Source organism: Bubalus bubalis, chromosome 10 (genome assembly GCF_019923935.1).
Source record: "Bubalus bubalis isolate 160015118507 breed Murrah chromosome 10, NDDB_SH_1, whole genome shotgun sequence".
NCBI classification, from domain to species: domain Eukaryota; kingdom Metazoa; phylum Chordata; class Mammalia; order Artiodactyla; family Bovidae; genus Bubalus; species Bubalus bubalis.
The window spans coordinates 81,909,125-81,981,213 of record NC_059166.1 but is presented as its reverse complement, the minus strand read 5'-3'; the positions used below and the strand labels follow the sequence as shown (position 1 = coordinate 81,981,213).

The 72,089-nt window shown below is 39.8% G+C and overlaps 1 protein-coding gene and 1 long non-coding RNA gene across 6 annotated transcripts; one reads left to right on the top strand and one right to left on the bottom strand.

Annotated features, from left to right (window-relative positions):
• Window positions 1-33,994: 33,994 nt before the first annotated feature.
• On the bottom strand, window positions 33,995-44,016 carry LOC123327781. The gene is made up of 2 exons (XR_006542479.1): window positions 43,879-44,016; window positions 33,995-34,332 (listed from the first exon to the last, which is right to left on the bottom strand). It is a non-coding gene; the product is annotated as an uncharacterized LOC123327781 (long non-coding RNA).
• Window positions 44,017-44,037: 21 nt separating this feature from the next.
• On the top strand, window positions 44,038-47,197 carry TPBG (trophoblast glycoprotein). 5 transcript variants are annotated; one of them, XM_044924491.2, is made up of 3 exons: window positions 44,104-44,173; window positions 44,430-44,502; window positions 44,904-47,197. In XM_044924491.2, the coding sequence occupies exon 3, from the start codon at window positions 45,254-45,256 to the stop codon at window positions 46,514-46,516; it is 1,263 nt and encodes a 420-aa protein (XP_044780426.2). In that variant the 5' UTR covers window positions 44,104-44,173; window positions 44,430-44,502; window positions 44,904-45,253; the 3' UTR covers window positions 46,517-47,197. The 5 variants fall into 5 exon arrangements, with proteins under 5 accessions (XP_006048322.2, XP_044780426.2, XP_044780425.2 ...); XM_044924490.2 differs by having other exon boundaries at window positions 44,137-44,173; window positions 44,430-44,534; XM_044924492.2 differs by having other exon boundaries at window positions 44,153-44,173; window positions 44,430-44,550.
• The last annotated feature ends 24,892 nt before the right edge of the window (window positions 47,198-72,089 follow it).

Here is a 72,089-nt window from a genome sequence, read left to right as displayed (position 1 = left end):
TGGATGCTTGGGGCTGGTGCACTGGGACGACCCAGAGGGAGGGTGTGGGGAGGGAGGAGGGAGGAGGGTTCAGGATGGGGAGCACAGGTATACCTGTGGCGGATTCATTTTGATGTTTGGCAAAACTAATACAATATTGTAAAGTTTAAAAATAAAATAAAATTAAAAAATAAATAAAAATAAAAAGCAGAAATATCACTTTGCCAACAAAAGTCTGTATAGTCAAAGCTATGGTTTTTCCAGTAGTCACATATGGATATGATACTTGGACCATAAGGAAGGCTGAGCATTGATGAATTGATGATTTCAAACTGTGGTGCTGGAGAAGACTCTTGAGAGTCCCTTGGTCTGCAAGTCAATCCTAAAGGAAATCAGTCCTGAATATTCATTGGAAGGACTGATGCTGAAGTTGAAGCTCCAATACTTTGGCCACCTGATATGAAAAATCGATTCATTGGAAAAGACCCTGATGCTGGGAAAGACTGGAGGCAGGAGGAGAAGGGCGAGACAGAGGATGAGATGTTGGATAACATCACTGACTCAATGGACACAAGTGTGAGCAAATTCCAGGAGACAGTGAAGGTTAGGGAAGCCTGGTGTGCTGGCAGTCCATGGGGTCACAAAGAGTCGGACAAAACTGATCGACCAATTTGGCTGTGTTCCTGTTCTAATGAGGTGGATGAAACTGGAGCCTATTATACAGAGTGAAGTCAGTCAGAAAGAAAAACACCAATATACAGTATATTAACACATATATATGGAATTTAGAAAGATGGTAACGATGACCCTATATGTGAGACAGCAAAAGAGACACAGATGTAAAGAACAGACTTTTGGACTCTGTGGGAGAAGGTGAGGGTGGGATGATTTGAGAGAATAGCATTGAAACATGTACATTACCACATGTGAAATAGATCGCCAGTCCAGGTTCAATGCATGAGACAGGGTGCTCAGGGCTGGTGCACTGGGACGACCATGAGGGATGGGATGGGGAGGGAGGTGGGAGGGGGGTTCAGGGTGGGGGACACATGTACACCCATGGCTGATTCATGTCAATGTATGGCAAGAATCACCACAATATTGTAAAGTAATTAGCCTCCAATTAAAATAAATGATTTAAAAAAGGAAAACAAAAACCAAAAAAAAAAATTTGGCTGTGTTCCGGTCTCGGTTGCAGCACATGAGGTCTTCACTGCCGCATGTGGGATCTTTTGCTGGGGCTGGCAGGCTCTTCATTTTGGTGAGCAGGCTTCTCTCTAGTTGCAGCATGTGGGCTGTTTCCCCCTGGCATGTGGGATCTTAGTTCCCTGACCAGGGCTCAAACCCAAGTCCCCTGCATTGCAAGGAAGATTCTTAACCACTGGACCACCAGGAAAGTTCCCTCCCCTATACTTCTCTTTTCCACCAAGATGGCACTTGAACTTGAGTGGGCACAAGTTCGCCCCAGGAGCTTGCTTACCCCAAGTGTAGAGATTCACTCTTCAACCAGTGCAAAGCCAGAGTGCTGCTATTGTGTTGTTGCCACTCCTCATCAAAAGTCTTCTTTAGGTCCTTTGAGGTTGCTGGGCTTTCCCATGCAATGCTACCCTGTGCTGGCGGTACTCACACGTCCGTAGTTCTCGAAAGATCCTTCTAAGCCAAAGAAGCTCCTCCCTCTGATCGACTCTTCACTCAAGTGATATGGAGCTTTGAACTTTACCCAATGTTAGGCATATCAAGGTTACTTGTGCATGGGATACCTGGTTTATCAATCTTTGAGGCTTGATCTCAAACTTGTCTGAAGTTAATACATTGACTGATGAAATTTTCCCTTCTTTTTTTAATTTGTATGTATTTGTATTTGTGCTAAAAAGACAACGTTGTCACAGAACCTACAGAAATAATCATTAAAGAACTATCAACCCATGGTAGGAAATCACGCTGACCAAGTATGGGTTTTCCATGTATCCTCACAAATAATCTCACCTACATACTCTGAATAACAGTCCCCAAACCAGGATAAAGAAAATTTGAGCAAAATCCACAGCATGAAATGAATATATTTTGATTCACCAAAGGGTTTATTTCCACTCATGAAAAAAAATCTTCAGAAATCTGAAATAGTCACCATTTATCTGCTTTCTCTCGGCTTCTTGAGGAAGGGCATTTCTTCATTCGTAAAACGGAACGTCAACCTACTCATCTGGTTTTGAATATTATGGAAAACGTAAGCTAGGGTCCCATTGTACCCATGGTGATGCTGTAGCTGTGGGGTAGTTTTACATTAATAGTTCTCATAGCCAGTGCTTGACTTCAGTCCATTCAAGCACGAAAACAGGTGACAATGACTGCAGAGAGATGCATCCTCCAGGGGCATCCTCACCACCCGATTGCACCCTTCTTCCCTCCCCACCTGTTTCCGCCGCATCCAAAGCTAGGTAGCAACGACCAGTTTCTCCTGTCACCCTTCCCTCCCCTCTTTGACAGTTTATTCCTGGATTCGCAGTCATTCTCAAACTTGAGAGGAAATAGGGATCCCCTCAGAGCCCACTAGACACATTCCTGAATCCCTCATCCCATTACACAGACTTTTTAGGACTATTATTTCCCCCAGCTTTAATGATATATAATTGACATATAACATTGTGTAAGTTTAAGGTGTACAAGGTAATTATTATATATATATATACACACACACATTATACATATCTTGTAAAATGATTATTGTGATCAGGTAGTTAACACCACATAGTACTATCATTGTGTGTGTGTGTGTGTGTGTGCGTGCATGTATCTTGTGTGTGGTGAGAACTTTACAATACTGTTAACTACAGTCACTCTGCTTATACATTAGTTCCCATCCTCAAGATTTTGATTTAAGAGTCTTGGGTCAAGGCTCAAGATTCTGGTTTCGCTGTTTGTTTGTTTTGCTGATCAGCTTGCAGGATCTTAGATCCTCAACCAGGGATCGAACCTGGGCCCTGGCAGTAAGAGTGCTGAGTCCTAGCCAATGGAACATCAGGGTATTCCCAAGATTCTGCATTTTAAATAAGCATTCCAGATGATTCTGTTAGAAGGAAGCTTGTGGATCACAATTTTAAAAAACGGTGTTAGTGGCAGCAAAATGTCTCAGGCGAGGATCCACATAGAATTTGAGATTTCAGATATGCTCATTGTAGAAAGAAGATTAAACCTGAGACCTGTAGAGACATAGCATTATGGGCTATGCAGGCTGGGAAGGAAGAACAAGTCTGGCCTCATGCCTTCATTTCACACGCAGGAGATACAGGCTCTGGGAAGTTAGGTGATATGCCCAAGGGTTTACATCACATTTGTGGCAGAATCGGGGCTAGAAATAGGGTCACCATTCCCCGTTCAGGTCTTCTCTTCTTCCATCTTCCATTCTAAAATGAAGTAAAATTACTACTGTATTAAATAGATAACTAATGAGAGCCTTCCCTATAGCACAGGGAACTCTACTGTGCTCTGTGGTGACCTTTCCTTTCCTTAACGGGAAGGAAATCCAAACATATGTATATGTATGGCAAATTCACTTAGCTTTACAGCAGAAACTGACATAGCAGTGTAAAGCAACAATACTCCAATAAAAAAATAAATAAAATGAAGTAAAACTAGGAGGATTAGTTAGAAAAGTTCTTTTGTCTTTTGCAACCTTTGGTAGCACTCAAGAGTTTTTCTAATTGTCTCTCAAAATATAGCTCCAGTCTATTCAAACACTGGAAGGGTAACAAAGAAGCTGACTCCCACAAAAGCAGAAAAGAGCACAGAAAAAATACAGCTGGTAGAGGACAAGCTTTTCTCTGCAAAGAGATTCTAAACAATGATTTTATGCTTCAAATACCTGTAATTAGACCCCTCTGTATAACCATTTCAGTCTCCTTTTGTTTTTTTCCCACATAAAATCTTTCTGTTTTTTCAGCACTGCAAGGTCAAATTATACACAGGATGAGCATGGTGTATGTGTCATGACTGCTAACACAAATGACATCATTATTTCAAGAACCAGGTATTAAGCACCAACGATATCAACATGGAAAAACAAACCTTTGACTTTAGCAAATCAAACACTTCTCCATGTTGATAAAATAAAAATCAAACTCACAGTTGTGCTGTTAAGCAGTTTCATAGGGAATCTGTAGTTTTTAAACACAGTGATGTCCACGTGGGAAAAAAGACAGACCTAAGTAACATAGAAATTTATTATACAAATTGCATTTGCCTCAGTTACTTGGAACATCTAGCACCCCAGACATTCTTCTTCAAGGGCAAGGGTTCATCAGTAAGTAAACTGCACATTCAGAACTTGAAATCTGACTTTCTTTTTTTTTAATGTTCGTTTTTAAAATTAAATAATTAATTTATTTCAGGTGCACTGGTCTTCGTTGCTGCGCATCCCTCGGGCTTCTGTAGTTGTGGCACATGGGCTTAGCTGCCCCGAGGCACATGGAATCTTCCTGGACCAGGGATTGAACCTATGTCTCCTGCATAGGCAGGCATATTCTTAACCACTGGACCACCAGGGAAGCCCCACAAATCTGACGTTCTTGAAGGAAGAAAAGTTTCCACTCTCTCCACAAGAGACAGTGGGATATACTAGAACAGAAGGAACACTTTCTGTCCAGGTAACAGAAAGACCATGGCTTGGCTATTACAAGTTTTAATTTCAGTTTGCTCATATGCCAAGTCAAGCTTTCCCAGCCTATCTGACTGTCATGAAGCTTCGATGAGTTTATATTGTACGATTAAATAAACATTGTTCTTTAGTAACTCATAGTGAAACTAGCATTAGGGATACTACAACATGTGGTATGAGGAGGAAACTGTGACAATGCTTGCCATTAAATGAGACCAATGCTTATCTTTTGCAAGCATAGCATTGCATAAAGCATGATAGTGGGACTTCCTGAGTGATCCAGTGGTTAAGAATCCTCCTGCCAATGCAGGAGACGTGATCCGTGGTCCAGGAAGATCCCACATGTGGCGGAGCAACGATGCCCAAGCACCGCAACTACTGAAGCCCATGCCCTGGAGTCCACAACAAGAAAAGCCGCCCCAGTGAGTAGCCCACAAACCGCAACTAGAGAGTAGCCCTCCTTTGCCTCAACTAGAGAAAGCCCATGCGCGATAATGAAGACCCAGCAGAGTCATTGATCAATTAACTGAATTAAAAAAAGAAAAAGTCGGACACGATTGAGCAACTGAACTGAACTGAACTGAACGTTATTCCATATTTCCCTAGGGGTTTGGAACTAGCTTGTAGGTGTCAATTGGCTCAAATCCCAAATCTCCATTCAAGGCAGGAATTAAGCCCAGCATTGACAGAGAAGCATGTCATAGGGGAGAGTAGAGATAAAAGAGAGTTACACTTTTCCTACAACTTTGTAATTCCTTGTTGTTGTTTAATTGGTAAGTTGTGTTTGACTCTTTGTGATCCTATGGACTGTAGCCCGCCAGGCTTCTCTGTCCATGGGATTCTCCAAGCAAGAACACTGGGAGTGGGCTGCCATTTCCTTCTCCAGGGGATCTTCCCCACCCAGGGATCCAACCTGCATCTTCTGCATTGCACGAGAATTCTTTATCACTGAGCCACCAGGGAAACCCCAATTCCTTGTACACAAGCCCAAACTTAACATTTTTCTCTAAGTGGATCACCCACTGCAAGCTCTTTGCTTCTGTAACTTGTTAAATCAAATTCACTGTATGAGAACAATCAACAGCAGTGGTCTGGTGCCCTTGGTCATAATCAGAGTTTGGGGCTGGAAGGGAGGCACTTTTAGAAGTGCTTCTTAGTGCTTCCTAACCAGGTTTGGGAATCAAACTCAGTTTTCATAATTGAACTCAGGAGCTCTCAATCTCTGTTAGAAGCAACAGGGGAATTAAAAAAAATTACCCCAATTTTTTTTTTGGACTTGCACATCAGAAGTTTTCTAAGTCACAAGATGTTTCTAACATGCAAGAGGGGTAAAAACAATGAATCTAGTTTAATTCTTTATTTAGTGAGGAAACTGAGTTCCTCTCCTCTTCTTTACTTGCTAAGTTGTGTCCTACTCTTTGGGACCCCATGGACTGTAGCATGCCAGGCTCCTCTGTCCTCCACTATCTCCCGGAGATTGCTCAAACTAATGTCCATTGAGTCGGTGGTGCTATCTAACCATCTCATTCTCTGCCATCCTCTTCTCCTTTTGCCTTCAATCTTTCCCAGCATCAAGGTCTTTTCCAATGAGTCTGCTCTTCCCATCAGGTGATCAAAGTATTGGAACTTCAGCAAACTAAATACCAAGTGCTTTATATAAGCACTTACAAATGGCGAATACTCAATTCAATTAAAAAAATCCATATTGAGTGCACACATGTCTATGGTATAAAAACTGGTCCAAATGACTTCATCATAAGAGGGATGAAAACAATTCAGAATTATACAAGGCAGAATAATGTAAATGATTATCAAGTAGGAAAAACAGGGTGTTTTGGTATTCCAAAGGGCTGAGAAATAACTTGAGATCTTTATCAGGAATATGGCAGATGATTTCTTAAAATCAGAGGATGCTGACTCCTGAAAGCTAGTGAGTCCTAAACTTGTGGAACTGTAAGTAATCGTACAATATGGATACTGCAATTCTATCTCATGCTTTGAAAGTTAGCCTGTGTGTCAAACAATTGTAAATACTTTGCTTATCATGGACAATAGAACTACAAAAATGTCCTGAAAGGAATATTGGTACAAATCAGGGTAAATTTTGATTACTTTTAAGTGTTTAATTTATAAGCATTGCACTCACTATTTCCAAAGTCCTGAAAAATTAGTTGAGAATGACTATAGATGATGGCCATGGAATATGTGGTCATTCCTGGATATCTTTTAAAATACTTTTTAAACCTCCAAAATATGTTCTACTATGTCACTACTCCTATTTCAGAGGTAGCCACCTAGTTCAGGGTCTCATCACCTATCATCTTAACCATCCCAAAGCCTTCCTAGTTTTCTTTCCTCTAATCTCCTACCTCACTCAATCCATTCTACATAATATTGTGAAGTAAGTCATTCTAAAACACTATTACAAAATGTTTCAAATGTAAAATCAAACTTTACTATACATACTGTTATACTATCCATTTATTTTCTCTCTTTTCAAGGTTTAATTATTGTTTACCAAAGTAATATATTTAATAATTTAAGAACCAGAAAATATTACAAAGCTTATAATGGAGACAGCTTTCTCCTACTTTATCCCTTTGTGTTCCCAATTGCTGCTCCCCAGAAGAAACTGTTTTCAAGTATCTTACAGGTTTCTACTGGTATTATTTGATATGATATGCTTAAAATAACAGTATATATGCTTATATACTGTTATTTTAAGATTTCCCAATATTAGACATTGCCTGTTGATTTTCTATCTGAAGGATAGGGAGTTATTTCAATTAAACATGCCTTGCTCCCATCCTTTCTGGAAATATTTGGGGATATATCAATGGATAAGACCAAGTCCCCATCCTTAGGAACTTATATTCATTCTGGTGTGAAAAAATAAAAAAACAGACAAGTAGCCAAATAATTGGAGAATTCCAGAAAGTGATCCATGACATGAAAAAAATTAAGCAGAGGAAAGAATACATGTTCCCTTCCTCCACTCACCCAATATAGTTCTAATAAAATGTTTGATGCTTGCATGGGTATAACCAGATAAGTATTACTCAGCACTGCAGCATAAATTATATTATGATTAACTTTCACTTATTGTATAACTATTTTCTCTGAGTCTGCAAGGGCCTTGTTATTGCATTTTCTTAGTTTTTCATGTACTGAGAATGAATTCATTCCTAAACATGCTGCCAGGACTAGAAAATGTCTCTCGAGATGATTCAGTACTACAGCTAATCTCTCAGTTTCTCTTCCTCCTCCTCCTCCTCCTCTTCCTCTTTCATTACCCCTTCTGAGACCCAGGCCCTCTTTCTCCAGCGCTGTCTGGGAGCTTTCCAGGCCTGTAGCACAGTGGTCACCCTGGGGTCTCCTTTATCACCTTCCAGGATCTCCCTCTGATCTGCTCTTCGGTACATCGTCTCCTTTCCTGGACACCACATCCTCCTCGTTCTTTAGCCTTCTGGTAGTTTCTTGAGAAACAGTGCACAGGAAGTGAATGTCTGCAGCCTTATATGATTGACATGCTTCTCTTCCACTCTGCTCCTTGCCGAGAGCCTGGTATAGAACTCTAGGCAGGAGATGATTTTTCCTTAGAACTCAGGAATGATTGCTGTGCATTGAGTGCTATTGAGAATTCTGATGACATTCTTGTTCCCAGTCCTGGGTGTGTGACCTGGAAGAATTAGGGTTCTAAAATTTCAGAATAATTGGGGTTTTGCAAGATTTTTTTTTTCTTTTTCTGGAGAGGCAAAAATGTGTGGTGATTAGGAGCACAGATTTTAGAGCCAAACTGCTGGGTCTGTCACTTAACTACCTCTCTACTTTGCCAGGTACTCAACTTTTCTATGCCTCTAGTACCCCCATCACAGGGTCTTGGGGAGGATAAGAGGACTACTTCAAAATGTTTAGAACCATGCTGGGCACAAATGCTCTCTGTAAACACTAGCCATTATTATTATGTTATTACTGTTAACTTATTTCTTTATTGCACTGGTTATTTAGTAGACCATTTTAATTTGGAAACTCAAACTTTCACAGTTGGGACATCTGCTTGTATTATTTCTTTTGTAATTTCCTTTCACTTTCTTCACACTTTTTTCCTGGAATCCTTATTATCAATCAAATTTCCTCAATGTTATATTTCAATCCACTGGCAATCATATTTTAAATATTCAATATTTTTGTCTTATTTTTTGAATATGTGTATGTATGTATGTGTGTATATATATATACACACACACATATGTATATTTATGTATATATAGTATGCATGGATGTATACTATATGTGCTTGTGTATGTTCACCACTCAGTCTCATCCGACTCTTTGCAACCCCATGGACGGTGACCCGCTAGGCTCCTCTGTCCATGGGATTTGTCAGGCAAGAATACTGGAGTGGGTAGCCATTCCCTTCTTCAGAGGATCTTTCCAACTCAGAGATCGAAACTGGGTCTCCTGCATTGCAGACAGATTCTTTTATGTCTGAGCCACCAGGGAAACACTTACATATGTGTGTGTGTTAGTTGCTCAGTCGTGTCCGACTCTGTGACCCCATGGACTGTAGCCCATCAGACTCCCCTGTCCGTGGGATTTCCCAGGCAAGAATCCTGGAGTGGGTTGCCATTTCCTTCTCCAGGAGATCTTCCCCACCCAGGGATCAAACCTGGTTCTCCTAGATTGCAGACAGATTCTTTACCATCTGAGCCACCAGGGAAGCCCTACCCTTTTGTATACTATATATGTATTATATATGTATGCATAGTATATTATATATGTGTGTGTGTGTGTGTGTGTGTATAAAGCTTTTGAACTTTCCAGGTGGCTGGGTGGAATCTGCCTGCAATGGGGGAGATGTAGGAGACAAGGATTCCACCCCTGGGTTGGGAAGAGTCCCTGGAGGAGGGCATAGCCACCTGTTCCAGTATTCATGCCTAAAGAATCCCAAGGGCAGAGGAGCCTGGCAGGCTAAAGTCTATAGGGTCTCAAAGAGTAGGACACTACTGAAGTGACTAAGTGCATATGAAGTTTTTAAATGAATTTAGTATTTTGCTTTTCTTCCTGAAGATATTTCTTAAAAGGTTTATTTTTATTGTTAAAATTTCTTGCTTCTTTTTTTTCTATTTTGTTGAAGGCTTTTCTTTGGTGATTCCTGAATGTCTATTCATACTAAAAGTGAGGCTGTTAAGCTCTAGGACTTGTCAACCAGTGAGCTTTGTTGCAGGGAGACTGGGTCAGAGTTGAATCCCCTGAAGAGACAGGTGGGCCCCCGTAAATGTCAGTTTCTGTAGATCTTTGGCTTTGAGCTGGTCAGTGTTTTCTAGTCTCTTGTCTGGGAATATAGGGTGGCTATAGTATATATATATATATATAGGGAGCTAAGATGTGGCAGAAACAGAAGGGAAATGTTTTTCATGTAGATTCTCACACAATACTCTTGCTTTTAACACATGGGACCTAATTAAAACTTAAAAACTTTTGCATAGTAAGGGAAACCATAAACAAAACAAAAGACAACCTACAGATTGGGAGAAAATATTTGCAAATAATGCAACTGACAAGGGATTCATTTCCAAAGTAAACAAACAGCTCATGCAGTTCAATATCAAAAAATCAAACAATCCAACTGAAAAATTGGCAGTAGACCTAAGTAGACATTCCTGCAAAGAAGACATACTGCTGGCCAATAGATACATGAAAAGATGCTTAATATTGTTAATTACCAGAGAAATGCAAATCAAAACTACAATGAGGTATCACCTCACACTGGTCAGAATGGCTGTCAACAAAAAATCTACAAATAATAAATGCTGAAGAGGGTGTGGATAAAACAGAACCCTCTGACACTGTTGGTGGGAATGTAAATTGGTGCAGCTACAATGGAAAAATAATATGGAGGTTCCTTAAAAAGCTAAACTAGATCCAGCAATCCCACTCCTGGGAATATACCCAGAAAAGATGAAAACTCTAATTTGAAAAGATATACACACTCTAAAGTCATTGCAAAGCTATTTACAATAGCCAAGACATGGAAGCAACCTAAATATCCATTGATAGATGAGTGGATAAAGAAGATGTGGTACACGTATACAATGGAATATTAACATTACTCTGCAATAAAAAGAATTAAATAATACCATTGGCAACAACATGGATGAACCTAGAGATCATTATAACAAGTAAAGTAAGCCTGAGAAAGACAAATACCATATAATATCACTTTTATGTGGAATCTTACAAAATGATACAAATGAACTCATTTACAAAACAGAAATATTAACAAATTCACAAACATAGAAAACAAGCTTACAGTTACCAAAAGGGAAAGGGTGAGAAGGGATAAATTAGGAGTCCGAGATTAACATACATACACTACTTATAAAGTAGATAAACAACAAGGCTCTACTGTGTAGCACAGGGAACTATACTCAATATCTTGTAATAAACTATAAGAGAAAAGAATCTGAAAGAGAATGAAAAAAAATATATATGTATATGCATAACTGAATCACTTTGTTGTATACCTGCTGCTGCTAAGTCGCTTCAGTCGTGTCCGACTCTGTGCGACCCCATAGACGGTAGCCCACCAGGCTTCCTTGTCCCTGGGATTCTCCAGGCAAGAATACTGGAGTGGGTTGCCATTTCCTTCTCCAATGCGTGAAAGTAAAAAGTGAAAGTGAAGTCACTCAGTCATGTCCGACTCTTAGTGATCCCATGGACTACAGCTTACTAGGCTCCTCCATCCATGGATTTCCAGGCAAGAGTACTGGAGTGGGGTGCCATTGCCTTGTCCAGTTGTATACCTAAAACACAGTAAATCAACTATAGTTCAAAAAAAAAAGTCCCCCTTGGATGTGAGAATTGGATTATAAAGAAAGCTGAGTGCCAAAGAATTGATGCTTTTGAACTGTGGTGTTGGAGAAGACTCTTGAGAGTCCCTTGGACTGCAAGGAGATCCAACCAGTCCATCCTAAAGGAGACCAGTCCTGACTATTCATTGGAAGGACTGATGCTGAAGCTGAAACTCCAATACTTTGGCCACCTGATGTGAAGAACCAACTCACTGGAAAAGACCCTGATGCTGGGAAAGATCAAAGGCTGGAGGAGAAGGGGACAACAGGGGATAAGATGGTTGGATGGCATCACCGATGAGATGGACATGAGTTTGAGTAGGCTCTGGGAATTGGTGATGGACAGGGAACCTGGCGTGCTGTAGTCCATGGGATCGCAAAGAGTAGGACATGACTGAGCTACTGAACTGAAGCCTTGTTTCTAAAATGGTGTCTCCTGGGTTCAATCTCTCCACCCTCTCTAGGATGGATGTAGGTTTTGTGGGGTCTCAAGCTTACATCATTTGGAGGACCCTCTTCCAGACAAATATAAAATTATGAAGCACAATTACATAGAAGGCCTTGGAAGGGACCTGGGTGTGGGCAGCCCCAGGCCTAGGCTTTAGTAGCCTCAGGATCAGGCTGGCTCTGCATCCTGCCTTTTCCCAGACGCTGGAGGGATATGCCTGATGTTACTGGCTGCAGAGGGCATCTGGAGTCTTATTGTCACTTACTGTCATTCAACTGATTCGTTACTTTTTAGCTCCCTCCCGCACCCCGGTTCTTCAAGGATAACCAGTGTCTTCCTGTCTTGGAGTTTCATGGTATTTATGGTTTAGCTGGTCCACTTCTTGTGGCAGGGTGCGGTTGGGGGGAGAGCATCTCTCACTGCAGGCATTTGGGCTTCCGTTTTTCTGCTGAGCTAAATCTCACCATTCAGCTGTGTACTTTCCACCTTCTAGAACCACGTGGCTGTCTCTTGGCTGCTATTATTACCTACCTTGTTCTCTTTGTCATGGTGGGTTTATTCCTTTTTTCATTCCACTGCTGCCATTGATGAGGAGCTTTAGGAGAGTACAGAAATAAACAGGCTCAATTTGCTGTGTTTAATCAAAAGTCTTATTCTGACCTCAGATAATTTATATTTGTCATTAACACTACTGTTGTATTTTATTCATTCAAGTAAGTCAGGTGGTGCTAGTGGTAAAGAACGTGCCTGCCAATGCAGGAGATGTAAGAGACCTGGGTTTGATCCCTGAGTTGGGAAGAGCCCCAGGAGAAGGAAGTGGCAACCCACTCCAGTATTCTTGCCTGGAAAATCTCATATACAGAGGAGCCTAGCGGGCTACAGTCCATAGGGCTGAAAAGGGTAGGACACGACTCAAGCGACTTAGCACACATGCACACATTCTAAAACTAAACATTTGCTATACTGTATATTTGAAACATAAATGCTTCCATGTTCTCATAATCTGGTACATTCTGAGACAATAAATGAAGCTAGTGTGTGGATTAATCAAACTGAATATTCTGTAAAGGAGAATATAGCAGAAAATGTCTACAATTTTTTAAAACAAAATTACAAAGTGATTCATATTAATAAAGGAGTCTACAAAATTCTTATGTTTTATGAAAACATATTTAGTCTAGTTTATTCTTCTAGATAGTGTTCAATAAATGTTTGTTAAATAAATAAATGCTCCCAGAAATAGTCCATCTCATCCACTCAGATGACTTCATTTCTATTAAAACACTTCCTTTCCCAAACTACTCTCCAAACTCTTGGTAAATGAGATGTAGAAATATTTATGGTAAGTTTTCCCAAACTGTGCTCCTTGAAATCTCAGATTTGTAAGAATACTTTAAGAAAATCATGCGGGGCCAAGAACATTTTATAAACTCTAACTTCAACAAAATTCTTTACATTAAGGACTCCTTAGGGTCTTAACTATGTTAATATGAATTGTGAATCCTTTAGAGGGGGATCATGATAAGTATTTCTCAAATTTATTTCTTACCAATCCCATTTAGACAGCATACAATTTATTCCTTCCAGAGGAAATTGCATCAAAATACAGTTTAGGACATTTTCTGTCAACAGTGAAAGTGAAGCTGCTCAGTCGTGTCTGACTCTTTGCAACTCCACGGACTGTAGACTGCCAGGCTCCTCCACCCATGTGTCAACAGTGGGTTTCCTAATTTTGGACCTGGAAAAGACCTCCTTGTCATCCTGAGGAGGAGGTTTTTTTCCTCCCATGCCACTCTATTCTAGATCTTAATCCCTCAGCATTACTTCGCCTTGAAACTCTCTGGAATATCAGACTGACTGTCTTCCCACAGGATCTAAATGATGCAGAGTGAAATAAAGCCTGTGTCAGAGAACCTCTGATAAGAGTTATTGGGGGAAAAAGCAGAAATGAATAGAGGATAACAGTGAGGTGGCCTCCCAGGTGATGCTAGAGGTAAAGAATCTGCCTGCCAAGGCAGAGGCATAAGAGACCCAGGTTCAATCCCTGGGTCAGGAAGATCCCTTGGAGGAAGACATGGCAAGCCACTCCAGTATTCTTGCCTGAAAGATTCCATGGACAGAAGAGCCTGGCAGGCTGTAGTCCATGGAGTCATAGAGTCGGACGCAACTGAGAGCAGCACTACGTATGCATTTCTTTTACACAAAGGTGTTATATACTCTGCTCTGTATCTTGTTTTGAGAAAATCAGGTAAAAACCTAACTTATATCTTGGAGATTTTTATAGATTGAATTGGGTCCCCAAAAAGACATGCTGAACTCCTAAACCCCAGTATCTTAGAAAGTGACCTTATTTGGAAATAAAGTCATTGTAGATGTAAATAAAGTTAAGATGAGGTCACAGTGGAGTAGATTAGCCCTTAATTCAATGTGACTGGTGTCCTTATAGTAGGAGGACGTACATGCACGGTGACACTGTGATGTGGTGACTGACATCAGAGGCAGACAAGGGAGTGATGCAGCTGCAAGCTGAGGCATGCCAGGGCTTTGCTACAAGTAATCACCAGAAGCTAAGATCAGGCAAGGCACCATTTTCTAAGTTTCAGAGGGAGCAGGGCCCTGCCAACACCTTGATTTTGGAACTTGTAGCATCCAGAACTGTGAACAATACATTTCCATTGTTTTAAGCCACACAGTTTGAACCTCTTTTTTCCAACAGTCCTAGATCTTTCCAAATCAATGAAGAGATGCGCCATTCTATTTGACACGTACATAGTATTTAACTGCATGGCTGGACAATGATTTTTTTTTAATTTCATTTATTTCATTCATTAGGCCATGCAGCATGGTTTGTGGGATCTTAGTTTCCTGACCAGGGATTGAACCCAGGCCACAGCAGTGAAAGCACCAAGTCCTAATCACTTGGCCGCCACGGAATTTATTTATTCAGTTCTCTACTGACAAACATTTCAGTGTTTAACTTTGTCCTTAGAAACAACAAAAAGCAAATAACTATATACATATATATTAATATAGTTATAAAACATAACTTATTATAACTTACAGCTATATTAACATATAATATATTATATATATAGTATACTATAGTATAATAGAGCTTCGCTGGTGGCTCAGATGGTAAAGAATCTGTCTGCAAGACAGGAGACCTGAGTTCAATCCCTGGGTCTGGAAGATCTCCTGCAGAAGAGAGTGGCTACCCCCTCCAGTATTCCTTGCCTGGAGAATTCCATGAACAGAGGAGCCTGGCGGGCTACCGTCCATGGGGTTGCAAAGAGTAGGATACGATTGAGTGAATTTCACAACACAATAGTATAGTTATATTAATAACTATGTATGTGTGTGTGTGCGTATATATATATATAATTATATATGTCATTTCAAACAAATGTGAGACTATCCTGAGATAAATGCACAGGAGTGGTGGATACTTAAACTGAAATAAGATGTTTTGTACCTGAACAAGTAAGAAATTATTATGACTTGAATAACCTTAAGTTTCCACAAACAGAGAGTATAATAAAATGGTGCTTAAGCCAATAATGATGCTAAATGGCATAGCTTTGTCCTGACTTCTCCCCCATCTCTCTCCCTAACTGTCCCCCTGCTGTGTGACCTTTCAGACAAGCCTCCTTTCTTTTCTCTGGATCTCTGCTGCACTTGAATTTTCAGGGTGTTTTTTTTTCTTTTTTTTAAATTGTTGTATACTTGATTTACAACATTGTGTTAATTTCTACTGTACTGCAAAGTGATTCAGATTTATATGTATATTCACACACACATATATATTCTTTTATATATTCTTTTTCATTATGGTTTATCACATGATATTGACTATATCTCTGAGCTATAGTAGAAATCTTGTTGTTTGAGTTTTTAGTACTTTAATGTTTATTTTAATTTTTAAAATAAAATTTAATATTTATTTTAATATTTTAAGGTAGATATGAGAAGAAAATTACAAAAAAACTTATGAGAGTAATTGCCCTATATAAAGACAGGAATTTCTATGTCTTTGCCTGCTTTGATTACTTTATTATGCCCTTCATCCACATTCTGTCCTCGCTAACACACGCACAGACACACAGACACACACAGCTGCACCGGGTAATATCTGTTTCTCACACTTGTTGTCATGGATTTAGTAGTTTCTGTCTCCTTTATATTTGCCACAATAGTTAGCCTACTGTCTTTTTCACAGATGTTACTACCTGACTTATAAGTATCTACCCAGTGCTTTCGTATGCTAAATTTTTCATCAGTGAAAAATCTCTATTTCCTAAAGGCAGCCTGAGGATTTACTTTTATGGAGTACAGTTTCTGTGAACCTCATTCTTCCTCTTTCTTCTTTTCTCAGAACAGAATAATAGTTGGGGATATATATTTTTAACCAACTTATTTTTTAAAATCAGTACAAGATACATTTAATTGTCACAGCTAATCCATGCTGCTGCTGCTGCTACATCGCTTCAGTTGTGTCCGACTCTGTGAGACCCCATAGATGGCAGCCCACCAGGCTCCTGTCCCTGGGATTCTCCAGGCAAGAACACTGGAGTGGGTTGCCATTGCCTTCTCCAATGCATGAAAGTGAAACATGAAAGTGAAGTCGCTCAGTCATGTCCGACTATTAGCAACCCCATGGAACGCAGCCTACCAGGCTCCTCTGTCCATGGGATTTTCCAGGCAAGAGTACTGGAGTGGGGTGCCATTGCCTTCTCCCAATCCATGATGAGAGCCCCATAAAGAAAGGAGGTAATTTACCTTGATTTCCTAGATCATGAAGACTTTTCTTTCTAGAAAGGGTTTAGGATTGGGACTCTGGTCATATGGTTATTATTCTTAGTATCCTCAGCCATGTCACCTGCCAAGAATCGTTGGAGCTAAGAGTAGGCTGTTTATATGATATAATTGGTAAAGTGCTGGGAAGAGGCCTAAGTCTTCACAGGTCTCCCCTAGAGCATTCCAAAGTACTTAAATTCCTACCTTCAGCATCAAAGCTTTCTCTTCCTCAAATGTAAATAGCCTGAAGGGATATCATAATAAACCATTATCAGAAATCAGCAACTCAGTGGGAATGGGTCTTTTAGATTCTTTTCCTGATAAGACTAGTTGGCCAAGAAGAAAGTGAGAATTCAGTCAAAACGTTTTCACTGAAGTGAGCTGAGTCCTGTGTTATCGCTGTCGTCATGAGAGAGAAAAGGCTGGCCAGTTACACGGCCCCCATCACTCTCTCCACTGACCAGGAGACTAGAGCTCTTTTGTAAAGAGGAACTACTGGGATTGGAGAGATCTAGGGAACTGGGTTACAAGGATCTTCTTCACTTGCGTGCAGGGTCAAATGGATCATGAAAAGGTAGCTGTTAAGTTTTTCTAAAGTTTCAGCATGACGAGTTGATGATTCTGGTAAAGCTCAAAATGGCATCTGGCAGTCAGAATGGTTCATCACATTTTTAAAAACATAATAATGTTGGAAGCGCCTGTTTTTGAACCAAGCTGTGTAGTGAGATGAAAGTATTCTGTACTCTGCTCAGTTTTCCCTTCTCCCCACTTCTTTGATCATGTGGGTCTACCGGTCTCCATCTACTACCAGGGGCTATTTGACTTCCTTGATGACTATTTATGGATAACAAAGTAGTCACTGTTTTCCACCAGGTCTTACTGATGCTAATTCCCAAACCTGAGATCTACTTGGGGATTGACCGCCTGGTTTGTTGAGATAGACAGGTGTTTGTCTGTCTCTCTTTTCAAGTCTCACATGATTAGAAAAACTGTTGGAAGGAGGTGATCTAGGTAGACCTGCCCAGACTCTCAGCCACATCTTTCAAGAATTTATGTTCATTTCAGAAGCAGTAAAGAATTACAAATTGAAAAACTGAAAGCGCTCCATGGAGGAAATAACTTACTTTGTTTGAGAACAGCCAACAAATTGCAGGTGCTTTCATAAATTAGATTCACCCATCGTTGTTTCAACTCAAGTATTACTTTCTGTTATTGATTTATTGAACTTGTCATATTATCTCTTTGTGAAATTTATCCGTTATGAAACAATCTTATCTAAGTAAAGAACTCTCCGCTTCTTACAATAGTATTTTTATTCAATTACTGGCCCTTTCTCTTCCACCTAAAAACATGCACAAGCCTCTCTCCATCCTAAAATTTAAAAAATTTCCTTCTTGGCACTATTTCCTACTCTAGTGAATGATTCACGTCCCTCCTCTTTCTGGTAGACTTCTTGAGAAGCCCTTATGTCCTAACTTCCCATTTTCTCTCTAACTGACTGCAATAGTATCATTAATAATAACAATAGCTAATATTCCTTGAGTGAATGATGTGTGCCAGGCACTGTGCAGCTTATATGTATTATCCAATTTAAATCTTCCAAGCATCCAATGCAGTAGGTACCATCAGCAGCCCTGTTTATACAGATGAGAAGACAGAGGCTTAGAGAGTGTTTGTGTGTTGCTCACTCAGACAACAGAATGGGTGGCAACAGAGCAACTCTAGTTTCCTCCTGGAGATGCTGTCTGTATCACTGTTGCAATCCACAAGGTGTACTGTCTCTAACAACTTCTTGCAACCAATCATAGCCTAATCATCATATCCCTGGGTTTACAGTCTTCATTCTACTCTTTCTTCCCACAGCAGCTGCCACTGTTGAAACTTTGGACTTTTCTACATCCTTCATTTCTATGATAATGTACAATTGTTGCTTCTACGTTTCAAACTATTTGACTTTCTGATTTGTCCTCCCATTCTCTCTAAAATGTTGGATTTTCCTTCTTCTTTTCAATGTCTCCCTTGGGTGATCTCAATGACTCCTATGTTCTCAGTGATCAGCTCAGTTCAAATTCCACTGTCCCTTTCTCCTGAACTCCAGGTTCATCTGTACTTATAGGTACTAGAAATACACAAGTCAAATTTCATTATGTTTCCTTTAAAGCCTGTTTCTCCCTCTGCATTTCCTCCATCATTTAAAACATAGATTATCTAACATACAAGCTGAAGAATGGGGGAAAAGTTTTCTTTTTTTTTTTACATTTATTTCTTTTTCACGCCTGCATTTAATTGGTTACTATATCCTGTGTATTCTGAGTTTTTAATTTAAAAATTTGTCCATTCATTTCCATTACCATTCCTGCTGCTTTAACTCAGACTCTTACCCTATATTATCCCTTTTGAGGTCAAGTATTGTGTGTTGTACTTCATAGTAGTCCCTACAATAGCTAGCCCAATTTTGTACACAGATATAGATTATCAGGCACTTGTTCAGTGATAAAGTGAAAAAAACGTGAAAGTGAAGTCACTCATTCATGTCTGACTCTTTGCAACCCCATGGACTGTAGCTCACCAGGCTCTTCCATCCATGGAATTTTCCAGGCAAGAGTACTGGAGTGGGTTGCCATTTCCTTTTCCAGAGGATCTTCCTGACCCAGGGATCAAACCCAGGTCTCCCGCATTGCAGGCAGACGCTTTACCGTCTGAGCCACCAGGGATAGATGAATATCTATTCAACACTTAACATTTCATGAAGATTATTCTACTGTCTAATATTTACATAGAACTTGCTCTCATCAGACATGATTCTAAATACTTTAGCTGTATTACCTTAGCTAATCTTCACAAATTTATTCTGAAGTAGGTACAATTATTATGCCCGTTTTATAGATGCGGAAACAGAGAGAGGAACTGACTTGCTCAAGTTTATACAGCTAATAAATGGCAGAGCTGGAATAAGATCACAGTCTGGCTTCAAATTCATGCTGTTAGCCATTGTTCTTCCTTGTTTTAGTTGCTAAGTCATGTCCGGTTCTTTTGTGGCTTCATGAACTGTAGTCGCCAGGCTCCTCTGTCCATGGGATTTCCCAGGCAAGAACACTGGAGTGGGTTCATAGTTCCTACTCCAGGGGATTTCCCAACCCAGGGATCGAATCCATGTCTCCTGCTTGGCAGGTGGATTCTTTACCACTGAGCCACCAGAGAAGCCCATTGTACTTCCTTACGCTTCCCTTTGTTCTGCTTCTGTGTATCAGACTGAGATCTCTATTATTTTCCATTAACAATTTTGATTTTTTTGTCCACTTCCTGTTAGATCTGATTAGACTATCATTATTTTTATACTGCAATTTGGCTGACAGAGAGCTTTTTCTTAGATTCAGAAAAGTGTCAGTAATGTCATTTTCTTGTTCATTGGCTCTTACAGATCAGCAGTATTTTCATTATGAAATTTCCTTGCAAAATCTTTTCAACAAGTGGGAAGCTGCTGTAGAGCACAGGGAGCTCAGCTCTGTGATCTGTGATGACCTACAGGCATGGAATGGGGGTGGGAGGGAGGCTCAAGAGAGAGGGGATATATGTATACCCACAGCCGATTCCCATTGTTGTACAGCAGAAACGAATGCAACATTGTAAAGCAATTATACTCAAATTAAAAACTAAATTAAAAGGGAATCTTTCAGAAATAGAAACTAGTCTACTGCAGCCAGCCAATGAAAATATAACATCCAATAGAAAAGAAAAATCTTTTCAAAAGGGGTATCCATTATATGAGTGCTTGTTAACTAGAGCATGTAGTACATACGTTCATTTCCCTGACTTCTTGGGTTCCCTCAAGGGAAGGACTAAGCGCAGGTCATTTTCTGGGGAGCTGACCCTCGGAAGCACAGGGAGGGAGCAGCGCAGTGAGATACAGGGTGTGATAATGATGCCGCTCTGGGCTCAACCCCAATAGTGACCTTCAGAGAAACCAGGTGAGATATACCTCAGAATCCCGTGCCTGGATGCAGCGTGGCTGCGGCACTTAGACACCAACTTCCAGTCCCCGAGGGTTGATGGATGTCCCTGGTGGCTTTCCATCCCCCTGACTCCTGGGTTGCCACTATCTTTGGCAGAGCAAACGCCTGTGGTGCTGGAGAACCGGGAGGAAGAAGAGAGATATTGGTGGTGCTAGAGGTGGGAAGTTTTTAGATGGCTGCCAACTGCATCTAAGGTGAACTCAGGTGGGTCTGGCAGGTATAGGGCATGGTACCTACAGTCTCTGCTACACCTGGTGAAAGTGAAGTTGCTCAGTCGTGTCCGACTATTTGTGACCCTATGGACTGTAGCCTACCAGGTTCCTCTGTCCATGGGATTTTCCAGGCAAGAATACTGGAGTGGGTTGCCATTTCCTTCTCCAGGAGATCTTCCTGGCCCAGGGATTGAACCCAGGTCTCCCATATTGTAGGCAGACGCTTTACCGTCTGAACCACCAGGGAAGTCTGAATCCTAACCTTCTCCATCTGGTGAAGGTTAGGATTAAGGTCAGGATTAGGACACTCTGATAAACTGAAAGGATTAGGACACTCTGATGAAGCAAACTAAGAAGGAGGGCACCAGCATCTATTTCTTCCTTTCTTTCCTCAGGATGTATTGAGTACCATATTTTGGCAATCATGTATTAAACATTAGCAGTAAAGTATAATTTCTTTAACATTTTTGGGCTTCCCAGGTGGTGTTAGTGGTAAAGAACCCACCTGCAATGCAGGAGACAGAAAGAGACACAGGTTCAATCCTGGGTTGGGAAGATTCTCTGGAGGAGGGCACGGCAACTCACTCTAGTATTCCTGCCTGGAGAATCCCATGGACAGAAGAGCCTGGCAGGCTGCAGTCCATGGGTTTGCAAAGAGTTGGACACGACTGAAGCGACTTAGCACACATGCAATATTTCCTTTCCACATTTAGAAGAGTATCTCGTCTATCTCTTGGGAGCCTGCCAGGTGCTGCAGGCTCCAGCAGCCTTTGTGCTTCCAATGCAAAACTGTGGGTTTCTGCATACTCTTCAAGGACAAGTGTCAGAATATTCTGGAGACCTCTGGAGGGCGCTGAAACATCAAGGAGCCCTCTTAGAAGAAGTGTTGCAGGGAGCTGCTGACTATTCAAGAAAATGAACTAGAGAAGAAGATGATACCTTATTTACATATATGTTGATCTATAGGACATGTTTCAATATTATGTCATTGATGTATATAATCACGGTGAAACTAAAATGTTCTCTAAACACATTTTTGGCATTGTCACAATTCTATACTTGAATTTAAGAAAAATTAGTTGAATAATCTGACATTCTAATGACATTGATTAGGTAACTCCTATATGCTAAATCTCTGTAAAAAGTGGTATGAGTTATAAAAAGGTGAGTGAAAGTCAGTCTCTTACTTACAATACATTAGAAGGAGTGAACATTACATATAAGCAACCATAAAGCAAGGTGGAAAGTGATAAGATCCATAAAAAAAAAATACCATGAGCTGTGAAAATTCTAAGATAGAAAAATTATTTCTGCACCAAGCAATCTATTATTTCTTATGGTAATATTAATAGCTAAGCCTAGCCCAAATGTCCTGGAAATTTCATTAAATGTGGCCTACTTGCTGGCCCATTTGCCAGCCCGCTAGTTGGAGTTTAATAATAAGCAGACTTGGGCTTAGAAAAGACAGAAAGGTCCCAGATGGGCCTTTAACTCAGTGATAACTGCACTGGTCTCTAAAAATGCTCTCAAGAGGAAAAGCAAAGTCCTTCTCTAATTCTTAATTATAAAAAAATCTAACATCATGTGGTCTGCTTTTAAGCCACAAACTTTCAGGTATACAAAAGGAACACGGGAAACAAAAATTGTGCATTATTTGTATTGACAAAACTATTGTTGAGTTCTCTTGACCATGAAAACATTTTTCTCAACAAAGGTTTTATCATAAAATAGAACTGTTAGGTGTCTTTTTTCTTAACCAAAAGTCAATTTTTTAATGAAATTATGCACATGAAAGAGTCTATAACAGATATTTTAATAGAAAACCAAGTTCAGCAAAACTATTGAGAATTACAGTAAATAATATTTCATGCTCAAATAAGTAGGAACTCAGTACTTTTCATATTGGGTACAATTTGTGATCACTAAGTATATTTTTTCATTCTGTCCAAAGACTAAAAAAAAAAAATGTTATAATGAATTGCCTGTGATAACATCTATTCGTTACATTATCCACATACAGCATGTATTAGACAGGTCTTTAAAAACACATTTCAGTCACAATCTCCAAATTAGTATTTACATATAATTATATCAGAGAAGGCAATGGCAACCCACTCCAGTACTCTTGCCTTGGAAATCCCATGGACGGAGGAGCCTGGTAAGCTGCAGTCCATGAGGTCACTAAGAGTTGGACACAACTGAGCAACTTCATTTTCACTTTTCACTTTCATGCATTGGAGAAGGAAATGGCAACTCACTGCAGTGTTCTTGCCTGGAGAATCCCAGGGACGGTGGAGCCTGGTGGGCTGCTGTCTCTGGGGTCGCACAGAGTTGGACACGACTGAAGCGACTTAGCAGCAGCAGCAGCAGCATACAAGATTATGGGAGGAACTTGCGGCTCAGATGGTAAGGAGTCCACCTGCAATGAAGGAGACCCGGGTTCAATCCCTGGGTCAGGAAGATCCCCTTAACAAGGGAATGGCAACTCACTCCAGTATTCCTGTCTGGAGAATTCCATGGACAGAGGAGCCTGGTGGGCTACAGTCTATGGGGTCAGAAAGAGTTGGACTCAACTGAGTGACTTACACTTTTACTTTCATGCATAGTTATAGTTAATTAAATATAATTACAATTTCATATATTTTCATTATGTGAACCTGATAAGTGACTTCCCTGGTGGCGCAGTGGATAAGAATCCGCCTGCCAATGCAGAGGACATGGGTTCAATCCCTGGTTCGGGCAGATTCCACACACCGCAAAGCAACTAGGTCCAGAGAACCACAAATATGGAGTCTGTTCCCTAGAGCCTGTAAGCTACAGCTCCTGAAGCCTGCGTGCCTAGAGCCTGTGCTCTGCTTCAAGAGGAGCCATTGCAATGAGAAGCCTGCACTTTGCAGGGAGGAATAGCCACCCCCACTCACTGCCACTAGAGAAAGCCCACAGAAAGCAATGAAGACCCAGTGCAGCCAAAAATAAATAAATAAATAAAATTATTTAAAAAAACTTCTCCTAACACCCAAATATGGAAGTATCAAGCTAAATTCCATTGTTTGATACAATGAATATTGCAATAGTGAATGTATATCATGGGAAGTCTATTTTTTTTTTTAACATTTTTTTTTTCCCCATGGAGTACTTGTTTTCCTTTAGGAAAAAGAGTAAGAGAAAGATCAGTTTGCATGAAAAGCAATGTTATATAATCTCTAAAGCTTTTTCTGAAAACTTAAAAAATTATTCTAAAAGTCCTATTAGTTAGGAAGCCATCAGATTGATCATTTAGGTACTTCAAACTACACTAAGATTAAAGTAGATGATTGAGAACTTGTAATTAGTTTGTAATTCATCCATCCATCCAGTCCTTCAATAAGTGCTTTCCTTGACACTGAAGATACAAAGAAGGAAGGACTATAGTCTGATGTAAAAGTCCACCATGTAAACAAATAATTATCATACATGAGGAGTCATAACTTGCATGGGTATTGCAGAGGACAGGTCAGTACATGCTATTTGAGGCCAACATATGTCAAGAAGAAGCTGGTGTTAAGCCAAGTATGAGAGAATAAATCTGAGTTTACCAGGCAGGTGTAGAAAATGTGTGTGTGGAAAGTCCTCTGAGCAGAGTGTTGAATGCTCAGAAAATAGAAAAAAAAATATGACAGGTTTCAGTTCAGTTCAGTCGCTCAGTCGTGTCTGACTCTGTGCGACCCCATGAATTGCAGCACGCCAGGCCTCCCTGTCCATCACCAACTCCTGGAGTTCACTCAGACTCACGTCCATCGAGTCAGTGATGCCATCCAGCCATCTCATCCTCTGTCGTCCCCTTCTCCTCCTGCCTCCAATCCCTCCGAGCATCAGAGTCTTTTCCAATGAGTCAACTCTTCGCATGAGGTGGCCAAAGTACTGGAGTTTCAGCTTTAGCACCATTCCTTCCAAAGAAATCCCAGGTTTAGGGAACCATAAACTGAACGGTATTGCAGGAGAATGGAATACAAGGAGTAGTTTCAGGCAAGTGGTGTGAGAGGCTTCAGTATTATACTAAAGGTCCATTATCTTACTCTGGAGTTAAGGAGCAGAGTAATTAGGGCATTGAGCAGGGAATGAACTGCTCAGAATTTTGCCTTTAGAAAGACCTCACCTGTGATAGTGTGAAGGGTAAGTTAGAAAACAGACAGACTGGAAGTACTGGCTTTTGTACATGTATTTCTACTCTCTATATGAAATGTCTTCGGTCCTTCCAGATCCACCTATATTCACATCAGGTTCTTTAATCTGTGAGATTGGAAGTTTTACACTTCCACAAATTTCTCCCAGGACTCTCTTATTTATGGTCATTATTATGTCTGAAACTTACTTGCCCAATGGTGTTTCTTTTAAATTAAAAAATTTTTGCTATTATTTTAACAGTTTTGAGATATAATTTACATACTAAATAATCTATTTAAAATACTAAATTAATTTTTTTGGATACTCACAGAGTTACGAAGCCATCACCAAAATCAAATCAATTTTAGAACATTTCCATCACTTCCCCAAAGGAATCCGTATGCATTAGCAGACACTCCCTATTTCCCCCACTACCAGTTCTAGCTTTTGGCAACCACTCATCTACTTTCTGTCTCTATAGACATGCCTACACTTGATATTTCATAAAAATGGAATCATACAATATGTGACCCCTTTTGACTGCCTTTTTAATATAGCATGATATTTATGATTCATTCATGTTATAGCATGTGTTAGTATTTCATTTTTATTGTCAAATAATATATCATTTATTGACATGTTTATTGTCAAATAATGTACCATGAAAATATTGACATTATTATAAAGAAATATGAGTTTCACTTTTCACACTGCTACAATATTTGTTTATAATTTACCAGTTGTTAAAGATTTGGGAACAATGTCCAAACACTGTTCAAAGTGTGAAAACACTTTTTGGCTAGTATGCCTAACGCTGCTATGAACATTCATTTATGAATTTTCATGGGGACATATGTATTCCTTTCTCTTGGATATTTACCTAAGGGTGCAATTGCTGAGTCATGTGATAACCTTTTACTTAACATTTTGAGGAGCTGCCAAACTGTTTTCCACAGCAGCTGCATCATTTAACGTTCCCACCATCAGTGTCCAAGGACTCCAGTTTCTCTAAATCCTCACCAACGCTTGTCATTACTTGTCTTTCTGAGTACAGTCATCCTAGTGGGCTGGAAGCATTATCTCACTGTGCTTTTATTTTGCATTTTCCTAATAGCCAATGACATTGAGCCTCTTCTCAAGGGCTTATTGGCTATCTGTATATCTTCTTTCGGAGAAGGAAATGGCACCCCCCTCCCAGGACTCTTGCATGGAAAATCCCATGGGCAGAGGAGCCTGGTAGGCTGCAGTCCATGGGGTCGCTAAGAGCCGGACACGGCTGAGTGACTTCACTTTTACTTTTCACTTGCCAGGAATGTCAATTCAGATATTTTGCCCATTTAAAAAGCAGGTTTGTCTTTTTGTTGCTGAGTTGTAAGAGTTCCTTGCATATTCCAGATATAAATCTGTTATCAGATACATGATTTATATACGTTTTCTTTCATTCTGGGAGTTATCGTCTCAATTTCTTGGTAGTGTTCTTTGAATCATAAAAGTTTTTAGTTTTGATGAAATTTGATTTATAGATTTTTTTGTTATTAATATTGTTGGTGCTTTTGGTGTCATATCTAAAAGACTTTCCCTAACCCAATGATACAAAGATTTATTCCTATGTTTTTTTCTAAGAGTTTTTTAGTTTAACCTCTTATATTTACTTCTGTGATCCATTTGGAGTTACATTTTCTTGTATGTAGGTAAAGAGGGAAACCAACTTCAATTCATTTGCATGTGGATATCTAGTTGTACCAGTACCATCTGTTGAAAGACAATTCTTTCCCTTTGAATGGTCTTGGCACCCTTGTCAAAAACCAACCGAACTTAAAGGTGAGGGTTTATATACGGACTCTCAGTTCTATTTCACTGATCTATAAATCTATCCTCATGAAATCACCACTCTCTCTTTTTCTTTTTATTGGAGTATAGTTGATTTACAATGTTGTGTTAATTTCTGCTGAACAGCAAAGTGATTCAGATGCACACACACATTCTTTTTTATATCCTTTTCCATTATGGTTTATCACAGGATATTGAATATAGTTCCCGGTGCTATACAGCAGGACCCTTGTTGTTCATCTGTTCTGTATATATTTGTATTTGCTAATCCCAAACTCCCACTGTCCCTTGCCCACTCTCCTTGGCAACTACAGGTCTGTTTTCTATGTCTGCATCACCACACTCTCTTGATTAATGCAGTTGTATGATACGACTTGAAGTTGTCAGGTGCCTGAGTCCTCCAACTTTGTTCTTTCTCAAGATCATTTTGGCTATTCTGGGTCTCTTGCATTTTTAAAAATACTTTTAGGATCAACTTGTCAATGTTTGTAAAAATCTCGAATGAGAATTTAATAGGGACTGTTTTGAATGTGCAGATCAATCTGCAGAATACTGTCATCTTACTATTAAGTTTTATGAGCAAGGGATTTCTATCCACTTATTTGGATCTCCTTAAGTTATTTCAGCAATGTTTTGTAGATTTCCCCACTAGCTTTGTTGAGATCTAATTGAGGTATAAAATTATATATATTTAAAGTATACAATGTGGTGAATATATACATAGGTCATGAAATCATTACCACAATCAATTAACACATCCATCAACTCGCATAATTACTTTTTTGTGTGTGGTCTATAAGATCTATTTACATACTCACCATGCTGTGATCCTCATAATGTATTCATCTTATAACAGTAAGTTTGTACTCTTTGAATAACATCTCATTTTCACCACTCTCAGACTCTGGCAACCAACATTCTACTCTGTGGGTCTATGAAATACAAACTTTTTTATTCCATATATAAGCAACACCATGTGGTATTTATCTTTTTATGTCTCATTTATTTCACTTAGCATATGCCCTCCCAGGTGTATCTATGTTGTCACAAATGGCAGAATTTACTTTTATTTTATTGCAAATAATAGTCCCTTGTGTACATATACCACATTCTATTTATTTATATGCTGATGAACAGTTAGACTGTTCACATCTTGGCTACTTGTGAATTATGCTGCGATAATCATGGGAGTGTAGAAATCTCTTTGAGATACTGATTTCATTTTCTTTAACTATATACAAAAAAGCAGAATAGTGGGATCATTTTAATTTTTAAGCTTTAAAATTTTTTTAATTTAAAAATATTTTTGAGGGAACTCCATATTGTTTTCCATAATGGCTGCACCAATTCTCATTCCCACCTAACAATGTACGAGGGTTTCCTCCTGCACTGTTGGTGGGAATGTGACTTGATGCAGCCACTTTGGAGAGTAGTATGGAGGTTCCATAAAAATATAATCTCTAATCATATGATCCTGCAATCTCAATCCTGGGCATATATCTAAAGAAAACTCTTCTTTGAAAAAACACAAGCACCCCAATGTTCAATGCAGCACTATTTGCAATAGCCAAGACGTGGAAGCAACCTGTGTCCATCAGCAGATAAATGGATAAAGATGATGTGGTATATATACAACAGAATATTACTCAGCCATGAAAATGAATGAAATAATGCTATATGCCACAACATGGATGGACCTAGAGATTGCCATACCAAGTAAAGTCACACAGGAAAAGACAGGTATCATATGATACCACTTATATGTGGAATCAAAAACAGTGATACAAATGAACTTATTTTCAAAACAGAAACAGACCAACAGTTATAGAAAACAAACTTGTGCTTACCAAAGGGGAAAGGTGCAAGGGGAAGATAAATTAAGAATATGGGGTTAACTATATATACTACTATATATAAGGTAAACAAACAACAAGGATCTACTGTATAGCACAGGGAACTATATTCAATATCTTATAAGCTATAATGGAAAAGAATCTGAAAAACAGTATCTGTGTGTGTATGTATGTGTACATATATATATAACTGAATCATTTTACTGTGCACTTAACACAACATTGCAAATCAACAACACTTCAATAAAAAAGAAGGCAATGGCACCCCACTCCAGTACTCTTGCCTGGAAAATCCCATGGGCGGAGGAGCCTGGGAGGCTGCGGTCCATGGGGTCTCTAAGAGTTGGACACGACTGAGTGACTTCACTTTCACTTTCACTTTTCACTTTCCTGCATTGGAGAAGGAAATCGCAACCCACTCCAGTGTTCTTGCCTGGAGAATCCCAGGGACAGAGGAGCCTGGTGGGCTGCCATCCATGGGGTCTCTAAGAGTCGGACACGACTGAGTGACTTCACTTTCACTTTTCACTTTTATGCACTGGAGAAGGAAATGGCAACCCACTCCAGTGTTCTTGCCTGGAGAATCCCAGGGACAGGGGAGCCTGATGGGCTGCCATTTATGGAGTCGCACAGAGTCGGACACAACTGAAGTGACTTAGCAGCAGCAGCAATAAAAAATAAATGTTACCTTCTTTTCTATTTTTGGAAAAATTTATGAAAAATTATAACTCTTATTTTAGTGTTTGGTATAAATTACCTGTGATGTTGCCTGGTCATTGGCTTTCCCTTGTGAAACATTTTTTGATTATTAACGAAGTCTCTTTACATGTTAGAAGTCTATTCAGATTTTCTATTTCTTTTTGAGGCAGTTTTAGTAACTTGTGTCTTTCTAGAAAATTTTCAATTCATCTAAATTACCTCTTTTATTGGTACACTCTTATTCATAGCATTCTTTCATAATTCTTTTTATTTTTGTAAGGTTGGTGATAGTGTGCTCTCTTTCATTTCTGATTTTAGTAATTGGAGTCTTTTTAAAGTTTTATCAATTTTGTTGACCTTGAAGAACTAACTCTAGCTTTTGTTGATTTTCTTTATTATTTTATCCATTTCATTTATTTCAGTTCTAATCATTATTATTTCTCCCTTATCCTTGCTTTGGGTTTAATTTGATAGTCTTTTTCCAGTATCTTAAAAAAAAATATTTATTTTTATTTAATTGGCTGTGCCAGGTCTTAGTTGCGGCGTGTGGGAACTAGTTCCCTGACCAGGGATCAAACCAAGGCTCCCTGTATTGGGAGCACAATGTCTTAGCCACTGAGCCACTGCAGAAGTCCTCCCAGTATCTTAAGTGAAATGTTTAATCATTGTTTGAGATTGTTTCTTTTTTTCCCCCCATGCAGGTGTTTGTTATTGTTCAGCTGCTAAGTTGTATCTGACTCTTTGTGAACCCATGAACTGCAGCACACCAGGCTTCCCTGTCCTTCGCTGTCTCCTGGAGTTTGATCAAACTCATGTCCATCAAGTCACTGATGCCACCAAACCATCTCATCCTCTGTCGTCCCCTTCTCCTCCTGCCCTCAATCTTTCCCAGCATCAGGGTCTTTTCCAATGAATCTGCTCTTTATATCAGGTGGCCAACGTATTGGAACTTCAGCTTCGGCAACAGACCTTCCAATGAATATGTAAGGCTGATTTCCTTCAGGATTGACTGGTTGGATCTCCTTGCAGTACAAGGGACTCTCAAGAGTCTTCTCCAGCACCACAGTTCAAAAGCATCAGTTCTTCAGTGCTCAGCCTTCTTTATGGTCCAACTCTCACATCCATACATGACTACTAGAAAAACCATAGCTTTGACTATACAGACCTTTGTTGGTAAAGTGATATCTCTGCTTTTTAATATGCTGCCTAAGTTTTTCATAGCTTTTCTTCCAAGGAGCGTCTTTTAATTTCATGGCTGCAGTTACCATCTACAGTAATTTTGGAGCCCAAGAAAATAAAATCTGTCACTGTTTCCATTGTTTCTCCATCTATTTACCATGAAGTAATGTGATTACAAGTAGGCGTTTACAACTATAAATTTCTCCCTAAGAATTTCTTAGCTTCCCTGGTAGCTCAGGTGGTAAAGAATCCACCTGCAATGCAGACGTGGGTTCAACTCCTGGGTTGGGAAGATGCCTGGAGAATGGAATGGCAACCAACTCCAGTATTCTTGCCTGGAGAATTCCACAGATCAGGGGAACCTGGTGGGCTACAGTCCATGGGGTCGCAAAGAGTTTGACAGAACTGAGTGACTAACATGCATGCATATGAGAATGGCTTAAATTACATCTCGTACATTTTAGTATATTATATTTTCATTTTCACTCATTCATCCTAAAATATTTTCTAATTTTTCTTTTGACTTCCTCTTTAACCCATTGGTTATTTAGTAGTGTACTGGTTAAATTCCTCATTATTTGTTAATATCCCAAATTTCTTCCTATTATTAATTTCTAATTTCCACTGTGATCAGATAAATACTTTCTATAATTTCAATCCCTTTAAATTTATTGAGGATTTTTTTTTTATAGCCTAGCATAGTCTATCCTGAGCATAGACTCAGACAAATGTGTGTTCTGATGTTGTTGCGTGGAATTTTCTATAGATGTCTATCAGACTGTTTTGCATATAATGTTCAAGATTTCCATTTACTTTGTTGATAGTCTACTTTGATGTTCTATCCATTATGGGGGAAGGTAGTGAACTCATGAATTGTTTTTGCGAAATTGTCTATTTTTCCTTACATTTCTGTTTGTTTTTATTTCATGTATTTCAGAGTTCTGATGTTGAGGGCATATATAGGTCTATAGTTATTATAACATTCTTATAGTTTGACTCTTTCATTATAAATATCCCACTTTATCTCTAGTACCATTTTCTTTTCATTTTAAAGTCTATTATATTTGATATTATTGTAGTCATTCTAGCTTTCCTTGGTTGCTGTTTACATGATTTTATCTTTTTCCATTCTTTTACTTTCAATCTATTTGTATCTTGGAACCGAATAAGCTTCTTCTGTAGACAGTAAATAGTTGGATCATGTTTCCTATCCAATTTGACAATTTCTGCCTATTTATTGGATTATTTAACCTATTTGCATTTAATATTATTATTAATATAGCTGGATTTATGTCTGTCATTAAAATTTTTATTTTCTACTGTCTAATGTAATGACTGTCTAATGTCCATCTAGTCAAGGCTATAGTTTTTCCAGTAGTCATGTTTGGATGTGAGAGTTGGACTATAAAGAAAGTTGAGCAATGAAGAATTGATGCTTTTGAACTGTGGTTTTGGAGAAGACTCTTGAGAGTCCCTTGGACTGCAAGGAGATCCAACCAGTCAATCCTAAAGGAGAACAGTCCTGAATATTCATTGGAAAGATTGATGTTGAAGCTGAAACTCCAATACTTTGGCCACCTGATGCAAAGAGCTGACTCATTTGAAAAGACCCTGATGCTGGGAAAGATTGAAGGCGGGAGGAGAAGGGGACGACAGAGGATGAGATGGTTGGATGGCATCACTGACTCAGTGGACATGAGTTTGAGTAAACTCCGGGAGTTGGTGATGGACAGGGAGGCCTGGCGTGCTGCAGTCCATGGGGTCGCAAAGAGTCAGACATGACTGAGCGACTGAACTGAACTGAACTAATGTCTTTTTGTTTCTGTTCCCCCTACTGCTCTATTTTGAATTAAGTGAATATTTTGTAGAGTAGTACTTTAATTACTGTGATTACTTTTTCACTATTTTTAAACTTATTTTGTTAGTGATTGCTCTAGGGGTTACTATGTACATATTATCAGAATCTATTTCAGATTTAAACATACTTAACTACAGTGTGATATAGAAACATTACTTCCATGCAGTGTTAGTCTTTCTTTCCCCTTTCCTACTATGATTGTTATACATGTCACATGTATATATGCTATTAATCCACCAATAGTACTATCTTATATAATTTTATATGTATTAAACAGGCTGAGAAAAGATGGGAACAAGTTTATCAGAGTTTGTTAGAGTAACCTTTCTTACTGATTTTGGCTCCCTATTTATGTTCTAAGGATTCAAGTTACCATCAGGGGTCCTTTCCTTAGTACAACACAGCTTTGCTCTCACCTACCTTCTTGATGTTGTTATTGTCAAATATATTACATTTCTATATGTTCTGGTCCGACAGTACAACTACAAGCAAAATATACAATTGTACTTTAAATTAGTTTAGAAAAGAAATATGAAGACATATTCATTTATATCAGCTTATAACTAGAATGAATTATTTTGTTTATTGAAAAAGTTAAGTTTAAAATAAAAGATTGAATATTGTGTGGCTCCATCCACCCACTTTCTAACTCATATGTTGAAGCCCAATGTGCTTGTGTTAGAAGGCGAGGCCCCTGGAGGTCGTTAGGTTTAGATGAAGTCATTAATGGGAGGCTCCCATGAGGTTAGAATTCTTACCAGAAGAAGAAGAAACACCAGAGCTTCCTTTCTTGGCCATACACACAGGCTGTATGAGCACCAGGCAAGGTGATGGCTGCCTACAAGCCAAGATAAGAGGCCTCAGACCGTAACCAACCCTGCCAATACCTAGATTTTGGACTTTTCTAGGCTCTAAAACTGTGAGAAAAAATGTTTAAGTCACTCAGCTTATGGCATTTCACTATGGCTTTATGGCATGGCAGCCTGAGGTAAGACATTAAATTAACACCATCTCATTTAAAAACATCTCTAAGATTTGTTTTGACAAAGAGGGCTTTTCTTAGCTCTCTCTTTCACTGACTCCCTGGTGAACTGGTTAGACTATGGTTCTGCTTGTTGTTTTTAATTATAGGAGCTTTTTGGGGGGGGGTGTGAGTGCCCTAATTTAATAGGTTAAGTATTAGTTTCTTTAAGATATATTAATCAATTGAAAAAAATTAAAAAACCCATTGGAACTAAATGAGCAAAAGATATGAACAGGAGGAAATATAAATTGTTTTTAAACATATGAAAAGATTGTCAACCTCACTTATAATTAAAAAATACAAGTTAGAGCTATGCAAAAATAACATTTTCATGAGCAAGATTGGTAAAAATAAAAAATGATAATATAGCCCCAATATTGTTGATGGGAATATACAGTTACAATAATCTCTAAACAGTGCTTCCCAATACCTATCAAAATTACAAAAGCTCATCTTTTAATTTCGAAGTTCACTTCTCAGCATTTATTCAAAGAGATACTAGTATATACAAAAGATGACATGGCTGCATTGCTTGTAATAGTGAAAAGCTAATAATCTCTTAATGGGAGGTTGTTGAAATAAATTGTGGTACATCAGCTTTAGCATGTGATGTGCCTTGGCTGACAGCATGGTGACAGATGTGATGGACGCAGTATCTTGAAAGGCATGGATTAGGCTTGCTTGCTCTTGTGCTTCTACTGCCTCGGGGGCTATTCCACTGGTCTTGGGAAGAACGTAACATCCATTTGGAACAGAACTGTCTTCAGATAAGGTGTTTCAGTCAAGCCCAACCTAAAATAGAACCCACCAATCAATTTGTAGAAGTATGAGCCAGCCCAGCTTAGCCAAGTTTGCCAACCAAGTCCAAGCCAAACCATCCAATCCTCAGCCAACATACAGATGCATAAGCTATGCTTATAAAGAATTGTTTTAAGCCACTGAGTTTTCAGTGATTTATTCAGTTTTTTTTATTTAGTGAGTTTCAGTGGTTTATTACACAGCAAGTGAGGCAGCTAATTACACTGTCCAGTGAATACTGTCTGCCCATTAAAGAATTCTTTAGTACCCAAATAATGTAGAATCTCTGAGTCTCATGGTTCAGTTAAATGTGGTTCAGAACAACCTGCAGTGTTCACTTTGTGAATGGAAATTTGTGAAATGGAATTTGCATACACTTGCATAAGATCTAACTGGAAAGATACAAACAGAAACCTGATAAAAGCTGGTTGTCTGTAGAGAAGTTAAATGGAAAGTCAAGGAACAGGAGTGAAAGGAGGTTTTCCTTTTATAACCTTTCTTCCACTTTTGAATTTTCAACAGCTTAAATGCATTATATATTCAAAAAAAGAAATTATTTTTTTAAAACTCAGTCTATTCATAGAACTCCAAATTCTTCCATTATCTAATAGAACAGAAAAAAAACCTAAAATCAGTTAACTTTTTATTCTCTTGACAAGGGCCAATTTTGCTTCAATAACTGCAGAATCTTTATTATTTTCCTTAAATTAGGAGTTTGAACGATGTTTATCTAGGAGTAGAACTCTATTATTATTTCCTTGTAGCTAGAATACATATGCAAAGGACTCTTAAAACTCAATTGTAAGAAGACAAATGACTCAATAAAAAAAATGGACAAATCAATTGATTAGACACTTCATGAAAGAAGAAAATACAGGCAACAAATACACACATTAAAAGGTGCTCAACATCACTGAAAAATTAAAAGCAAAATTAGATACCACTACACACAATTTAGTATATCTAAGATTTAAAAATGTAATGATATCAAGTATTGGAAGGATGTGGAGCAACTGGAACTCTTCTTCACTAACGTAGAATGAACACTTTTTTCACTAATGGGAAGTAATGTAAAATGGTATAATCACTTTAGAAACTCAGTTTGGCATTCCTGATAAAGTTAAAAATGAATCTACCATATGACCTAATTCCACCTGTTGATATTTGCCCAAGAGAAATGAAAGTATATGCCCACAGACTCAAATGTGAATGTTTATCACAGCTTCATATGTGATAGCCCCAAACTGGAAAAAGTCCAAATGTCCATCAATAGGTAAAGGGATAAACAAATTTTCCTATATCCATATCACAGAATACTACTTAGTAAAGAAATGAAAATGAATTTCTGATACTCATAACATGTATAAATCATAAATTAATTATGTTGAGCGAAAAAAATCCAGATGAAAAAAGAGCACATACTATATGATTCCATTTATATAAAATTCTAGAAAATTCAAAGTCATCTATAGTGACAGAAATCAAATCAGTGGTTGCCTGGGCATGGCTTGGGGTGGGGGTGACATGTAGATAGAGAGATTACAAAAGGTCATGAGAAAACTTTTGAGGGTGATGAATTCATTAATTTCCTTGAATGATGTCAAAACTTACCAATTTGTCATTTTAATTATCTACAAAAGAAACTTGAAGAAGAAACCAAATGTTAGGATTTGTCAAGCTAAGTAGTTGACAAACTTTTGTTATAAATTCTCTGTTTCTAATGTGTTTTCTACATTTAATAACAAAATAATTTAATTCAATTTTTAAAAGTGAAAGTCAAGTTGCTCATTCGTGTCCAACTCTTTGTGACCCCATGGACTGCAGCCTGCCAGGCTCCTCCATCCATGAGATCTTCGAGGTAAGATTACTGGAGTGGGTTACCATTTCCTTCTCCAGGGAGGAAACTAGATTTCTCTCACTTGAGCTGATTTAATAAATTGATAGAAACAATAATTTCCATGAAAACAGGGCTTTTGTCTGTTTAATTCACCATTTCATCCCCAGTTCTCAGGACAGGGCCTAGAAGCCCTTACACCCTTCAAAATTACTTATCTAACACATAATGAATAAACTCAATTTATTCACCCTACTGGTTATTTTCTTAAAGAAGATTTCCAATTTCTTATGGTAAAGCTTAGAAGTTACGGAACAACTGTAGTGATTACCTGTACTGTGGAGGGTGCCAAGAGAATCAGAAACCTTTACAGGGTAATTACTTGTATTCGGGCAGCTTGCACCAGCAAAGCCCTATTGTTTGTTGATAGGTGGCATCCGGTCTGATTATTAAACATTTAGTGGTCAGTGACTGAACCATACTAGTTGTAAACTATTTTGAATATCACCTCTTTGCAAATGTCATCATTTGTCATCATCACCAGTACTTTGTGGTTTCAAGTCTCTCTTTATGTCACATATTTCTCCTGCAGGCTTTTGTTCAAGTTCAAAATAGGTATCCTTTGACATGTACTTTATACCCAACTCCTTTATTCTAACATTTTAAATGAATTAAAATATTTGTTATTAACTACAGAAGACACATAACATCCACTCATTGTTCAGGCCATAAGATTTGATGCTGGCTTGTTTCGCTAGTTAAACATTTTTTTTCACTGCCAAGGTAATGTGATAAATTTCTATTCCAAAACTTACAATATTTTCAGTCTTCTCTTCTGGATTTTTGTATGGGGGAGCTAAACCAAATCTGATAAATATTTGCTTTTTGGCTTTAAATATCTCAAGCAGTGCTACAGGCAACTTATTGAACTATGTCCTTTAGCTCACCGGATATGACTTGGAAAATAGACTAAAGACACCTAGGTCATATATCTAAGCTTCGGCCCAAGTCTATCTGCTGAACCTCTGCCATGGACATGCACTAGACTGCCTATCAATGTGCCAGAATTAGAAAATTTTTAAGAAAAATTTCTGGCTTTGGAGATGGCTCTATTTGGAAGACAAAGTGAATTCCACACAAAAAGGCACATTAGTAAACATTTATTGAACTGTATTAAATTTAATTGAAATTAATTAAATTTGGATGGTAGCTACAATTGTAACTGCTCCCATTGCTGGGCTGAATTCCAGTTTTGGTTTAGAACCCAGTTTGGGCAAGAACTAGATAAATGGAAAATCTTCAATGTCAACTTCAAAGTTGAATTAATTTACATTAGAAAAAGAGTATTAGGTAACACTACTGAATTAAATATTTATTACAATTTCTTTTGAAAAGACAATAATTACAAACAAATAAGCTAGGTCTTCTAAGTGAATAAGTTCACTGTTCTATCCTCTCCTCTAGGTATTTTTCAGCTTCCTTACAGTAAATTTGACTCTTCCATCTAGAATTATTAGGATTTCTCTTGGACATCATTTAAAATATAGAAGTTATCTGTTATGTCATATGTTTTAGAATTATAAATGCTTGTATTCTCCCCTCCATGCTGAATAAATCAACAAGATTTATAGATTCTACCTCAAGTATTTATATGGGCTATTTTCAACCTTTTTAAAAACAACCATTTTATTAAGACTTTATATAAAGCATACCTTCATGTAAATTTAAAAAATACATATTATACTAACTATAATATAAAAGAGAAATAAGAGCATAATTAATAAATAACAGGTAGTATAATATATAAATGATTATACTGCTGCTGCTAAGTCGCATCAGTCGTGTCTGACTCTGTGCGACCCCATAGATGGCAGCCCACCAGGTTCCTCTGTCCCTGGGATTATCCAGGGAAGAATACTGGAGTGGGTTGCCATTTCCTTCTCCAATGTCTATACTAGAAGACCTAGTGAAGTGTTAATTGCACCCCAGGTGGCATAGTGGTAAAGAATCTGCCTGCAATGTAGGAGACCAGGGTTTGATCCCTGGGTCAGGAAGATCCCCTGGAGAAGGGAATGGCAACCCACTCCAGTATCCTTGCCTGGAGAATCCCATGGACAGAGGAGTGTGGTGGGCTACAGTGCATGGGGTCAGAGAGTCAGACACGATTGAGTGACTCACACACACACACACACACACACTTATAAACAGGCTGCTGCTGCTGCTGCTAAGTCGCTTCAGTTGTGTCCGACTTTGTGCGACCCCATAGACGGCAGCCCACCAGGCTCCCCTGTCCCTGGGATTCTCCAGGCAAGAATACTGGAGTGGGTTGCCATTTCCTTCTCCAGCGCATGAAAGTGAAAAGTCAAAGTGAAGTCACTCAGTCGTGTCCGACTCTTAGCGACCTCATGGACTGCAGCCTATCAGGCTCCTCCGTCCATGGGATTTTCCAGGCAAGAGTACTAGAGTGGGGTGCCATTGCCTTCTCAGTATAAACAGGCTAGGACTTGAGAAATTAGACTAAGATTCAAATTAATAGTGAAATTTGTTTGTCTTTCAATTAGACATTTTGAAATAAGAATTACTGTAAATGCAATAAATACAAAGGCACACGGATATGGTTGATTTGTATTAGTGATTCAAATACCATGAGCAACACAGCTGTCAGAGACACAATTTTGGTCGCGTCCCAAATAAAACAATATTTATTTTTCCTTTGATGAACACAGTAGCTGCCTTCCTGGAAAATTCAGCATATACTAAAACCATTCTATAAGTATTTGCAATTTAAATGTAGGATGGTTATTTAGGTTTTCACCTACATGAATGCCTAGATGGATACTTGAAAGTCATGTGGGAAGCAGGATAATTTTTCATTGTATGACACTGTCCCTTTAATTGCATGATGTCTAACATCCCTGGCCTCTGCAGGCTAAATGCCAGTAGTTCTCCCCATTGACCATAACAACCAGAAAATGCTTCCAACAAATATCCAAAATGCCCACTAGGGGCAGTGTCACCCTGGAGAACACTGGTCTACATAACTGTTTCTGCCTTGTCAATCTTTTTAACACTGCTTTGGTTTATAGTTCTTCAACATCTATCACTTGGCTCTCCCAATTTCTCTGTGTCCCTAGTCTCTCTGCCTGTGAATTTATCCTTCAAATAGATCGCGAAGGTGATCTTTGTAAAATACACACCTAATCACGTCATTCTCCTGCTGAGTATCTTTGGAGGCTTCCCAGCTCTACAGGATGAAATCAAACTTTTTTGAATAGAGGGCAGTAATCGTATTCCAGTTCAGTTCAGTTCGGTTCAGTCGCTCAGTCGTGTACGACTCTTTGCGACCCCATGAATCGCAGTACACCAGGCTTCGCTGTCCATCACCAACTCCTGGAGTTCACTCAGACTCACGTCCATTGAGTCAGTGATGCCATCCAGCCATCTCATCCTCTGTTGTCCCCTTCTCCTCCTGCCCCAAATCCCTCTCAACATCAGAGTCTTTTCCAATGAGTCAACTCTTCGCATGAGGTAAACCCATGCTCCTACCACTTTCCAATGCGTGCTCTGCTGTGCTCTTTCCCCATGTGGTCTTTAGAACTGAACAAGTTTTCTGAGTCTTTCCACCAACTTGGCGATCTTCTGTCTGGCAAGTTCCTACTAATTCAAAATGCAATTCAGGTATTACTTCCCCAAAGAAATCTTCTTCAATCTCCCTAGTCCCCCTGCCCTTTGCACTCACCCTGTTTTGTAACTGGTAGGTAGCCTGTGTTCACCATTAGACTGTGAGATGTCTGAAGGCAGAGATTTTTATCCTATCTACCTTTATATTCTAAGAACATCAAATAGGTAGAAGTATACAGTAAGGTCTTAGACAGTTAAACACATTTAAAGTTGAATAATCCTATAATGTTATTTGGAAAGTTCTACAGATTGCTATAGAATTATTTTTTTTTACCTTTCAATATTTTCCCATTCTTAAAGAAACATATATTTCCATCCAGTTCAATCTTTCTAATATTACAGCCTTTTAGCTTGTTCTATTTTTAGTAATTATTTAATTTCTGATAAATCCTGAAATGGCTTCACTTTTTCTTTTACCAGCTTCAACTCCCATTGTATTGACTCATGAAACAAATATGTCCTTTCAACCCATTCCGAAGTTGATATTTTCACTTAATTTAGTGTATATATCTCAGATAAGAAGCTTATTTCTTTCTCAAATGATTTGAAATCAGCACATGAGTTTTCTTTTTAGTCATTAGCAATTAAAAATATTTTTCATGAATGTATAACTTTTTTCATGCAAACTGTCAAATTGATTGTTCTGGTTTTAAGTGTTGATTCATGGTTTTACAACATGTGTGGTTGATGTTCACCAATGTTTAATTTTGTTTTAGAAATTCTTTAGATTTGAGAGTGTTCACCTTTTTCAGTTCCTTTGCTAATTTGCAAAATTAACTAGTCTCAAATAATCTTGATGTTTGTCCGTGTTGGACCACATGGTTTCTCTCTTCTGGTTACCACTGGGGTAACCATAATCATCCGTCTTTTTTTTTTTTTTTTTTTTAATACTACATTGTTCTTTGCCTTCCCAGAATTTAACAGCAATATTTCAAAAATTTACTAATGACTTTCCTCTGGGTCATTAGAAGAAAAATGGTCCCTGGAGAAACAATGTGCTGCATAAATAATAGTGCAGAGACATTTTCCTGGAGGCTACAATGTGACCTATGAAATACACTAGATTGGTTCTTCTCCATTAGGACATTCAGATCCTTCTTTTATTTTGGAAGGGAAGAATAAATGGAGGAAAATGTGCTTTGAAATTCTCTGTCCTGCTTTAGAGCATGTAAATAGCATCACACACAAAAAATTTTCAAGCTGTCAGGAGTTAAGCAAGTATGATAATTTCGGATAATTAAATGCTTAAGACAATCAAAATAGAACTCATCCTAGTAAGCTTTTCTCACTTGAAGGAGAGTTCTTCAAAAAGTAGTTACTGATCTTACTGTCTTTCAACAGGGCAGTTTTTAAAATGTGGTTAAACAGTCCACACTACATTTTGCAATCTTTAAAACAAAGAAAGTATGGACACAGAACAAGGCATAGTTGTTTTAAAATTTTTAAAATCATGAATAATATAATACATAGACTATGATCCCATTCATATAAAAATATTAGAAACAAAAGTAAAATATATACAAACAGAGAGACTGGAAAGATACACACAGTAAACTGCCCTCAGTGTTATGCAATGAAAGCTTTTATTTCTGTCTGTTTCTTCCACCAGGTTATGAACTCTTTTGTTACCAGATCAAATATAGGATGCCCAGTTAAATTAGAGTTTCAGGTAAAAAGGGATTTTTTTTAAAGCATAGGTACATCCCAAATATTGCACGGAGCATATTCATACTAACAAATCATTCATTGTATACCTGGAATTCAATTTTAACTGAGTGTCCTGTATTTTTATTTGCTAAATCTGGCAATTCTACTTGAAGAAGACCTTAGACTATCCATCCTTGGACTCCTATAACTAACATAGTTACAGTGAGTTGGTGGGTACAAAACAAATGGCAAGCGGGAGAGTAATGAAGATTAAGAATAACACAATAATAACAGGCAATTTTGCCAAGCATGTTAGATATCTTATCTCAATTCTCATGGAAATGTCATAACGTTTTATTAGTGGTCCTATTTCACAGGTTAAGAAACAGAAGTATACTGAAGCCACACAGTAAGTGTTGGAGCTAAAAATGACCCCACATTTCTGAGTCCTGATTCAGCAGCCATAACCAACTAACTGCCAGCTGCAGGCAGGTAGAAGAAAATAAGGAGAAAGCAAACCAGGGGAGAGGCTTTGGTTCTGCCTAAGGGATGCAGTGTACGACTTTGCACAAGTGCCTCAATTTTGCCTAGAGGTGGAATGTGAGATACACATGAAAAGCAGACAAATCTGGGCCCAGTCCTTACCTCCAACCACACATTAGAACAAGTTATATAATTTATTTCAGCTTCAGTTTTCTCCTCTTTAAAACTGGAGTGAGAGAATCTACCTGAGTACTGATGGGAAGAACAAATGAGATGATTTCTGTAAAGTGATCAGCAGGAGGTTTGGCAAGTAAAAGACACTGTCAATGTGAATTAGTCTCAGCTCAGAGCCCCAGTTTTTTCATTTGTAAAACAGAATAATTATACGAATAACTACTGGTATCTATATTGCCGAGCTGATGTGAGATCAGATGAGAATATATCTTTCTAAATTCTAAAGATATTTAGAATCTTCTTACTCTCCTCAATAGAGCAGAACCAGAATACCAAGGCAGAGCATTAGTATTTTTTTTTTCCCATGAATAACTAATTTTGTTTAAAAATTATCATACAGTAAAACTAATTCAGTGTACAAGGTTTTGTAAATTTTAACGCATGTCTAGACTTATGTAACCACCACCACCATCAGGATACAGAACATGACTCCAGCTTTTGAGATTCTTTTTTTGAAAATGTTTCACATTCGTATTACAAAGCACTTTTAAAAACAGGAAAAAGATTTAGATAAAAGTGCTGAGGATGCAAATGAACAAAACTGGCTTTTTGCACAAATTTTTTGCAGTTTTCACGCCCTCTAGGTCTCACCTGGGCCCTTCTTGCTGTTGGCGGTGCAGTCTATTTCTTCCCACAAAAGTAATCAAGAAGTGACTTGAGAATTGGGATCTTTCCTTCACACTAAAGGCAGGCCCATGTCATAGGCACAAACTTCGGCATTCCTTATTGGATCCTTTTTATATTACCAGATCTTACTTTTTTGCAACTGTTTTCTCAGTTTTCTGAAATGAAGAACCTTGAATAACCAGCACTTTCTCACTCTTCTAGGGAAATTATTTTTTCGGGACAAAAGAGACAGACACTCATTGAGAGAACAAGAATAGAGCTTTCAGGACCCCAAACCTCTCCGGGGTAACAAATCCTCTCTGTAATCAATCATTCCGTCTCCTACCCCAATCCTAGCCTCTCTGCTCCTTGCCTACCGGGCGCATCCTGCGGCGTCAGACTTGGGTTACCAAACTTCTGTTCTCCTTGGCGGCCTCCCACCCCCACCCTGCGAACTCTCCCATCTAACTGACTTGCACTGACACACGGCTGCCACGAATGGGGAGGGGGCGGGTCCGCTTTCCGGTGACTCACGTCCTCGTTATTTGCCTTTTGTTTCTAGGACGCTTTGGCGGCCGTTTTCTTCCCTCTGCTTTTAATTTGGGGAGCAGGAAAACTAATGAATCACGAGTGAATCTCTTCTCCACCCATCTTTCCCCCTCTCCCTTCTTCCAGTTGGCTCTCTTCCCTTCACAAGTTCCGTAACTATCCGAGAAGTGCGGGGGGAGGGGGGCGGGACAGGTGGGGACGGATTAATTACACCTAAATCCAAAGTTGGCAGTCTAAAGCATCAGTTGGCTGGGGAGCCTTTCCGAAACTCCCTTGCAGGCAGCTGGGCGTTTTCGTGCTGCCGCTGTACATTTGCAGCTCATTTCCCTACGCTCCTGCCCTGTTATGCCTCAATCTACCTGGTTACCGCTTTAAGTGCCCAGATCAGGGCGAATTTCACGAGATGCACGAGCGGTTTTGTTCCAGTCCAAGGTAAAACCCAGTATGCAAAATGAGGAACCACCAAAGGATGCCAGGGAAAGGGGGAGAAAAAGGGATTCCCTCACCTTTTCCGGCACATTCCTTGTCAATTTCCACCAGAAGGAGGCGCGCGGTCTAGATCCCCCTCTCTTCTCCTTTCTTACATCCCGCTACCGAGCGCAGCCCAGGCTCGCCGCGCAGCCGGAGCAGCTTCTCCGGCAGCCCTGGCCCTCCGCACCCCCCCTCCCCGCCCCCCGGGTTGGTTTTTCCCAGCTGCGGAGGTTGGGCCAGGGGCTGGGGTGCGAGGAGTCGGCGCCCGCAGCGCGGAACGGGCAAGTCGCTGCGACTCTGGTGAGACTGGGAGTTATCTCGAGTGCGGAGGTGAGCGCCGGGGAGCAAGCGGAGGAGGCGAGAGCCTGGGGGGCGGGGGGGAATAGGGGCCTGGGGGGCGGCTCCGGGGCCCCTCCCCATCCTCAGGCAGGAGACTAGCACAGGTCCGGGGGTCCCACCGCCGCTTTGTTTGCGGCCTCACCCCCGCCTCCCTTTTGGAGATGACTTGAACGCCCTCGGGTCTGATGGGGCTGGCGGGGGCGCGGGCTGGGGGCGCCAGCCGAGTGCTTTCCACTTAATCCGTCAGGGTCCTGAAAGACATCAAAAGACTCCTGTAACCTGAAACTTCCATTGCGTCCCAACCTGGACCTGGAGGAGAGGTCCGTGCAGGGGCGGAGACCACGGAAGGCAGGTCGTCCGCGGAGGAGGTGGGGGGAAGGAGCTGGGAAGGAGAAGTTTTAGTCGGGAGGCGCTGGGAATTAAGCAAGAACTTTAGACGCGGGGGAAGAGTCTGATCGGGGAAAGGAGGAGGGCGGGAGCTGGGAAGGGTATATATAGTGAGGGCTCGGGACGCAGCAAGACTGTGCTTCGCCCCTCGGGTCGCCTGCCCCTCTGCTTGGGTAAGGATGTGCGTGGCGCTGGAGGAGGCGAGGCCCGGAAGGGCTTTCGGAGGGAGGTCTCGGGTACCCGGTGGGGTCGGCTTGGCTCGCGGCGGCCGATTCCTGCCCTCGGGGAGCCGCGAGCGCCACCACGCCTCACGCTTGTCTCCCGCTTGTCCCAGGTCGCGCAGCGGATCCTGCGGGAGGCGCCAACAAAAGAGGCGGGAGGTGCCACCCGGGGGCGGCGGCCGCAAGACGAGCGGGAGGAGGAGCGCTGAGCCGAGCGTCCTGACCGGCCGTGCGTACTTTCTGGAGGGACGGGGCGGGGGACTCGGCCCCGGGAGGGGGACGCCCGGTGGCCAGGGGGTTGGCCAAGTTCCGGCGGCGGCGTTGGCGGCGGCCCTCCTCCGCTCCCACGAGAGGAAAGTTTTCTCCAGAAGCTTCCGGCCGGCCCGCGCCCTCCGGAGCCCCGTCTCCCGAACCTTCGGAGCGGGCGGCGTCCCAGCCCGGCTCCGGGGACACCCGAGCCGCGATGCCTGGGGGGTGCTCCCGGGGCCCAGTCGCCGGGGACGGGCGGCTGCGGCTGGCGCGGCTGGCGCTGGTCCTCCTGGGCTGGGTCTCCTCGACCTCCCTCCCCTCGTCGGCGTCCTCCTCCACCTCCTCGGCGTCGCTCCCGGCTCCCGCGGCGTCCGGCCAGCCCGCGCTGCCGGGCCGATGCCCAGCGCCGTGTGAGTGCTCCGAGGCGGCGCGCACCGTCAAGTGCGTGAACCGCAACCTGACCGAGGTGCCGGCCGACCTGCCCCCCTACGTGCGCAACCTCTTCCTCACGGGCAACCAGCTGGCCGTGCTGCCCGCCGGCGCCTTCGCCCGCCGGCCGCCGCTGGCCGACCTGGCCGCGCTCAACCTCAGCGGCAACCGCCTGAAGGAGGTGGACGCCGGCGCCTTCGAGCACCTGCCCGGCCTGCGCCAGCTCGACCTCAGCCACAACCCGCTGGCCGACCTCAGCCCCTTCGCCTTCTCGGGCAGCAACGCCAGCGTCGCGGCCCCCAGCCCCCTGGCGGAACTCATCTTGAACCGCCTCGAGCTCCCCGCGGCCGAGCGGCAGAACCTGAGCCTGGAGGGGATGGTGGCGGCGGCCCTGCGAGCTGGCCACGCGCTGCGGGGGCTCCGCCGCCTGGAGCTGGCCAGCAACCAGCTCCTCTACCTGCCCCACGACGTCCTGGCCCATCTGCCCGGCCTCCGGCACCTGGACCTGCGCAACAACTCGCTGGTGGGCCTGACCCACGTGTCCTTCCGGAACCTGACGCACCTCGAAAGCCTGCACCTGGAGGACAATGCCCTCAAGGTCCTGCGCAACGGCACCCTTGCCGAGCTGCAAAGCCTGCCCCACGTCCGGGTCTTCCTGGACGACAATCCCTGGGTCTGTGACTGCCACATGGTGGACATGGTGGCCTGGCTCAAGGAGACCGAGGTAGTGCAGGGCAAAGGCAGGCTCACCTGTGCGTTCCCGGAGAAAATGAGGCATCGGGTTCTCTTGGAACTCAACAGTTCCGATCTGGACTGTGACCCTATCCTCCCGCCATCCCTGCAGACGTCTTATGTGTTCCTGGGTATTGTTTTAGCCCTGATAGGCGCCATCTTCCTCCTGGTTTTGTATTTGAACCGCAAAGGGATAAAGAAGTGGATGCATAACATCAGAGATGCCTGTAGGGATCACATGGAAGGGTATCATTACAGATACGAAATCAATGCGGACCCCAGGTTAACAAACCTCAGCTCGAATTCGGATGTCTGAGGACAGAACCAGGACAACTCTGCATGAGATGTAGACTTCAGCTTTATCCCGTCCTAGGCTTGCTTCACCTCCACCCTCCACTGTAGCCGCCAGTGACCTTGACTGAAAGCAGCGAAGGGAATTTGCTCCCTCCTTCTGTAAAGTTTCTTGGTGTGTTCTGTTACTGTGGGACGATGAACAACTGTGCATAGTGTTTTATCCTCTTCCTTCTTGGAACTCAACATGTGTGGAGGGATGTTTTCAAGTTTCAGCATGAACATGGCCTCCTGGCTGTTTTTCTCTTAGTACAGTTCAAGGTGTAGCAAGTGTACTCTCACTGATAGCATTCAACAAAAGCTGCCTCAACTTTTTTGAGAAAAAGACTTATTTCATAAATATCAGTTTTATTCTCATGTACCGAAATTGTGGAGAGAATGATTGCATTTCATAAACTGCCTGCAGACCTTAGCAAGCTCTTCAGAGTAACTCCATAGTCCACAGGAGCCCCTGCATCCGAGAGCATGCTTACATTTTACTGTTCTGCATATTTCAAAAAATAACTTGCAACTTCAGATAACTTCTTGACAAGTTACTTTTTTGATTGCAGTTTATATGAAACTATGCTGAAGTTTTTTTATAAACTGCATCGAGAGCCAACAAACTAAATTGTTAAAAAAAATTCAATAAAGATTCTTAAAAGAATTACAGCTGTGTTCAAGTTTGCTATTTGAAAAAGGATTAGGGGCAGTGATACTGAATGGTTTTGGTTCTGCTGATAATTAAGCTGTTAGTTATAGCTGAGAATGAAACAGGAGCAGTGTCTTATACAGACAGGCTTTGGAGATAGATTTGAGATGGTGGATCCTTTCACAATTTACATAGAGAAGTTGAATATTCATGTGAAAGTTAATGCTATTCATTAAACAGTTTTGTAAAAGCATTATGAAGTTGGTAAGAAGGAAGATTTCTGTAAGACAAACAGTTCACATTTTGGGTTTCTTCCTAGGCTGATTAAGTTAGGACAGAACAAAATTAGTTACATAATACAACCCTCCATAGAAAATTGTTCTGTGGATTTTTAGAGCAGAGTGTGAAACAAATATAATGCAAATAAATGTATGAAAGTGAAGTGTCTTAAGACAATATTCTAAAATAAAAGATTTTAAAATGTAAATAAAAATTCCTAATATCATAATGTAAATTGGAACTTAGATTTTCTTGAGAATATATTTTTTTAAATGCATAAAATGGAACATACAGGGTTGATGGTTTGATTATCAGAGACCCTGCTAATGTGCTTAAAAAATTCTCATGGTATGATATGAATTTGAGGAAATACCCAGAGCTAACTGTCTATAATTATAAACAAGTGTCTCTATGAGTTTCTTATGTTCAATTCAGTATTTAAGAATTTCGGGACATTTTGCTAAGTTAAATTCGAAGTTAGCATATACACCTTTATGAAGAATGAATCACATTTAATGGTAAATAAAAGCAATTGGTTAATGAAGTGGTATTGTCAACGATAGGCAAGAATTTCTTTTTTTTTCAGTTTATTATTTGCCAATTAAGCTTAAGAGTAAATTCCATTAATCTCTAACCTCTTATATAAAGTGATCTTAATTTAGCTATTATTGTTTAATTTAAAGTGTAGGTAAATTTGTATCAGTAAGTCTTAGGGCCCTTCTTTCCCTTTAAAATGATTAGAGAGTTTTATATTTGAAATAAAATTTAAGTTTCCATATTTTTATAAATGAAATAGGATTAGGTAGTACTTTAGTTGTAGAAATGTTTTTTTAGAATAGAATAGAAACATTTTCCCTCTTTGAGTTAAGCTCAGAAGTTTTCAAAATAGAGCTAAAAATATCTGAATTTGTTCCTTGTTTAGATTAGACAGATATGATATTTTAATTTTAACTATATTAAGTTTTCTAAGGCTCATTTTATGAAATAGTATTCATTATTTTGGGGTTATACTTTAGATCCTATAATTACCTAAGAAAAGGTTAAATATATGGTACTTAATATTCCATTAAACATTTTAAATGTTCACCAGGAATTCATAAACTGGCCAGCTGCCATTATTTCCTAAGGATGATGCCAAATTATCAAAAACATCTAATAAATAAAAGCACACCATCTTAGGAATAAACTGCCAATGGACTTTCATTGGTAAGTCTGCTGGTATTGTACAAAACAACCAGTTGTAATATTTATAGAGTCTCTGTTCAGAAGAATTATTTCATCATGTGAGAGTGTAACAGTTAAAACTGACCTTTATCTAAGATCCAGGAAAGCAGTAGATGGGTTAGTCTAGATTTTCTCATCATCAACTCACTGAAGCAGAATCTGTGGTACAGTGAAGCTGAGTTTTTAGCCTGTTAAGTGATGGCTTTTTTGAGGTTTGATTTCTTGCTTCTTCCTCTGTATAATCTTCCCAATTTAATAGCATATCACTGCTTGCTATTCCCCAAAACATGGCAATACACATTCTTAAGGTAAAAAATATTACTGTTTGAAAACAATTCTATTGTATGGTTATAATACTCTAAGTCTATAAGCTTGTAGGGCTTCTCTGGTAGCACAGCTGGTAAAGAACATGCCTGCAATGCAGAAGATCTGGGTTCGATCCCTGGGTTGGAAAGATCCCTTGGAGGAGGGCATGGCAACCCACTCCAGTAATCTTGCCTGGAGAACCCCATGGACAGAGTAGCCTGGCAGGCTACAGTCCATGGGGTAGAGTCAGACACAACTGAGCCACTAAGCACAACACAGCATAAGCTTCTAATGCATTCTGAATTCCTTGGCAGATAGGTACTACAAAAATCCAATAAGGATAACAGAATAGGCAAAAAGAAAATGACAGTATCATCACTTGAGGTGCACTTGTTTTAAACACTGTTTCTTGGTATCATTATGCATTATCGATTCTAGAAACCTACAAGTAATCCATTTTTGAAATTTACTTTGCTTGGTGATACATTCTGTTACTCAGCAAAGATTTCAGCAGAAAACACCCTTTTTTCTTTACCAGTTTCATTTGAATAAAGTTAGAAAAATACTTAAAAATGTAAGCACTTGATAAATCCCTCAATTTAAAAGGTTATTAAAATGTCCAATAAATTTCAATTTAAAGTGGCAAGAATTTAGGCTAATATACCTTGACCCTGAATTGCAACTCCCCCCTTTCAATGGACTAATTCAGTTTGCAACATTAATACATGTATCATCAATTTTGCTGCCCCATGTGATTCAATAGTGACCCATGAGGCACATTTATACCTTATAACTGACAGATTTTTCTTACAAAGTGAGGAGTCTTTGAAGCACATTAAATAAAAAATTTAAAGACAGAAGGGCTGCTTAAATTGAAAGACTGATAATAGATAAGTTTTTCCCCCCCAGAGGTAGAGAAAAGATTGGTTGAAATAAATGGTAAATCCTTTAAAATTACCTTAATTGGGAGCAAATGTGGATTATGGTCACCTCAATATATAATCAGAAATAAGTTACAGCTTTGTTTTCTGTCTTAACTAAAGTGGGAAGGGAAAAAAAAAGATCCCAAATGAACTGTCATTGTTTCCTTAGGGATTCTGTGTGTCATTCATTTCAGTTGCTTGGTTGTGTCCAACTGTTTGTGACCCCATGGACTGCAGCACGCCAGGCTTCCCTGTCTATCACCAAGTCCCGGAGCTTGCTCAAACTCATGTCCATCCAGTTGGTGATGCCATCCAACCATCTCATCATCTTAGACTTGTGTTCCAAATATGGGACTTACTTACTTGACGACATCAGAGGCTTTGCAGCTCAAGTTTGGGAAGCTTTGCTATCATCTGTGCAAGGTTAAAACCAATTTGGCCCGTGCTTTCTTCCTGCTCCAAAATCCATTTAGTCATCCATCCTTCAGAGAGCAGCATCCTAAAGTGAAGACAGACATTTTTCAGATGAGATTCAAGTTTCACTTTTACACTTGTGTGAGGATTTTTCATAGTAAAGGAGAGGGAAGAAGGAAATGAGATTTCTAGATTGTATATGCAAAAGACCTCGATGTCTTTTTAAAATCTTTCAGTAATTCTGCAGTGCTGTGCTTGAAATAGTTTAAGAAAATATATTCTGTATTGTCCAGGTGATCCTGTGTTTTAGAAGGAGAAAAACAGCTTCTTCAGGGTATTTTGTATAGGTATTTTTCATTCCTAGAAATGTTTGATTAAAAACACAGGCTGGTTTTATGTTGTTTTACCTTTTTTTTTTCAGTTTTTTTTTTAATTTATTTTTTATTGAAGGATAATTGCTTTAAGAATTTTGTTGTTTTCTGTCAGACCTCAACATGAATCAGCCATAGGTATACACATATCCCCTCTCTTTTGAACCTTGCTTCCATCCCCCTCCCCATCCCACTCCTCTGCTACTGCTGCTAAGTGGCTTCAGTTGTGTCCGACTCTGTGCGACCCCATAAACGGCAGCTCACCAGGCTCCCCCGTCCCTGGGATTCTCCAGGCAAGAACACTGGAGTGGGTTGCCATTTCCTTCTCCAATGCATGAAAGTGAAAAGTGAAAGTGAAGTCGCTCAGTCGTGTCCAACTCCTAGCGACCCCATGGACTGCAGCCTACCAGGCTCCTCTGTCCATGGGGTTTGCGAGGCAAGAGCACCAGAGTGGGTTGCCATTGCCTTCTCCATCCCACTCTAGGTTGACACAAAGCCCCTGTTTGGATTTCCTGAGACATACAGCAAATTGGCTATTTTACATATGGTAATGTAAGTTTCCATGTTACTCTCTCTTGCCTTAAAAGAGGTCATCTCTTACCTTAAAACATTTTTGCAGCTCTAACTTTGCCATGGGTTAAACAAAAAAATCTAGATTTAAAAAATATTTAGTATATGATTTATGTATTTTTAACAAGAATCTGAATTCTCACTATTTTAAAATTGGATGGGCTCTTAAATGTGTCAAGCCCAGATTCTCATTCTACCCTACAAATGAATATCTAATAGTTGTGATCTGTTGTTATACAGCAACAACCAGGACTAGGTCTCAGGTTCCATCCTCCCCTTCCAGTCCTTTTTTGACCACATGATGGTATTGCTAAATATCTAACTTGAGACCTTTGAAATCCTCATGGCTAATTTTTAAAAAGGCAATTGATGTGAATTTGTTTTATTGTTTTTGCTTTGCACTCATTCACTATATTTGTTTAAATTTAACTTTCAGTGTGTTAAAAAAAAATGAGTTTCAGACCCCTGTTGCTGTTGTTGTTCATTCGCTCAGTCGTGTCCAACTCTTTGTGCCCCCATGGACTGCAGCATGCCAGGCTTCCCTGTTCACCATTTCCCAAAGCTTGCTCAAACTCATGTCCATTGAGTCAGCGATACCATCCAACCATCTCTTCCTCTGTCGTCCCCCTCTCCTCCTGCCTTCAGTCTTTTCCAGAATCAGGGTTTTTACTGATGAGTCAGCTCTTTGCATCAGGTGGCCAAAGTATTGGAGCTTCAGCTTCACCATCAGTCTTTACAGTGAATATTCAGGGTTGATTTCCTTTAGGATTGAGACTCCAAGGGACTCTCAAGAGTCTTCTCCAACACCACAGTTCAAAAGCATCAATTCTTTGGTGCTTAACCTTCTTTATGGTCCAACTCTCGCATCCATACATGACTACGGGAAAATCCATAGCTTTAACTATACAAACCTTTGTTGGCAAAGTGACATCTCTGCTTTTTAACACACTGTCTAGGCTAGTCATAGCTTTCCTTCCAAGGAGCAAGCACCTTTAATTTCATGGCAGCAGTTACCATCCTCAGCAATTTTGGAGGCCAAGAAGATAAAATTCGTCACTGCTTCTAATTTTCTCCCATCTATTTGCCATGAAGTGATGGGACTGGATGCCGTGATCTTAGTTTTTTAAATGTTGAGTTTTAGGCCAGCTTTTTCACTCTCTTCTTTCACTTTCAAGAGACTCTTTAGTTCTTCTTCGCTTTCTGCCATATCTGAGACTACTGATATTTCTCAGTCTTGATTCTGGCCTGTGCTTCATCCAGCCTGGCATTTTGCATGATGTACTCTGCATATAAGTTAAATAAGCAGGGTGACAGTACACATCCTTGACATACCCCTTTCCCAATTTTGAACCAGTCTGTTGTTCCATGTCCAATTCTGTTGCTCCTTGACCTGCATACAGATTTCTCAGGAGGCAGGTAAGGTGGTCTGGTATTCCCGTTTCTTGAAGAATTTTCCACAGTTTGTTGTGATCCACACAGTCAAAGGCTTTAGCATAGTCAATGAAGCAGATGGTTTTCTGGAATTCTCTTGCTTTTTTTTATGATCCAGAGGATGTTGGCAATTTGATCTCTGGTTCCTCTGCCTTTTCTAAATCCAGCCTGAACATCTGGAGGTTCTCAGTTCACATACTGTTGAAGCCTAGCTTGGAGAATTTTGCTAGCATGTTAGATGAGTGCAATTGTGTTACTTTGCTAGCATGTTAGATGAGTGCAATTGTGTGGTAGTTTGAGCATTCTTTGGCATTGCCTTTCTTTGGGATTGGAATGAAAACTGACCTGTTCCAGTCCTGTGGCCACACTGAGTTTTCCAAATTGGGTGGTATATTGAGTGCAGCACGTTCACAGCATCATCTTTTAGGATTTGAAATAGCTGAGCTGAAGTTTCATCACCTTCACTAACTTTGTTCTTAGTGATGCTTCCTAATGCCTCACTCCAGGATGTCTGGTTCTATGTGAGTGATGACATTATTGTGGTTATCTGGGTCATTAAGCTCTCTTTTATATAGTTCATCTATGTATTCTTGCCACCTCTTAATATCTTTTGCTTCTGTTAGGTCCATACCATTTCTGTCCTGTATTGTGCCCATTTTTGCATGAAATGTTCCCTTGGTATCTCTAATTTTCATGAAGAGATCTCTAGTCTTTCCCATTCTATTGTTTTCCTCTATTTCTTTGCATTGATCACTAAGGAAGGCTTTCTTATCTCTCCTTGCTGTTCTTTGGAACTCTGCATTCAGATGGGTCTATCTTTCCTTTTCTCCTTTGCCTTTCATGTCTCTTCTTTTCTCAGCTATTCATAAGGCCTTTTCAGACAACCATTTTGCCTTTTTTGCATTTCTATTTCTGTGGGATGCTTTTGGTCGTCGCTTCCTGTACAATGTCACGAATAGTTCTTCAAGCACTCTATCAGATATAATCCCTTGAATCTATTTGTCACTTCTACTGTATAATCATAAGGGATTTGATTCCAGTCCCCTATGATGAAAAAGACATTTAGACCCCTGAGTATGCTTAAATATGTTTGAAATAATTTGGTCATAGGAAATCTTATTACTGTAAAGCTCCTCTGAGCTCATGAGTCCATCATATAATAGGAAGTATTTCAGAAATTTAATGGTGGTATTTCTTGGGAAGTGAAAAAGAAAATGCTGGAAAGCTGTACTAGCCTCTGTAGTTCTATCTTAAAAGATGAGTTAGCTCAGCTGGCGAGAACAACAAACAAATATGACCAAGTTCATGGCCGTGAAGTCACTCAGTCACCAGGTGAGACAGCTTTGCATGCTTGGCTCTCCAGGCCCACACCAGCTCCAGGTGCAGGCTGCCTCCCTTTCTCTGAGGACCGAGACCAAACAGGGAATCTAAATCAATGCAAATCCATCATCACCCTGGAAAACCAGTGGACTGATGGGCCAGATCCTGCCAGCCCTGCTGCTGATATGCCAAGTTCATTGTCTTTATATATACAGGACTGACCTCGTGACAACCTCTACATCTGCACCTTGTAGTATGCATGTCACAGATCACAGAAACTTCCTCATCTATGTGAATTTTGAGAAAAATTTATTGTTGGTGCCTTTTAATGTGTTACATGGAAGTTCATTAGGTTTGCTTGACTACTGAAAATGAAAATACAGTGTAAGATTTGAGATCATGATTACCATATCACAAACCTGTATGGAAATGTTGATAAAAACAGAAATGCAATTTATGTTTAGCTGACATTTTCTGATAATAGGATTTACTGCTGGTTCCCTTTTGAAGGTGGTGAATATAAGGATACATTTGCTTTTAAGGAAGCCAGAGCTTAATATATGACCAACTATAATACTTTTTGTGAAAAAGCAAATATTTGAGAATATGTTTTCCAGGGCTTGAAGATGTTACCAAGAGAGGCTTTTTTAAAGTGGAAGTTTACAGTTCTCCCCAACCCTGAACCGCTGTAGTCATTTTTGTGCAACTGTGTTTTCTTTCCTCAAAGAGAACCATGATACATAACATTTCAAGGTGACGACTTGGCACAGTAGAGAACTGGACTGACTGAAACACTAGGTTGCTCAGTTTACAAATGTACCTTTCTGTGTGCGATGTAGCTTTTCTGAGTTTATGACAATACAGCTAGTTAAATGTATTCAAGGACGACTTCACTCTTTCAGTTAGACACATTCTGTAGTTATTTTTATTTATTTTTTGGCTGTGCCATGTGGCACAGGGAATCTTAGTTCTCCAAGTAGGGATTGAACTCGCGCCCCGTGCATTGAAGTACAGTCTTAACCACTGGACCACCAGCAAAGTCCCTCTGTAGTTACAGATCATGGCAAACACATAGCTATTAAACATTTAAAGGACATTTTTAAATTAACTCATTTTTCTTGCAGATTATTTAAAAATACAGGGGGACAAACACCATGAATAGTCCTATTACTAAGGAAAAAGCACCTTAATATTGATGAAACCACCTTCTGTTTGTATTATGTTATACCTTGTCTTTTCATTTACAATGTTATGAGCATTCCTCACTATCATTAAATACTATTTTAATAGTTTAAAGTACTGCAGACAATCAGGTATTTTACACAAAGAGGATGTTTCTTGCTAATGTTCTAATAAGCACTGTTGAACCCACCTGAGTTTCTATTATAATACATCTCCCTGTATTTTCACCTGTGTTTCTATTATAATACATCTCCCATTTTTCTCTTAAAGTAGATCCTTGAATGAGATTCACTGCAAAAGATGGAAATCATTTTTTTTAAACTCTAAAAATATTTTTGATGTCTATTTGAGAATATTTAATGTAGAATAGCATTGTTCATTGTATATTTTTATAGTCTCATATCAGATTTCTTATAGAGTGCTGAATGATCTGTGGACACGATTTTGAACAGCTAGAAAGTTTAAACTGTTATTTAATTTGTCACTGTTTTTAGTCCAAAAATGTCTGCTCTGTTAAAATATCAGAGTTAGAAGATAGCTAACTAAATAACTCATTTATATGTGTGTTTGTGTGTGTGCATGTTGCAGGGTTGGGAGAGGTGGTATGGGGTGTGGAGGAATGTCTGGAAAATTAGTTATAAGTTAGCAAGCAGTTTTTGGAAGACAAACCTGTTTTCCTGAATTCTCTCCTTTTTGGTGATTTGTGTGTTCTTAGAATTAGATGTGTGTATGTGATTTAATTATGCTAATCTTATGGTTAAATTGCTTTAAAATTTCATTGAAGTTCTATGAACCATTGATTCAGTTCACTCAATAGATATTTATTCAGTGCTTTCTATATACCAAACATTGTTGCATTAGAGTAAAAAATGAATTTCTGAAATAAAATTGTTTCTGATCTAGTGGAGAGGATAAATAATGATAATTGCTAACATTTTATTGGGTGCTTAGTATGAATCAGATACTAGGCAAACCCTTCACATATAAGATCTTACTCCTCTCATTGGAAGAGAAAACAGGCTTGGAGATGCTAGGTGACTTGCCCAAGGACAACTAGGTAGCAAGAATCAGATGTGGGAATTTTTTTTTTTTTTGGTCTGTTTCCAGGACATGTGCTGTTAATGCCTGACCTTTAGGAGCAATAAGATGTGAATGACTGTTATAGGGCAGAATATGATAAAACACTGCCAGAGATTCAAACCATGTGATATGAAGTTCAAAGCAGGGAGAGAGCTTATCTAATTGGAAGATTCAGAGAAGTGTTCATGGAGGATTGGCTTTTAAGATGAACTTGAAGAAGGACCAATGGAGATAGTAGAAGAGAAAACTCGGGACAGAGCATAAGCAAAGAGAATGAAGGCAACTAAGGACCAAGCATGTTCTAGAACAATAGCATTTGAAGCATGATGTTTATCCAGGAGAAAAGTGGAAAGTGACACTACAAAGATCTATCTGTGCATGTGTGCATGCATGCTAACCTGTTTCAGTTGCGTCTGACTCTCTGCGACCCTATGGAGTGTAGCCCACCAGGCCCCTCTGTCCATGGGATTTTCCAGGCAAGAATACTGGAGTGGGTTGCCATGCCTGCCTCCAGGGGATCTTTCTGACCCAGGGATCAAACCTGCATCTCTTATGTCTCCTGCATTGGCAGGCGGGTTCTTTACCACTAGTGCCACTTGGGAAGCGGTTATGGTCAGTAGTTTCCATTTAATTCAGTTGTCAGTGGGGAGGTATCAGAGGTCTTTGAGCAAGGGAGTGATGTGCGTAGATGTGATTGTTCCCTCGGGGATGTGGTCCACACTGCCTCCCCACATAAGTGTGGGTGATCAAGCCTGCTGACACCACAGGTGCATCAGGAGGGAACGAAAAAGGTTTATTACTCTCATACGGGATTTTCTGGGAGGGCAAGGCTTGGCTGTGTTTTTCATTGTGACTAGACGGTAGGACCAGAGTGAGTTGGGGTTTTCATGATTTTAACTGCCCACCAGGTGCCAAAGGATGAAGCTCATGGGCCACCTTATGGGTTTGCCCCAACGTGGGGCAGAAAGTGGAGGAGGGGATGGGCTCATCACAGGTGAAGTCAGACTCAATTATAAGTCACCACTAATGTTTGACTGATGATGTGCTGTGTCTCATTTAATTGTTGTTGGACTTGTTTAAGAAAGCTGTTATGGCTTTCTAAAGTTTAGAGCATGTGGCCATTAGTGAGGTGGACGTTTCACTGAATGTCTCATTCTAGAGTTTCTGGTATATGTTTTGAGAAGTGAAATGCATGCCATGGTCATCATCGATAATGTCTGGAACTCTGAAAGGGATAAGGAAGGTTTTGAGGAGGCCTTTAATTTTGACTTTAGTATGGACAGACCTCATGTGGGCAAACAAATTAATAAAAATCAAGCCTTGATTTTTATCTTAGGTATCTACAGGGCAGTCAATCCCGTAGTGCTTTAGCCCAAAGGAGGTGACCCTGGATAAGGAGTTGTTGCCACTGGTCAGACTAAATGGACAGATAATTGGTAATGCCTCAAGATTTTGTTAAAAAAAAAACAAACATGCACACGGAACCAATTATTGATCAAGGATTTTTCATCACTACATGTAGTTTGGCCAGTTGTGTTAATCCTTGAGTCTCATCCTTGATATAGGTTGACTTGGTTAGGGAGTGGATAGCAGCAGCTTGCTAGAAGGCTCCATCAGGTTTTATGGTGACCTTCTCATGGATAAATAAATGAATTCCTTTTTCCCAGTTCATCCTGAGTGATCACACACACACACATACACACACACACACTGTCTCTCTCTCTGTCCAGGTGGCCAGTGGATCTCCCCACTCTTTGCACTTTGGTAACCATAGGTTTGTTTTCTGTCTGTGAGTCCATTTCTGTTTTGTAAATAATTTCATTTGTATCAGTTTTTTTTTTTTTTGGTTCCACATATAAGTGATATCAAAAAGCATTTGTCTTTGTCTGACTTCTTCACTTATATGATGATTTCCAGGTCCATCTATGTTGCTGCAAATGGCATTATTTCCTTCTTTCTAATGGTGAATATTCCATTGTATATATGTACCACATTTCTTTATCCATTTACCAGTCGACAGACATTTAGGTTACGTTCATGTCTTGGCTCTTGTAAATAGTGCTGCATTGAACATTGGAATGCATGTATCCATTCAAATCAAAAGTTTTCTCCAGATACATGCCCAGGACTGGGATTGCAGAATCATATGGTAGCTCCATTTTTGTTTTCTAAGCCCTCCATCCCATTCTCCATAGTAGCTGAGTCAGTTTACATTCCCATGAACAGTGTAGGAAGGTCCTTTTTCTCCACACCCTCTCCAGAATTTATTATTTGTAGATTTTTTGATGATGACCATTCTGACAGGTGTGGGATATCTCACCTGGTGTGAGGTGTTATCTTTTTGGTTTTGATTTTCATTTCTCTAATAACTAGTGATGCTGAGCATCTTTTCACATGCTGTCAGCCATCTATATGTCTTCTTTGGAGAAATAGCTATTTAGGTCTTACGTCCATTTTTCAATTGGGTTGTTTGTTTTTTTAATATTGAGCTATTAATATTTTGAGCTATTTGTACATTTTGGAAATTAATCCCTTGTCAGTCACATCATTTGCAAATATCTTCTCCTATTCTGTATGTTGTCTTTTTGTTTATGGTTTCCTGTGCTGTGAAAAAGCTTTTAAGCTTAACTAGGTACCATTTGTTTTTGTTTCCATTACTCTGTGAGATGGATCTAAAAAAATGTTGGTTCAGTTTATGTCTCAAGAGTGTCCTGCCCATTTTTTCCTCTAGTTTTATGGAATCTGGTCTTACAGTTAGTTCTTTAATCCATTTTGAATTTATTTTTGTGTACGGTGTAAGAGAATGTTCTAAATCATTCCTTTTCATGTAGTTGTCCAGTTTTCCCAGTCCCTCTTATTGATGAGACTGTCTTTTAGGAGGGGCTTCCCTGGTGGCTCAGATGGTAAAGAATCTGCCTGAAATGTGGGAGATCCAGGTTTGATCCTTGGGTCGGAAAAATCCCCTAGAAAAGGGAACAGCCACCCACTTCAGCATTCTTAGAGCCTGAAGAATTCCATGGACAGAGGTGCCTGACGGGCTACTGTATATGGGGTTGCAAAGAGTCAGACACGACTGAGCAGCTAACACACACACACACACATCTTTTTGGATATGGATCATTTTTAAAGTCTTTATTGAATCTGTTACAATATTGCTTCTGTTTTATGTTTTGTTTTTTTGGCCACGAGGCATGTGGGGTCTTAGCTCCGCAACTAGGAATCAAACGCACACTTCCTGCACTGGAAGGTTAAGTCTTAACCACTGGATCACCCGGGAAGTCCCCCAAAGACTATCTTTTATCTGTTTTATATTCTTGCTTTGCAGTAGATTAATTGACCATGTGTGTTTATTTCTGGGCTTTCTATCCTGTTCTGTTAATCTAGGTATCTATTCATTGTGCCGGTACCATATTGTTTTGATGAATATAGCTTTGTAGTATAATCTGCAGTTAGGGAGTGTGATTCCTCTGGCTCTGTTCTTTTTTCTCGCAATTCCTCTGGCTATTCAAAGGAATAGGGTCTTTTGTGTTTCATACAAAAAAAAAAATTGTTTCAGTTCTGTGAAAAATGCCATTGATAATTTGATAGGGTTTGCATTGAATCTATAGACTACCTTCCCTGGTGGCTTTCAGCTGGTAAAGAATCCGCTTCCAGTGTGGGAGACCTGGGTTCAATACCTGGGTTGGGAAGATCCCCTGGAGGAGGGAATGGCAACCCACTCCAGTATTCTTGTCTGGAGAATCCCATGGACAGAGTAGCCTGGCAGGCTGCAGTCCATGGGGTTCCAAGAGTCAAACACGACTTAGTGACTATATTATTATTATAACTGCCTTGGGTAGTATGGTCATTTTAACAATATTCATTCTTCCAGTCCAAGAACATGGTACATCTTTCTATCTGTGTCATTGTCAGTTTCTTTCATCAAAATCTTACAGTTTTCAAAGAACAAATTTTTGCCTCCTTAGATAGATTTATTCCTAGGGGAGTACCTTGTTTGAATGTATTACAGCTATAATTGTAACTTGGGCACCAGTACTGAGTCTTTAAAGGCCAATGAGTACATCTCAGCTGATGTTAACATTAATTTAGAAGCAATGTTGCAGAGGCACAAAAGATAATCAGTGCTCTGTTCTATAAATTATTTTAGTATATTTTGGATTTATGGTTGGATCAAATTGCAGAACTCTGTTTAATTTCTGATTCTTCCCCCATAACAAAGTCCCCGACACCTCTACTTGGTGGTTACTGGATATACTTTGAAGGGTTCTCTTTACTTTGGTCATATTTATATGTTTCTTCCTATAGAGTACAGACTCAGGTTTAGAGGCTTCCATGGTTAACTGTCGGAGAAGGCAATGGCACCCCACTCCAGTACTCTTGCCTGGAAAATCCCATGGATGGAGGAGCCTGGTAGGCTGTAGTCCATGGGGTCGCTAAGAGTCAGACACGACTGAGTGACTTCCCTTTCACTTTTCACTTTCACGCATTGGAGAAGGAAATGGCAACCCACTCCAATGTTCTTGCCTGGAGAATCCCAGGGACAGGGGAGCCTGGTGGGCTGCGGTCTATGGGGTCGCACAGAGTCGGACACGACTGAAGCGACTTAGCAGCGGTAGCAGTAGCAGCATGGTTAACTGTTGCTTTATTGGGTGAAGAGACACTGGGCTTAAGGCAGTTTTGAAATAACTCTTTGGCATGTTGGTAAATCTCTGCACTCAGTAGAACCCATAGTCCTGGTTGGTCCATTTTGCAGTTATCCAAAGGAGAAATGGCATCTTTGGCCCTTAAGCTTTTTTTAACAGAGGTATAGTTGACATGCAATATTATATTAGTAGCAGATTGATTTTTATATACATTACACACTTCTTACTGGTTTTTTTTTATCAGCTATCTTTCTTTTTTTTTTTGTTCTTCAATTTTATTTTATTTTTAAACTTTACATAATTGTATTAGTTTTGCCAAATATCAAAATGAATCCGCCACAGGTATACATGTGTTCCCCATCCTGAACCCTCCTCCCTCCTCCCTCCCCAGATGTGAGGCATCAAAGGAAGAGGGGGGATTGGGGCTTGAAAGTCTCAGAGATGAAACAGCAGAAATGGAGTCAGACTCTTACCTCTTTGCTTTAGGAAGACTTATCTAGCAATAATGTAGGGAGAGATGGGAGACACAGGGCTATTTCAGTAGTTAAGATGGTACTTTATATGGGTTTTCATCTTACAAATTGAAAAAGTTTCCCTGGTCAATTCTTAAGACAGTGCCACTCTTAGTGGGTCAGTTCATGGGGCTAGCTGGTTTCGACCTTTGAATGAATGAATGGAGGAGACTGACTCACTTCATACTCTATCCTTTCTTCTTCTTTTCTATCCTTTGATTTGTGACCAATGAGAAAGGAATTCACCAGAGAGACTGCTTGGACAAATCTGCAGTCTTAATAATTTAACTCTGGCTAATCAAGTTAAATGTTGGGTGGTATTATGTTCTAATGGTCCTTAGAGGAAGTTGGTTGCATATAGAGTTTTAAATTAGCTTTTTACTGTCAACTGCAGAGATATTTTGTATTATATAAGGAAGTGCTTTGGCGCCATCCCAAGTGCTGTATTAACATTAAATTATCTTGACCTCTTAATGGGACAGTGTTGTTTAGTTGCTAAGTCATGTCCAACTCCTCTGGCAACCCCATTGGCTGTAGCCCACCAGGTTCCTTTGCCCATGGGATTTCTCGGGCAAAAATACTGAAGTGGGTTGTCACTTCCTCCTCCAGGGGATCTTCCCAACCCAGGGGTCGAACCCATGTCTCTTGCATTGGTAGGTGGATTCTTTACTGCTGGGCCACCAGGGAAGCCCAATGGGATGGTGTGGTAGGGACTATTTAATTGATGAAGAAACCAAGGTACATTGGAAGTAAAATACCCTGCTCATTGTTCACATAGCTAGTAAGTTGTAGAGTTAGGATTTGAAGCCAGGATCCTAGAATTTGAATCTGGATTCAAAGTCCACTTTTTACAAATTTTATTTATTTCTTTTTTATTGAAGTCTAGTTGATTTACAAATGTTGTGCCAATCTCTGCTGTACAGCTCGGTGACTGAGTTATACACGTGTATGCATTCTTTTTTATATTCTTTTCCCTTATGGCTTATCACAGGATACTGAATATAGTTCCCTGTGCAATACATTAGAACCTCGTTTATCCTAAATCTTGGACCTTGTTGTCCATTCTAAATGTAATAGTTTGCATCATGATCCAACAATCCCACTCCTGGAAACATACTCGGAGAAAACTATAATTCAACAAGATACATGCTCATAGCAGCGCTGTTCACAGTAGGCAAAACATGGAAACAACCTAAACGTCCATTGACAGAGGCATGGATGAGGAAGACGCGGTACACATACAACGGAATACTACTCAGCCAGCATCCACTTCTTAACCAACGTGCTGTATCGCTTCCCACACATACCATGTTAACCACAGTGCTATACATTCTTAGAGAAATTAACACTACATAAAACAGGTTTCTCTTTACTAAGTATGGTATATAGGATTATGTATGTAAGTCACCAAAATAATTTCAGATTCAAAGTCCTTAGGCTTTCATTTTCTAAAGTATAAATACACAATCACTACATTTCAGTAGTAGTTAATGTATGTGAAGAAATGGTAAATATAAGGCCTGGAATAAGATATTGTATATAGAAGACAGTAACATGAGAATTCAGTTTGCAAATCTCAAATGGAAAGAGAATCACAATAGTTTAAAAAAAAAAAAAAAAAAAAAACCACGAAAACCCAGTAGTTTCTTTAAGAAAGGTAGTATTAATATTTTACTTTCAGTATCAAATGGGTTCATAGATTTCCTTTGTGGCTTTAAATGATCAGTTTTATGTGACTGGCTGCACCCATTTTGGGGAACTGTTTTCCACCAAGTGAAACTTGGTTTTGAATATCAGTATAATAGGGCATCACAGACCACTCGAGTATTCTCGCCTGGAGAATCCTATGGATAGAGGAGCCTTGTGGGCTACAGTCCATAGAGTCACAAAGAATTGGACACGACTGAGTGACTAACATACCACCACAGTATAATAAGACCAGTTAGATAAATCAGACAATTCGAGCCTTCTCTTGAATGTTTTGACATTAATTATATGATCTGAGGTCTACGTTTATCATTTGAATCAGATTGGTTGTGAAACACTCCCTGTTAGAATTTAGAATAATCTGTCATGTCTTTTCAGCTTAATCTTGGCTGGACAGTTGCCCTCTGGGTGGAGAAACTGAGAACAAGCATTCCTGCCCTTCTTGTGTGTCTGCCAGGGTATTAATCCCACTGTCCTCAGCAAGGCCCAGCTTCAGAGATTCCTCTGCTGCTTACATAAACTCTGACATGTGCTGTGAAAGGGTATTTTTCAAGCTACCTGCATCTTCATGTACAAACCAGCTGCTGCTTGTTTTAACTGACTCTATTGGTCCAAAGAAACAACTTTTCAGTTAAACTGATCTTTAGAATAAAATACAAAATGCACTTTTAGAGTGACTTTTCTTCCTGTTCTGTTGACTCTTTTGCTTGTGCGAGTTGCCACAGTGTTAGTTTGATCATTTTTAGTAAAAGATACAGCAATATAAATAAAAAGCAAGGAACCACTAAGTCAGGTTTTTCCATGTGTCTCATCTACTGTTTAGATGGAGGTAAGCTGCTTTTCCACTGGGAAGGTCTGATTCAGTTCTATGACTCTGTGGTAGAAGAAATGGCATTTAAATAAACACAGTCAGCAATTTTGATCCTTAGGATGACAATCCTAGTTAGTGTCCTTTGTTTTGCTTGAGAAACTCAATAGGCAACCAACATTTTGCCAAGAGAACTGAGTGCAGAGAGTTGATGGTACTTGACTGGATGGAACTAGTGTTGGTTCGTCTTCAAGTTGAGCTGAGTTCCAGGCTGGGTTGAGGCTTAACTCAAGAGGACTTTCCTACTGGCAGTGACTTCTAGATGCCCTGACCAGCTCCAAAGGCTCTCGCAGTACCATAGTCTTTAGGGTAGAGTGGGTGCTTTCATTTGGATTAGGTTTAGTTGTGAGTGGCAGAAAACTCAGAAGTAAATTTCTCTCTCTTACAAGTTCTTAAATTTCAAGTCCAGCAGTGATAGTCCAGCCTTGCTCTATGAAACCCTCGGGATACTCCTAGCTCATTGCTCCTCTGTCCCTGGTAGGCAGCCCTGATCCTCTTGGTCTAAATTGGTTGAGTCTGGGATCCCTATAGGATGAACCATTGGGAGTCTCCTTTATCCAGAAGCTAGTGGGCCAGTCTTGAGAAAACAGCACAGGATGTTTTTCTGCTTGCTTTTATTTTGTTGGTAGAGAGAATAATGTCAGCCTCTCTCTATTTTTAATTTTATTTCTGTTACTTCTGTACTTGGCTTATTGAAAAGCAACATTTCTATTAATTACAAATGTGGTGAAAGCTCTAAGTGGTGTTTTTTTGTTTTTTTTTGTTTTTTTCTGGAAGAGGTTATGATAGGTCATTTTTATTTCCCCCTGTAGCTAAAGTAAATCATCTAACTGTGGTTCAAATCAGTGAGGTTTTCAGGAAGTATTTATTTAACACTTTCTAAGGGTCAAGGACTATGCCAGAGGATATGGGAATAAAAGATGAACAAGATAGGATTGTTGCATTCTCACAGTGGAAATGAGGCAAGCATACAGATAATACAAGGTAAAATGTGAATATAAAAGCTACACAGTGTTGTGCAAAACCAAAGGAGAGGTAACTTAGTGGATGACTCGGAGAGGGCTTCATGGTGTCAGAGTTATTAGATCTGGACTTTGGAGGACTAGAGGCAATTGTTGTTCACCAGTCCCATCTGTCCCATCCTCCTCCTGGATAGTACAGCCCATCGCCCATTTTTGAGGCTGAAAGTACTACTGTAGATGCTTATATTTCTTGCTGTCTTTGAAGCTAGAGAATGAACACAGATGATTCATTTCAATTAGCACCTTAGCAGAAGTTTGCTAAGTACAGAGGAATTTCTCAATTCCTCTCTATTGACATAGAAAGCCTGGAGCATATTGACATAGAATGCCTGGAGCAGTGGCAACTCTCTTGTGACTATAAGGAAACAAGCCTCAAGACAGTGGCCAACATGCTAAAAGATAGCAAGGTAGACTGAAAGCAAGCACATGGCTCTTTTCTGTCTCAGAATTTCTTGGTATGTATATAGTAAACGTCTGTATTGTTTAAAGCAGTTAGTTGAGTACTCTGTTATAGGAAGCTCTAAGCATCTTAACAAAGAGTAGGATTTTCCCAGTTTGGGGTTATGATGGGGTGGGGGAGGGTACGGTGAAATGGTGTGAGAGAGAGAATAGTCTAGTCAATAGAAACAGTGAACAAAAGCATGGAAAGGAAAAAATCAGGTTACATAAGGCAAACAACAAGTGGTTTGGTTTGACTGGAGCAAGAAGAAAAGATGGCGATTAGTGGGAGGTAACTCAGATGGTAAAGGATCTGCCTTCAGTGTGTGAAATGGGTTCAATCCCTGGGTCGGGAAGATCCCCTGGAGAAGGGAATGGCAACCCACTCCAGTATTCTTGCCTGGAGAATCCCATGGACAGAGGAGCCTGGGGGGCTACAGTCTATGGGGTCGCAAAGAGTCTGACTGAGCGACTGACACTTTCACCTTCAACTGGTACCATAGTTTGGGACAAAATCATGGAAGAATTTTAGCCATTAGAGTTGAGAACTTAGACAGTGAGCAGTTGAAAGTTTTTGAGTGGAAAGAACTGTAATCAAAACTGTGCTTTTTTGGGAAGAAAATCTCACACACACACACACACACACAAACACTTTCTCATGGTTACCCTTTTCTCGTTTTGCATTTTCTCCATCCTGTCATCAAGCACATATCACTTACAGAGTTAAAAAGAGGGACAGACTTTTATGCATTTTTATACCACTGTTGGTTAATTTTGCATAACTGATTAACAATTTTAATTGCATAAGGTAGTTTCCCTTTAATTAACTGATGCTCATTTAAGCATCTATAAAATGAAAAGATGTGACTTTTATGGACAGTTTTCAGATGAGAAGAACTCTTATCAGAGATGCTCATTCTGTTTCAATGTACATCTTACGAAGAGTTGAAGGAATTTAATCAAGCTAAGTTACTTTACCCTTATACCACACTATTTGCCCTTTAAGTTTTTATTTTTCCTGAAATGAATTTATTTTTAAAGGATTGAAGATGATGTATTACAATATTTAAACTTAAGGAGAAAATATGTAATTGGCTTATGTAAGTGAACCAATTAAATCTGACCTCATGATTTGGCAGTAAAATGTTATATCATAGCTCTAAATTATTATTTAGATAATATGTTCTTCAGGAAACATGCATATTATTCATTAGGAGTTTCAGTTTATTTCAGAAAGTGAAGGCAGATTATGTCAAGAGTAAACAGAGCAATTGCTCTTCCTAAGTAAAGACTGAGCAAACCTCAACTTTTTTGGATTTCTAGAAAGACAACCACAATCCAGTAGAGGTTAGTCTTGCTCTGAACAAAGCTTTTTAGATTTTTTCTGGATAATTTACAGTGTAATGCTGTTTTCATAAATTCTGAAAATGCCACATACAAGGCACAAATTATTTGATAAATAAGTGCAAAATAATAAACTTGGTCCATTAAAAAATATTACAGTAGACAAAACTAGCTATTAGATCTGTCATTGATAATTTTTTTTCTTGAATCAAGAATTATCCTCTTATTCTATAACATAATTTACTCACACATTGGGAACATTTGAACAAATCATCAATTGTATGAGAGAATTTCTAGAAAAAAAAATTAAAGTCATGCTAATGTTTTACTCATTGAGTTGACTTAAATATGTAAAAGTTTAAAATTTAGAATTAAAAAAAATTTTTTGACTTAATTTTAATAATTAGTTCTGAAAATGAAAGAGCCCATCTCTCCTTCGTAAGATGTGCAGACTTGTTTTAGATCAGTGCTTCTCAAACCACAGTGAGTAAGTTACCTAGAGAGCGGCTGGTTCAGAAGGTCTGGAGTGCAGCTGAGATCCTGCATTTCTCACCAGCTCAATGTCAAGGCTGCTGGTCCACCAGCTACATTTTGAATATCTTGGTTTTAGAGGAACAGAAAGAAGAATCGCTCCTGTTACCAAGCCAGAAAAATGTATTCTGCAAACCATCTGACAGATCAGTTTAATCACATGTAAACTGGTCATGAAATGTTCTGATCAAGAAGGCCATCATTTAATACTCAACTACTTGCAACTGCAAAAATGCATGAAATTTTAACTCAGTTACATTTGCTGAAGTATTTTTTCTTTAGTGCCCTTAATCACTCAACGGCCCTGGTGTTCTTCCACAATGGGTTAAAACTGGTCTAGGCTGCAGACCTCAGACATCAAATACAATTCGTATTTTGGATTTGTGTGTGGAAGGACACTTGGAATGAGTGGTTTCCAAATCTTTGAATATATTTAAGTGCAGTCATTTTCATTAATTACTCTTAGCAAATAATTAAGGCTCTGTTTGGAACTACATGCCAGCTCCTGTCTTTCGAATGCTGGATTTGTGTTTGATACCATTTTGCAGGTATTCAGGCTTGTTAAATGGTTTTTCATAAACACTCATGAAGCAGGACAGGAAGGAATTTAGGCAGAGCTTAAGACTGTAACTATGGGCTTCTGTGGTGGCTCAGCAGCAAAGCATCCCTCTGCCAATTTAGGAGACTCTGGTTCAATCCCAGTGTTGGGAAGATCCCCTGGAGAAAGAAATGGCAACTCACTCTAGTATTCTTGCCTGGGAAATCCCATGGACAGAGGAGCCTGGTGGTCTATAGTCCATGGGGTCTCAGAGTAGGACATGGCTTACCGACTAAACAGAATCCTCTAACTAATAACAGATGAGATATAATTATATAGAGGGTTTTTTTTTTAATATTTAACTCAGGACATTTTATAGAAAGACCTTCTATTTTTGGAAAGCTTATTTTTTTCCCCATCCCTTGAGTAAAATCATCTTACACAAGTAAAGGTTACGGGAAGTAAATATTTATCTCACTGTCTGCAAACAGAGCATTTTAACAAGGAAGGTGCAGACTCTTCTGGCCCATAGTGTTGGCTCCAGATAGATGGTGCCTGGTCCACAGGCATGGATGCTGGGTGCGCCCTGTAGGACTCCTGCTGCTGCTCAGAACTAAGTCCTACAGACAGCTCTCAGTGAGGATAGACAGCCAGATGAAAATTAGCTTGTGTGTGTGTGTGTGTGTGTGTGTGTGTGTGTGTGAAAACTGGCAGTTTTCTCTCTCTTACCTGTGTATGTCAGCAAACTAATCACTAAATATATTTCTGTCAAAGTTCATTTGTCGTATTTCATGTTTTTCAAAGATCAAGCCTGAGGTCAGCAATGAACACCACAAATCTTAACTGGAAGTGATGCCTTTATTATAAGCTACAAGAGTGCCAGACTCTGATAAGTCAGTTACTGAGCTAAAGGAGATTTTCGTTTCCCTTGAAATTTCCAAGTTGTTATTGTTTCCCTCACTAGTGTAAAGATTTCGGTTTCTATGGGAGGAAAACTTCCCTAAATAAAAATGAGAATAAGAAGGAAACATCCAAGAAAAAAAAAAGAGTGGAAATGCCATTATACAATAATCCTCTCGGCTTAAGATATATTGTGACCCAAGATGTATGGTATCTGATACACAACTGCCTGCTCATTAAGTAACAGAACATTTAGTAATACTTTAGTCACAGCATTTGAAAATTTTTTTACATTAAAGTAGAGGGAAAATCAGGATGTGTGTGTGTGTATTCAGTTGTGTCTGACTCTCTGTGACCCCATGCGCTATAGCCCACCAGTCTCCTCTGTCCATGGGATTCTCCAGGCAAGAATAGTGGAGTAGGTTGCTGTTTCCTCCTCCAGGGATTTCCCTGATCCAGGGATCAAACCTGCGTCTCCTGTATTGGCAAGTAGATTCTTTACCACTTAGTCTCCTGGGAAGTCAGCAAAAACCAGGATTTTGTCATTCAGTCGCTCAGTCATGTCCAACTCTTTGTGACCCCGTGGACTGCAGCACGCCAGGCATCCCTGTCCTTCACCATCTTCCAGAGTTTGCTCAAACTCATGTCCATTGAGTCAGTGATGCCGTCCAACCATCTTGTCCTCTGTTGTCCCCTTCTTCTCCTGTATTCAATCTTTCCAGCATCAGGGTCTTTTCTAAATATTTAGCTCTACTCATCAGGTGGCCAAAGTATTAGAGCTTCAGCATCAGTCTTTTCAAAGAGTATTCAGGATTGATTTCCTTTAGGATGGACTGGTTTGATCTCCTTGCAGTCCAAGGGACTCTTACGAGTCTTCTCCAACACCACAGTTCAAATGCATCAGTTCTTTGGCTCTCAGCTACCTTTATGATCCAACTCTCACGTGCATACATGACCACTGAAAAAACCATAGCTTTGACTATATGGACTGTTATTGGCAAAGTAATGTCTCCGCTTTTTAACACGCTGTCTAGGTTAGTCATAGCTTTTTAATTTCATGGCTGCAGTAACCATCTGCAGTGATTTTGAAGCCTGATAAAATAAAGTCTGTCACTGTTTCCATTGTGTCCCCATCTATTTGCCATGAAGTGGGCAAGTCCCATGAAGTGTGACTGGATGCCATGATATGAAACTATGTAAATTTTGTGTAATTGATAACTATAAACAAAAATGCATAGAAAAATATCTAAAATACTGTCAGTGATGGTCTTTGATTGATAGACTCATGGGATATCACTTTTTATTGAACTATAGTTGCTTTACAATGCTGGGTTAGTTTTTGGTGTACAGCAAAATGATTCAGTCATATATATATATACACACACATACACACTCACATATATATGTTCTTTTTCAGATTCTTTTCTACTATGGGTTATTTGGGTACTAAATATAGTTTCCTATGCTGTTCAGTAGGACCTTATTGCTGATTTTATATATAGCTGTGTATATCCATTAATCCCAAGCCACTAATTCATCCCCCTCCTTTCCCCTTTGGTAAATGTAAGTTTGTTTTCTACTGCACAGCATTTTGAACCCAAGCTCTCTCCCTCCCATCCTCTTCCCCTTCTCTCCACATCAAAATGATTTAACCTAAGCAAAACCTAAGCTGAGCATTCAATAAGTGTCTACTCTGTAGCAGACATTTTCCAAAATAGCATCTCACCTAAGCTAACTTTTCATTGATGCCTCTGCTCTAGAACAGAGCCCTGCACCTCCCTGTCCCCTTCAGGGTCTATAGCTTTCTATCATGGGAAGTCCCAAGCAAGCTTTTGGTGACCAGTGTTATCCAAACATGAAGGGATGGTCTTAGCCAGAGAACTTCATCACTGACATCCATTAAGATGCTCTGATGGTCCTGACTAGGCTTCATAACGATTATTCTCACCCTGCCAGAGGGGGAATGGTAAACAAGCCAAGCGCTCCATTATACCTGTGCAGCTGGCTAAGATGAAGAATTATAGGGTAACATTTTGGTTTGTTAACAATATTTCCCTTTATAAAACTGCCTCAGGATAAAAGCACAAAACTTAAACCATTAATTAATACACATAAAACTACAGTGATGATTAAGGTAGCATCGAAACCTCCTAGAGGAAGCAGAGTAAACAGAAGGCAATTAGTGAGGTTGAAATTGTGATTATTGTCACAAGTTTTCACTTCTCTCATTGAGAAGATAAGCAGTTTTGCCCTAGATTTAATTTTACATCAATTTATCTTTCAGTGAAAGAGGAGAGTGAAAAAGTTGGCTTAAAGCTCAACATTCAGAAAACTAAGATCATAGCATCTAGTCCCATCACTTCATGGCAAATAGATGGGGAAACAGTGGGAGACTTTATTTTTCTGGGCTCCAAAATCACTGCAGATGGTGACTGCAGCAATGAAATTAAAAGACGCTTACTCCTTGAAAGGAAAGTTATAACCTAGACAGCATATTAAAAAGAGAGACATTCTTTGCCAACAAAGGTCCATCTAGTCAGTTCAGTTCAGTTCAGTCATGTCTGACTCTTTGCAACCCCGTGAATTGCAACAGGCCAGGCCTCCCTGTCCATCACCAACTCCCGGAGTTCACTCAGACTCACGTCCATCGAGTCAGTGATGCCATCCAGCGATCTCATCCTCCGTCGTCTCCTTCTCCTCCTGCCCCCAATCCCTCCCAGCATGAGTCTTTTCCACTGAGTCAACTCTAAGCATGAGGTGGCCAAAGTACTGGAGTTTCAGCTTCAGCATCATTCCTTCCAAAGAACACCCAGGGCTGATCTCCTTTAGAATGAACTGGTTGGATCTCCTTGCAGTCCAAGGGACTCTCAAGAGTCTTTTCCAACACCACAGTTCAAAAGCATCAATTCTTTGGTGCTCAGCATTCTTCACAGTCCAACTCTCACATCCATACATGACTACTGGAAAAACCATAGCCTTGACTAGATGGACCTTTGTTGGCAAAGTAATAACTTTCCTTCAAGGAGTAAGTGTCTTTTAATTTCATGGCTGCAATCACCATCTGCAGTGATTTTGGAGCCCAGAAAAATAAAGTCTGATACTGTTTCCACCGTTTCCCCATCTATTTCCCATGAAGTGATGGGACCAGATGCCATGATCTTCGTTTTCTGAATGTTGAGCTTTAAGCCAACTTTTTCAGTCTTCTCTTTCACTTTCATCAAGAGGCTTTTGAGTTCCTCTTCACTTTCTGCCATAAGGGTGGTGTCATCTGCATATCTGAGGTTATTGATATTTCTCCTGGCAA

Excerpts from the sequence above, each read along its gene's own strand:
- TPBG (XM_006048260.4), top strand. The coding sequence starts at position 45,254 with ATGCCTGGGGGGTGCTCCCGGGGCCCAGTCGCCGGGGACGGGCGGCTG.